This window comes from Bufo bufo, chromosome 6 (genome assembly GCF_905171765.1).
Source record: "Bufo bufo chromosome 6, aBufBuf1.1, whole genome shotgun sequence".
Lineage (NCBI taxonomy): Eukaryota > Metazoa > Chordata > Amphibia > Anura > Bufonidae > Bufo > Bufo bufo.
Window position 1 is genome coordinate 348,478,390 of NC_053394.1, and position 62,749 is coordinate 348,541,138.

General features: G+C 44.4%; 1 protein-coding gene across 2 annotated transcripts; it reads right to left on the reverse strand.

Moving 5' to 3' along the window:
• Positions 1–15,287: 15,287 nt before the first annotated feature.
• TNNC2 (troponin C2, fast skeletal type) lies at positions 15,288–44,192 on the reverse strand. Of its 2 annotated transcripts, none has more exons than XM_040437182.1 (6): positions 44,128–44,192; positions 17,604–17,658; positions 16,489–16,632; positions 16,140–16,254; positions 15,894–16,030; positions 15,288–15,763 (listed from the first exon to the last, which is right to left on the reverse strand). In XM_040437182.1, the coding sequence occupies exons 1-6, from the start codon at positions 44,128–44,130 to the stop codon at positions 15,732–15,734; spliced, it is 486 nt and encodes a 161-aa protein (XP_040293116.1). In that variant the 5' UTR covers positions 44,131–44,192; the 3' UTR covers positions 15,288–15,731. The 2 variants fall into 2 exon arrangements, with proteins under 2 accessions (XP_040293116.1, XP_040293115.1); XM_040437181.1 differs by lacking the exon at positions 44,128–44,192 and adding an exon at positions 18,100–18,205.
• Positions 44,193–62,749: the final 18,557 nt, after the last annotated feature.

The following is a 62,749-nucleotide window of genomic DNA, read 5'->3' on the forward strand; positions in this document are numbered from 1 at the left end:
TACGTAACAGCACTGTGATGGGGCCAGCCCTCCAGTCATCAGAAATCACAGCTCTGTTATTGAGTGCAGATTTTTCCATAACATTTTAGAGGTAAGATGTCAAGGTTACTTGATATCCTCTGATAAAACATCGCTGAGATCCTTCCAGGTAGCTGACTGGCCTCATTTCCTGGAGGCTGAAGGCACATCAGTTTGATGGTTATCTCGTGAAACATTCAGTGTGTGTTTAGGAAATGGAACTATTCTACAGGAAGAAAATGCATCCGGGAGGAATGCCGACACATTATATTGTGATTTTAGACCACTTGCAGAACACTAGAAGAAGATGGAGGGAGTGTATTATTTATATGCGGGTAATCTAAGACTGACTTTAGTACTAGGAATTAGGGATGAGCAAATTGATTCTAACGAATTGATTCGCCTCATTAGCAAGAGTTCTTCGCCTGTAAAGAGCTGTCCCCGCAGGTAAGGAAGAGACCAGGTGCCTGTTGATTGACAGGGCAGTACATCTCGCCTTGCCCTTACAATATAGGTCCTGCAACACTGCCCTGAATAGTGATGCGAGCACCGAAGCTCAGGTTCAGCTTCTGGAGCAGCGACTTTGGGGCAAGATGTCCAGCCCTGTCGATCAACAGGCAGGTGGTCGCTTCTTCACCTGCGAGGACAGCCCCTCACAGGCGAAGAACTCCATCTAATGAGATTAATTGATCCATTAGAATCGATTTGCCCATCCCTACTAGACAGTGGTGTACATATAGAAGTAAGGGCCCAATAGCAAGGATCAAACCAGGCCTCCCACACAGGACAGAAGGATTTCTGCCTAAACTCCTTTCAATGACCCTTGGGACATTTTTTTCCAATGACTCATTTGCCTTAAAGTTGTTCCTTTAGAGCAGGGGTGTACAACCTTTTTTGGTCTCGGGGCCGCATTGTCACATTGCTCTATTTCAAGGGGCCGCAAAAAAAAAAAGTTAATCAGCACTTGTTTGCATCAGCCTATTACACAGGCTGATGCAAAGTAAATGGGGAGGAATAATCACTACCACAGTCACTGCTCCCTCATTCAGTTCTGTTGATTATTGGCAGCAAATTCCTGATTACACGGTGAGATATGCTGACAATAATTGTACGTCTTTCATCCTGATAAAACATGCAAATCAGCCGACAAACGAGCTGATCAGCGGCAGTGGCGTGCCTAGGCTGTTTGGCACCCGGGGCGGGTCCTTTCTCTGGCACTCCCCCCCCCAATACTTTAAGAAAATCCTAACCCCTCACAGTAGTATTGCCCTCATTGTTTTGTACAGATGTTATGCCAACATTGTGCCCCCTTCATAGTAGTTATGCCCTCATTGTGCCCCTCTCACAGTAGTTATGCCCTCTCTGTGCCCCTTTCACAGTAGTAATAACCTATCTGTGCCCCTTCACAGTAGTAATACCCTATCTGTGCCTCCTTCACAGTAATAATGCCCCTTAATAGTAGTAATGCCCATTGTCCCCTTTCACATTAATAATGCCCAATGTGCCCCCTTCACGGTAATAATGCCCTATGTGTCCCCTCCATAGTAGAAATCCCCATTGTGCCCCCTTAATAGTAGTAATGCCCTCTGTGTTAGTAATGCCCATTGTGCCCCCTTCACAGTAATAATGCCCTCTGTGCCCCCTTCATAGTAGTAATGCCCTCTGTGCACTGTGCCCCCTCCATAGTAGAAATGCCCATTGTGCCCCCTTCACATTAGCAATGCCCATTGTGCCCCCTCCAGAGTAGAAATGCCCATTGTGCCCCCTCCAGAGTAGAAATGCTCATTGGGCCCCCTTCACATTAGCAAAGCCCATTGTGCCCCCTCCATACAATAAATGCCCACTGTGCCCCCTCCAGAGTGGAAATGCCCATTGTGCCCCCTCCAGAGTAGAAATGCCCATTGTGCCCCCTTCACATTAGCAATGCCCATTGTCCACCCACCAGAGTAGAAATGCCCATTGTGCCGCCTTCACATTAGCAATGACCATTGTGCCCCCTTCACATTAGCAATAACCATTGTGCCCCCTTCACATTAGCAATGACCATTGTGCCCCCTATACAAAAAAAGAACAAAAACAAAAACACAGTACCTACTCACCTTGTCCCGTTCCGGAAGCTCACATACCTCTCTACTCTGCCGGCACAGATCGCCCTGCAGCACTGTGTGGGCGGAGCTTATGCAGATTCCCGGGCTGCATGCTCCGCCCACACATGCTGGCAGCGCGATCCGTGTCTGCAGGCTGAATGGTGGAGCGGGGAGAAGTCTTCCTACTTTACCATTCAGAGCGCCGCTGGCCTGAAGGAGGGGAGGAGCGCGGGGAGCTGAGTGACATAACAGCAGCTCCCTGTGCTCCAACAATGAGCGCTTCCATCTGTATTGATGGAAGCGCTCATTGCTTCTGGCACCCACCTGAGAGCGGCACCCGAGGTGGACTGCCCTCTCCCTTAGTACACCACTGCTGCAGAGCGCTCCTTGAGAAGAAGGCAGGAGCACTGATAAACTGCCTTCGCCTCGGCTCCCCCACTCTCACCAATAGCCAGGGACCCGTCCTGCTCCAGACTCCTGCTATAGTACAGGGGCAGGAGCTGTCATCCTTCCCTGTGTGGTGCTCCAGGAAGAAACACAGCTGATCGCAGGATCAGCTGTGTTTCTGTCCAGCAGGACGGGGGCCGCAAACCTTGGCTCCGGGGGCCGCATGCGGCCCGCGGGCCGCAGGTTGTGCACCCCTGCTTTAGAGGGTAGAGTCCTGACCAAGTTTTCACCCCCAGTAGAAGAGGGGATGATCCCAACTGGGCCCCATAGCAGTCGCACGGTCTGCCGCTATGGTAGTTACTCCGCTACTAGGAATATTACCTTACATTAGTGCTGTCTACTGTCTTGTGCTGGTGACCATTCATCTACAATCAAATCTGATTTCTATTGATTTCTGGCCACTACAGAAAGAATAGAGCTGAATGAAACCACTTCTACTTTTAGGCCACCTGCACACGTTGCGGAATATGTGCGGTTTTTCCGCGTGGATTCCCTTGCAGAAAAACCGAAGCGTATTACAGTACCAGCAAAGTGTATGAAATTACTCAAATATCATGTACACTATGAAGATTTTTTTTCAGAGCGAAAATTGCCCTGTTGTTCAGTTTTTAAATTTAATTATGCTTGCGGTTGTAGTTAAGGATTTTACCCTTTTTAATTGAAAAAAAAAAAACGCACTTAAAAACACAATGCAGATTTTGGTGTGAATATACTGCAGAAACGCACCTAAATCTTATGTGCGTTCGCCCGCACCCGTGTGCAGGTAGCCTTAGAGTACTGCTACAGTAGTGTAAATGTTGCAGATTTTCTGCAGTGGAATTGCATGCACAAAATCCACAGAGTTCACAGTAGCAGGACAAATCTCATGCATGCGCTGCGGAGAGTGTCCGAAAAGGAATCTACACATAACTTGACATTCGGTGTGGATTTAAAATACGCATAATTTTAAATTTCTTTTGCAAATTTCTGTCATGGATTTACCCCTTGTAGATCAGGGGGTGAATTTCTCTGGCATTTACATAACATATCCTCAGCATAAGGGCTCTTTCACACTTGCGTTGTTCTGTTCCGGCATAGAGTTCCGTCGTCGGGGCTCTATGCCGGAAGAATCCTGATCAGGATTATCCCCATGCATTCTGAATGGAGAGAAATCCGTTCAGGATGCATCAGGATGTCTTCAGTTCCGGAACGGAACGTTTTTTGGCCGGAGAAAATACTGCAGCATGCTGCGCTTTTTGCTCCGGTCAAAAATCCTGAACACTTGCCGCAAGGCCGGATCCGGAATTAATGCCCATTGAAAGGCATTAATCCGGATCCGGCCTTAAGCTAAACGTCGTTTCAGCGCATTACCGGATCCGACGTTTAGCTTTTTCTGAATGGTTACCATGGCTGCCAGGACGCTAAAGTCCTGGTTGCCATGGTAAAGTGTAGTGGGGAGCAGTATACTTACCGTCTGTGCGGCTCCCGGGCGCTTCAGAGTGACGTCAGGGCGCCCCACGCGCATGGATCACGTCATCCATGTGCATGGGGCGCTCTGACGTCATTCTGGAGCGCCCCGGGAGCCGCATGGACGGTAAGTATACTGCTCCCCCGCTCCCCACTACTACTATGGCAACCAGGACTTTAATAGCGTCCTGGGTGCCATAGTAACACTGAACGCATTTTGAAGACGGATCCGTCTTCAAATGCTTTCAGTTCACTTGCGGTGTTACGGATCCGGCGGGCACCTCCGGCAAATGGAGTGCACGACGGATCCGGACAACGCAAGTGTGAAAGAGGCCTTAGTCATCAATATGAGAAGATCAGCAGGGGTCCTCGAAGCTTACTAAGCACAGCGCCATACATAGTATAGTTGCTGTGCTTGGTATCACTTGACTGGGACTAAGTTGCGCCCAGGCCATGTGACCGATGAACGTGACATCACATCTCCTAGGAAGATTCCTAAGCGATCATGGAGCGCTTACAGCTGATCGGCGGGGATGTCAAAACTCCACCGATCTGATATTGTCACCGCCACTTCTGTGTGAAGGTCTGGCAGACGTTCTTCTCTACCTCTTGTATGATGTTCTTTGTTTTGGTTTCACTTTCTCATCTCCTTTCCTTCTGCCAGGTGTCACTTATTTAGACATAATCGTCTTCCTTTATATTCCCTCCCATACTGCCTCACTTTGCGGTTTATACTACTTCCTGGATGAAGTGTTCACTGCTGGAGGCTGCGTCTGCTGTTTGCTCAGATAAGTCCTTTATTGTGTTTGCTTGCTGGCTTGATTCTAGGTGACCCTGACTCCCTCCGTATTAAGTGCAGGGAGCCGGTGGTCGGGTCCCCTCACTATTATAGGGTTTTCAGGTGTCACACAGGCTTAGGTACGTGGGCATGCAATCGTCTACCATCGAGACCCTTGTATGTGCATAGCAGTCAGGGAGAGCTCTTAGGGTTTTATAGGGCTCACCTAATAGCTCCTTAGTTTGGGATCAAGCCAGTCGCTCGTTTATTTATAAGTTCCAGCTATCTGCAAATCTCATCCATGACAGATATTGATGACCTATCCTGAGGATAGGCCATCGATATGCAAATCCTGGAAAACCCCTTTAAAAGTCCATTTAGCTCAGCGGCTAGAATTTAATATGGATTGAGGCTGTCGTTTATAATTTCTCTATATTGCAGTTTATTTCTACAAGCTATAAGTGCAGGATTCTATCTCAAGGGAGTTTTAAGGCAAGATTAGCATTCACTTCAAAGGAGTTTCTTCTTCCTTCAGGATCAGCAGAAGAGGGGATATAACCAAAGTGGAAGCTCATCATGGATTTTTTTTTAACATACATTACTATATTAATAGTGTAAAGGAATATAACTGTGACTCTCTTGGGGTCTTAATGAGGAGGACACCTGTCTCACCCTTCATATGCCACCAACTCTAAGCATGAGCTGTATTTAGAGATGATGAGGACGGACGGTCATTCACAGGCACAAGAATGTTAATCACAATGACATCTGCCATGCTGATCATATGGGAATACACATTGTGACCCCTTGTGTGGGCCATTAAGCACATATGATACATGTTTATTTGTTCTTCAGCTGCAATTAGAAGTCACTATTTCAATTAGCTCTACTAGGCTGGAGATAGCAAGCACTGAAATGTGATCCTTGGCATTTTGTAATGTAACCAGTCTTCTTATACACCTATCGGTCTTAACTTCAATATTGTGATGGATCACCTTGTGTTGGCAAAACATCTCTGACCCGTTGAGGTATAGTTCCACAAGACCCCTTAAGGTATCCTGTGGTACCTGGCACCAAAATGTTAGCAGCAGATGCTTCAAGTCATGAGGACTTTTTTTCCATTAGATCCCACAGATCTCTGGTAATCTAAAAGCCAAGTCAATACCTTGAGCTCTTTGTCACGTTCCAGCTGTTTGAACAGGCCGCAGCATAGGGTTGAGAGCTGTGGCCTCCTCACACCATACCAAACACAGAGCAGTACATTGTTTAGTGGCTGTGCTTAGTATTGCAGCCCAGGCTGATTCACTTGAATAGGACCGAGCTGCTCCTATGTCCTATGCCATGGAACTGGCCTAGGAAGATGCTACAGCACAACTTAAAACAGCAGATCGGCAGGGTGGCCAGGAGTTGAACCCCCACCAATCAGATATTGATTTATCCTGAAGACAGGCCATCGGTATCGAACTTCTGGAAAACTACTACTACTATAATATTACTATAATAATAAATTGTGTCATATCATGCTTGTTCAATTATTTCCAGATCCTTGGTGTAGCTAGGAGTCAATAGACAGCACAAAAATGCATGAAATGTATATAACATTTTTGAAGGGAGAGCAATGGTAGAGCAAGAATTGCTTTTGGTAGAGGAAAGAAGATTTGTAAATCAAAATGTTCTTACCTTTTACATTGATGGTCATTTGACATTCCTCCACTGTTTACCCATGCTATAATGTCAGTGGAGAGAAATGGGGTCTGCACAACTTCACAGGAGGGAGCTGAGCCATGTAGATTACCGTCTATATTATGTATGCCCCAAACACTCCCAAAATTTCTAAAAATTTGCTTCACGATGGCTGAGATGCTTCTGCAACCCACATTACTCCAGCGGATTAAACTGCTGTTCTTATAAATACAGAATATCTTTCTTCAGAATCTCTAAAATTATCTGCCTCTCAAATGCAATTATGTCTGGCTTCTCAAGATGTCTGAAGGTGTGGACTATTTTGCATAAAGTGCCTATATGACGAGCAGCTGCTCTCAGAAGACATCTTGCATTTTAGGATTAGTGGGCCTTTAAGGCCTCTTGCCGTTTACGTTAAGTTTTTTGCATTCCGTTTACGGACCGTATACGGAACCATTTATTTCAATGGATCCGCAAAGAAACAAAAGGTACTCCGTATGCCTTCCGTTTCCGTATTTCTGTTTCGTTCAAAGATAGAACATGTCCTAATATTACATAATGTAATTATGTTTGCTTCATGGATATGCACCTGTGATTCTGAAGGTTCTAGTCTAAATTTTCTTGCAATGTCCTATTATTGTCCGCATAACGGACAAGGATAGTACTGTTCTATCAGGAGCCAGCTGTTCTGTTCCGCAAAAAACGGAATGCACACGGACGTCATCCGTATTTTTTGCAGATCCATTTTTTGCGGACCACAAAATACTAAAAAAAAAGCCATACGAACGTGTGCAAGAGGCCTAAGAGTGAACTTTACAGAAATGTATTCCTTGACAAGAGGCTGATTGAATTTATATTTTTGCACGTATGAATCATCCATCATCGCACACGATACTGCAGTTTTTTTTAGTTTTTTTGACACATGACGATTTTATAGACTCTCAGAAAGTTCACCTTAGCTGCCTCGACTCTCATTTTACACTACATAGTGGTTGTGAAGCTGTTTGGTTTCAGTTACATGGCCTGGTCTCCTGATGCAGCTTTGGAAGCTAAAATCAGGAGTGGGTCATGAAAGGAGAGAACATATTTCTTCTCTTTTTTTTTTTATTCACTCCTTGTTTTGGCTTCCAAAACTGCATCAGGAAACCTCACCTTGTAACTATGTGTTTAAGGGATCCTCATCACAAAAAAATCTGTAATGAGCGACTCATGTGGAGATAGCAATGGCATAAATGAGTGTTCGCTGCGGACGTGCATGCAAAACGAAGTCAATTCCAAGCAGCTCAAGGTCTGCACTAAATATGTTCTATAGTAGTGTTTAAAAAATACCAGTCCGACATCATTAAACTGATAAATCACTGTTTTTGGTAAACATGATATTTCTATATAGCAAATAATTTGCTTGTAAGTGTAGTAGAGTAATAGAAAAACAACAACCCAACAATTAGGACCTGCATGCCGCTCATTCTGAGTAACTGAATCATTAAATAAAAGGAGCACGCTCAAAATAATAGCAGGAAGAGTTAAATTGGCGAAATCATTCATTCTGTGGAATTGCAGGTGTCAATTTTGGTGTGTGGCAAATGTTGCACATGTTGGTTATAGTGTATTTCCTTCTGAAATACTGGGGGAAAAGGGTTGTTCCAGACATTGTTCTGAAGAAGAACATACTTTAATTAAAAAGTTGATTGGAGAGGGAAAACATATAGAGAAGTGCAGCACATTATAGGCTGCTCAGCTAAAATGATCTCAAATGCCTTGAAGTGGCAACCAAAATCTGAAAGATGCGTAAGGAAGCTATCACGACCGGCGTGCCGATCACATACGTGACGAAAAGGGAGGCCCTGTCCAAGAGAGAGGGAAAGATGGTGACCCCTAACTCACCTAGAGGCTGGCACCTGACTGCCCTGACGTCCGTAGACGGGTTTCTCACCCGTACGCCGATCACGTGCCTAAATCCTGGCTTTCCTTTAGATGAGCCCTAAGTGGTGAATAGGGCGGTGGGAAAACTAGTCCGCACCACTAACACTAAAGGGAAACACCAGGGAGAGGACAGACAATACTGACAAAACATATAATCCCAGGTGGGCGACAACAGCGGACAACAAAAAACCAACAGGGATCCGGAGGGTAATGCTCTGGTACGACAACCAGGAATAACAACGACACAGCTCCAGTGGGTCAGTATAGAAGTCCAGGCAGGAAGCTCTATATCTGGCAACCAGAGAAGTGGGAGAGGGGAATATAAGGAGGTTGGGAGTGCCGGACAAGAAACAGCTGAGGAGAAGAAGCTACGGATCCCTGAGTAAGACAAAAAGGATTGCAAGGCAAACACAGAAAGCTACCATTGAGTAACGGCGCGATCTTTAGACATAGAGCCTGTAGCCACCCGCTGCGACTTCCTGACCCCGGGTATAACGGAGTCAGACGTGGCTCTTGACACCCTTGTGACAGAAGCAAGGAAATACTGTTTGAATGGATGGAGGAATAGCCAGAATGGCAAAGGTTCTGCAAAAGATCTGAAGTTACCATTTAGTACTGCTACAATCAGAAGAACTCCTTGCAATGTCCCATCGTTGAAAAAATATATATTCACAATAGGTTAAACTTTGCCAAGGAACATATTAACTGGGCCAAAAGAGAAATGGTGCAACATTTTGTGGGCTGATGGAAGCAAAATTGTTCTTTCTGGGTCTAGTGGCCTCAGACAGTATCCCAGACGACCCCCACGCACTGAATTCAAGCCACAGTACACTGTGAAGACAGTAAAGCGTGGTGGTGCAAAAATCATGATATGGGGATGTTTCTCCTACCATGGTGTTGGGCCTATTTATCGCATATGAGGGATCATGGATCAGTTTGAATATATCAAAATACTTGAGGAGATCATGTTGCCCTATACCAAAGAAAAAATGCCCTTCAGATGAGTGTTTCAAGACGACAATGACCCAAAACACACCAGTAAACGAAGAATCTCCAGCCCAATCTGCTGACCTCAATCCCATAGAGAACATGTGAGGTGACATAAAAAATGTGGTTTATGAGGTAAGACCCAAAAATGCTGAAGAACTGTGGAAGTTGTCGAATTGTCCGGGACTGGAATACCTGTCAAGAGGTGCCAGACGTTGGTTGACTCCATGCAACACAGATTTCAAGCAGCTCTCAGAAACAATGGTTATGCCACTAAATATGAGTCCAGTAATTCAAAGTACAGTGAAATAAAAAATTCTTTTTATACTGAGTTTTTATGGAAAAATGCTGGCAATGCTATATTTTGAACAGCTAATATTCCTTTTACATGACTTTCTGTAAAGGATTAACACAAACTGGAGAAAGTTGTTATTGGTTTGATTTGGAATTGAATGTGTTGTATTCCTAGTGCATTTTTTTGGAAATATAAGTTATGATGATAATTTAGCGATTTATTTGCTTTTTTCAAAACTCACTGCTAATTTTTTAACACTACTGTAAATGAGCGCAAAGGAAAAACAAGGATGAATTCACATGCAGCAGATTTGTTGCAGGAATCTAAGGGACTGTTCTGTTCATCTGCAAATATCCAATGTGCTTGGCCCCAAAACAACGTACCCAGATGTATGAAAATGACTCTCGGTGGCAGAAATCTCTGCAACAAATCTCCCATGTGTCAATAACTCTTTACTGGCAGTTTCACGTGTAGTGTTTTGGGGGGATAAAATGCAATGTTTTATTTCCGGTATTTTTTCAGTTTTTTCAAACATTTTTTATTCTGCAGCCAGCTTCATAGGGTTCAGTCAGTGTTTTCTATCAGTTATTGTGAGCCAAAACCAGGTGGGGCTCTAAACACAGAAAAGGTGCAGATCTTTCCCTTATACCTTATCTCTGTGGAGACTCCAATCCTGGTTTTGGCTAAAAATTACTGATGGAGATCCCTGACCAAATCACTGACGTGTGAATGAGGTCTAAGTATGGTGTTTTTTTCCATAAGTTTCTTTAAAGAAAAAAAGTACCTCAAAACATGCATGTCTAAAATAAAAGTATTTGCTTAGTTTCTAAAACAGTGCCACATTTGTCCATAGACTGTGTCTGGTATAGCAAGTCAGACCAGTTTTGTGGACACAACATGACTTACCATAATTGTACGGTTCTGCATTTATGCTCTGCAATGCAGGAACTTTATATGTTACATAGTTAATACGGTTGAAAAGACATACGTCCATTAAGTTCAACCAAGGGATAGGTGGGGATGCGAATCCCAAAAGGAAATGAGACTCAGATTTCTACACGTTTTCATAACCATTAATGTTTTAAGAATTCGTCTTAACCCTTTTTGAAACTGTCCACTGTTCCTGCTGTGACCACATCCTGAGGACGTCTATTCCACAGCTTCCCAGTTCTTACAGTAAAGAAGCTTTGACGCTTCTGGAGACTAAACTTTCCCTTCTCCAGTTGGAGGCAGTGCCCACTTGTCTTTTGAGCGCATTTTACATGAACCAGCTTTCCACCTTATTTTTTGTATGGCCCATTTATACATTTGTATAGGTTAACCATGTCCCCCCTTAGACGTCTCTTCTCAAGACTAAATAAATTCAATTCTTTTAATCTTTCTACATAACTAAGAACCTCCGTTCCCCTTATCAGTTTAGTCGCTCTCCTCTGTACTTTTTCCAGCTGCAGAGCGTCCTTTCTATGGACTGAACTGCATATTCTAGATGAGGCCGCACCAACGCTTTGTAAAGAGGTAATATTACATCCCTGCCCCGCGAGTCCATGCCTCGTATAATGCATGACAATATCCTAGTGGCCTTAGAAGCAGCTGATTGACATTGTATTCTGTAATTTAATCTACCATCCTCAAGGACACCCAAATCCTTTTCTATAAGTGAGTCTCCCAGTGTTACATCACCTAGGACATATGAAACACAGAGATTATTACTACCAAGATGCATAACTTTCCATTTGTCCACATTGTTAACATTAATGCCCAATCACTCAGAGTGTTCAAGTCAGCTTGTAGTTTATGGACATCTTCCATAGACTGTACAGTTCTACACAGCTTAGTGTCATCTGCAAAAATAGATATGGTGCTATTAATCCCGTCCTCAATATCATTAATAAATAAATTAAATAATAAAGGGGCCAGCACTGAACCTTGGGGTACACAACTTATAACCTGGGACCATTCTGAATAGGAATCATTGACCACAACCCTCGGGACACGGTCCTTCAGCCAGTTTTCAAACCAATTACAAACTATACTTTCCAAGCCTATAGGTCTATAATTACCTGTGAAGGACCTTGATCCTTTTTTGAATATGGGCACCACGTTTGCCTTGCGCCAATCACTTGGCACTGTACCAGTACGTAGAGAATCTTTAAAAATTATAAACAGGGGCACAGTAATGACTGAACTGAGCTCTTTAAGTACTCTTTGGTGTAATCCATCTGGACCCGGAGCCTTGTTTACATTTACCCTATTTAACTTCTCTTGGACCATATCTACAGTTAGCCAATTGAGTATATTACTGGATGTACTAACAGCCCCAGCACCACATATATCAGCTCCTTTCTCTTCTTTTGTATATACAGAGCTAAAAAACCTAGTTAGTAACTCTGCCTTTTCCTTATCTTCAGTGACTACCCCCCCCCCCCTTCCCCACCTTTATCATTATTTAGTGGACCTATCTGCTCAGACCTAGGTTTTTTTAGCATTTATATATTTAAATAATTTTTGGGGATTTGTTTTGCTCTCTTTTGCAACCTGCTGTTCGTTTTGTATTTTTGCTAATTTTATCTCCTTTTTACAGATTTTATTAAGCCCTTTGTAATCTTCAAATGCTCCAGCTGACCCCTCAGATTTGTATTTTTTAAATGCTCTCTTTTTGTCTTTTATTGCCCTTTTTACAGTAGCTGTAAGCCATGGGGGGGTTTAATTTTAGCTGTTTATACAATTTTTTGTGCAATTACTCAATGTGGATTTGAAGCTCTCCCATTTATTATATACCAGTCAGAATATGTTATATATCATATACAGTGTGATATACCCCCAAAGGGTAGAAAATGAAGTTTTTGCCTGTGAGGTGATGGACCAGGTAGAGGTTTGTACTGGAATCCAGGAACTTGAAGGTATACTTTTGCTATATGTGAGAGATTGACCCCTTCCACATGGGACAAGGCTGCCCAGGGTTTCCACCCTGTACAAAGAGTGTACTGACCCCAAACAAGGGGAAAATGGATTAGCCCAAGGGTCATACCGTTTCTCATCTGCTGGTTCATTGGAAGGGAAGGGTTAATGTAAACCTGCAAAAGAAAGAGTTGTTCCTTTCTCATTTTGCTATGCCCCCTTTCTGTCTGTGTGCTATATACAGTAGACATGTTAGATATTGTCAGTGGTTTTCTGGAAATTTTGCAGAAAATAGGACAAATTATTAAATGATTATTATTGTCTAAAAAGACCTTGAGATACAATAGAAGTGGTTTAGATATCAATATATGTCTCAGACCAGAAACTATTACATACATGGTCAGGATCTACCTAAAGCAGATGTTATCACAGTTCCTCAAGCTTCTAATGTTAATTTACATTTTCCATTAGTTTCTCCCGCTGTAACCTTAACTGATTGATGTGACGCTATAATTCTGTATTTGTTCTGGAAAATATAGTTATTCAGAAGCCAGAAAACCTACTTTCCATATCGGGAGACACTTGGGCCTCTTTCACACGAGCGTGACGGATTGGCTCCAGATGCGTTCAGGATACGTTCAGTGAAACTCGCACCATTTTGCAAGCAAGTTCAGTCAGTTTTGTCTGCGATTGCGTTCAGTTTTTTCCGCGCGGGTGCAATGCGTTTTCATGCGTTTTTCATGCGCGTGATAAAAAACTGAAGGTTTACAAACAGCATCTAGCAACCATCAGTAAAAAACGCATCGCATCCACACTTGCTTGCGGATGCAATGCGTTTTTCAGTGAAGCCCCATTCACTTCTATGGGGCCAGGGCTGCGTGAAAAACACAGAATATAGAACATGCTGCGATTTTCACGCAATGCAGACCCATTTAGGCCCCTTTCACACGAGCGTGACGGATTAGGTCCGGATGCGTTCAGGGTGCATTCAGTGAAACTCGCACTATTTTGCAAGCAAGTTCAGTCAGTTTTATCTGCGATTGCGTTCAGTTGTTCAGTTTTTTTCCGCGCGGGTGCAATGCGTTTTGATGCGTTTTTCACGCGCGTGATAAAAAACGGAAGGTTTACAAACAACATCTCTTAGCAACCATCAGTGAAAAACGCATTGCACCCGCACTTGCTTCCGGATGCAATGCGTTTTTCACGCAGCCCCATTCACTTCTATGGGGCATGGGCTGCGTGAAAAACGCAGAATATAGAACATGCTGCGATTTTCACGCAACGCAGAACTGATACGTGAAAAACAATGCTCATGTACACAGACCCATTGAAATGAATGGGTTAGGATTCAGTGCGGGTGCTATGCGTTCACGTCACGCATTGCACCCGCGCGGAAAACTCGCTCGTGTGAAAGGGGCCTTAAATGAATGGGTCAGGATTCAGTGCGGGTGCTATGCGTTCATGTCACGCATTGCACCCAGCGGGAATACTCGCTCGTGTGAAAGAGGCCTTAAAAGATTTCATGTGGTCAACCGGGCCATCTGTGCTCTTCTTAAGTCTGGTTATGGCAGATAATGGACTTATGCTAAAGTATGATTAAAGATTTTTATAAAATCTTTTTTTTCTTTTTCTGAAAGATGAAAAAGACTAAGCTCCTTTTTTTTTAAAAAAAACTGGAGTATATTTGAAAGCTGGCAATCAGATGATAATTAAGATGGATTGAATGTATATGTAGGCAACTAAGTCTATTTGGCTTGGCCAGGATTCGAGAAGGATTCACTCCCATTCTTGTCCATAGGCTGTGTCTGGTATTGCACCTCCTCCCTGTTTATTAGAGTAGGGGCGAAGTCCAATACCAGCCACAGCCCATGGTCACATCCCATGGTCAAACCTTTACTCTAATCCCAAAAGTCAAGATAGGTTGAAAGGTGTTTTGATGCAGGCCTCGTGCATAGACCGACAATAGCTGTCAGCCTAGAGCTTGTTAAAGGGAACATGTCACCATGAAAATGCAGTGCAGTCTGCGGGCAGCATGTTATAGAGCAGGGGGATCTGAGCAAATTGATGTATAGTTTTATGAAAAAAGATTCTGCAAAACTTGTATTTAATTGATTTAAATTCCTGCTCATTCTGGGCTTTGAAGTCCAGGAGGTGGTCCTATCAGTGATTGACAGCATTCCCTCTAAGACTGTCTATACACAGATAGCTGTCAATCACTGATAGAACCGTCTCCTTAACTTTAAAGCCCAAAATGAGCAGGAAATTAAATCAATGAAATACAAGTTTTTCTGGATATTTACCCATAAAAGGATATATCAATCTGCTCAGCTCCTGCCGCTATATAACATGAGATATTCGGTTTACACATCATGTTCAATGTGAAAGTTTCCCTTTCAGTTTATAGCTATTCCTCCCGACTCCTCCATATATACACTCTCGCTAAACACGCATTTGTTCCCAGTAGGCAGAGGGAGGTAAGCTGCTGACAGACACCTCTGATGCTGGCTCTCCCCTGAGAACAAAGGATTGAGCATGTTGAAAGTCAACATGCCCGATCCTTCTTTCCCCTTATATCATCTGTCAAGAACAGCAGAGAGGCATCATCTGTCGAAATAGGGTTTGGCCAACATCCAATGTGTACGGCCCGGTATCAACGACTCTTACGAGTAACACACCAATAATGGACCTTAACGTTTCAAGACAATAACATGCAAAAATCATTTGAGTCTTTTAGAAATAATTCGTCATTTTATCAGTTGTAATGCATTTGTGAAGAAAAAAAAATTTGATTGAAAACAAATGATGACATTAGCCTGTTGTCTACTGCGCCCAAAGAAGCTCTCCTCCACTATGTACTTAGCATATGCAGCCCAGAGCTTTGAAAGGTTCACTAAGACTTTTAATGGTGGTTTTCGGTTTCATAAATAACATCTGAAAGTTGAAGAAATTAAGAGTGATGTAGAAAGCGGAAGATCTGGTTGAGAAAAACAGAAAATATTCTCCGCAGGCTGATGGTTGTAGATGGTGTTCATTGAACAAAGCCGAGACATGGAGGATTCTGGGAGATGCAAGATAGAGCAGGGGGAAATTACTCCATCCAGCAGAAAAAAGTAAGACAAGTATAATGTACAAGCTAGCGTCATAACGCTCCAGAGGAATGTCCAACAGCTTATTGTACACCTTCCATCATCTTGAGGAACTCTGCAAAGAAAAAAAGACAAGTGTCCATATGGTGACATGCATGGAATGTTCAATGTTTCAAGGTATGGCATGACTGTAGAGAGATGCCGATGGCTTTTGCCTAACATAGAGGGGAGTTCACTAAACTTACCATCAAAGTCAATCTTGCCATCATTGTTTTTGTCTCCATCCTTCATCAGCTCATCAATTTCCTCATCTGTGATACTCTCACCAGAGGAACGGAGGATCTCTGCCAGCTCATCACTATCGATGTACCCATCAGCATTCCTGAGAGGAAACATGAGAAACCATCAGCAAAGAGGCAGGGAGACATGGAGAAGGTTCCCCACATACGGGTCTATTTATATACTATTGGGTAATGAAAGGAGATACTCACTTGTCAAAGATGCGGAAGCATTCAGCCAACTCCTCTTCACTTTTTCCTTGCGCATCCTCTTTCATCTGGCGCACCATCATGACCAAGAACTCTTCAAAGTCGATGGTACCGCTGCCTGTAAGACACCATTATTAATTTATTAATTCTTCAGCTATTTACACAACAGTCACATCTTAACGATCAATAACCAGAGTATCACTCTCATAAATGATCATGAACTATCATAAAGAGTGTACACACCATAATGTATGGACTATAAGGTTAATGGCTTCTACAAAAATAAATGGGTCCAATAGTAATATACATTTGCTAGCATCTTCATAATTCTCTCATTTCTGCCTAAACTCACCATCTTCATCTACTTCCTCAATGATGGCATCCAGCTCTTCTTTGGTTGGGGTCTGTCCAAGCATGCGCATAACAGTACCCAACTCCTTGGTGCTGATGTCTCCACCGCCATCTGTGTCAAACATGTCAAAGGCGGCCTTGAACTCTGTTGCAAGAAGAAATACAACATTACCATCTCTGTCTCCTGGCAGGGCCACGACATGTACAACATATCTTCTCCAACTTGCACTTGCCCATGTCTTCAGCTTGGTGGTCTTTCTCTCAACCTTTGGACTACATTTCACTTATGAGATAATCAAATTTTTAGTATACATTTTTTCTGCCCTGATTATGCTATTATCTATTAACCTGCAGTTCTGATTTCGTAACAATGAAAAGTAAAGTCTCTTTCTTTGACAGCCACACGTCCTTTACTGCTCCTCAACCTTGTCACGTTGATGAAGTTTGTACCTATTCTATGACTAATTTTCATATTTCGAGTTCGACCTGATATTCTTTAGAAATAATAATACATCTTTGGCCATTCTGTCTCTTCTTCAAATTAATTTTGAGAATTATTCCAATATGATTCATTTTTTTATATTCTTGACACTTTTATTATTCCCTTTTGGCTATTTTATACAATTTTATGCCATTTTTTATGCAGTTGTAAAGGCAAACATAGGAGTGGATGTAAAAGGAAAAGTTATACTTCTCCTTTCTTTTGTATCTATTCCAAAAAGTGCACCTAATACTGCATCAAAAACTGTATGGATGAACTCAGCCTAATGCATCAGGGTTTCCACCTTGTATATTAAGTCCTTGTAACCGATTCCCTGTATTTTTCATAAGTTACAGTGGCTTCTCATGTGCACTAGATAACAGGCCTAAGAAAAATATTCCATCAAAGCCTCTATACCTTGGCTCTCCTTAATTTCTATAGCCGCCATTTTGAACCTTTATAAAATATGGCATCTGGGCAGTTTTTCTCTAATGCCTACAAGTTGATTGTCCTCACCAGTTTACGGATATTACAGAATTACACACCTATACTCATATACAACTGAGCATACTTTTGGTATAACCACATGAGAACATATGCAAACACAAGGGAAAAAAGCAAAGAGAAATTCTTACCAGCGATCATTTCCTCGCTGAGGAAGGACCTCGCATCTTGCTGCTGGTCTGTAGGCTGCAAACCAAACAAATGCATAATATGAGTGCTGGTGACCACTGATGGGGTTCCCCAACCATTATTAATCCATCCATTAACTGGGTGAGAAGAATAGGCTACAGGAGAAGGAGCTACAACTCTACTCGGCTCCTTCTAGGTAAGACACAGAGTGATGGAGTAGGGCCTAATGGTGCAGGTATTTTTCAAATTCCTTAAACCAATCCAAATTTTAAAAAGCAATCCAGGTATTTTGCGTATCCGTAGGTATTGGCTATTTCCACTGCCAGATCTGACGTAAAAAGTAGAAGAATCCCACCCATTCCCAAAAAAACCAAGACAGCAAAAAGTAAAGAATCAAAAGAATAAAAGTAAAAAAAATAAAAATTAAGACACAGTTGGGTAACCCATAAGCAAAGGTTCTTGAGCAAGGCTGGTGACACCCGAAGAATGCAGACTGACCTGCGGCATGGTGGCTAAGGACACAGGGCTTCGTCACAGCACTATGTCCACAGATGACTGAACCCCAAGAGGTTGCTGCTGGTGCCCAGAAGATAAGAGCTGGTATAATTAGCAGACTCTTCAAGGCTCCTTATAGGGAGAGGAGCTCAGAGGAGGATAGTATTACCTTCTCACATATGAACCCCCTAAGACTGGCAGAGAAGGAGATGGTTGAAGCTGCCAAACTACTAAATATACACTCTGCAGACAGGGCAGGTTTCTCTAAAAAAACACATTTAGAATTCTGTACAGACAGATCACTTCAGGCCCAGAATGCTTTGTTTTCTCCATAAGCTGTATGTCTACCTTACTTTCTATGATGATTGGTGTAGAAAAGTCAATCTATGGTCTCTGGCAGTAACTCACCTCGACAGAAACTAATATACCGAACGTGCAAGGGGAACCAGTGGTGGTAATTGTCGGCTGAAGATCCATTAGTGGATGTCTGTGGCAAGCTTATTTTGGCAAGTTTAGATTCTTAAGAACACTTAAAGGGGCTGTCTCACTTCAGTAAGTGGCATTTATTATGTAGAGAAAGTTAATACAAGGCACTTACTAATGTAATGTTATTGTCCATATTGCTTCCTTTGCTGGCTGGATTTATTTTTCTATCACATTATACGCTGCTCGTTTCCATGGTTACAGACGACCCTCAAATCCATCAGTGGTGGTCGTGCTTGCACAATATAGGAAAAAGCACTAGCCTATGTGCGCACCTACGGTCCCGGCCACTAGAGAGGCTGATGCTTTTTCCTATAGTGTGCAAGCACGACCACCGCTGATGGATTGCAGGGTGGTCTGTAACCATGGAAACAAGCAGTGTATAATGTGAACGAAAAATAAATCCATCCGGCAAAGGAAGCAATATGGATAATAACAATACATTAGTAAGTGCCTTGTATTATCTTTCTCTACATGATGAATGCAACTTACTGAGGTGAGACAACCCCTTTAAATGGTCAATAGACTGCTGAAAGATTAATTTAATTAAGACGGACAATTCCATCAGTTGATTTTAGGGGGACTGAGGTGGAGGAAGGTGGGCTTCTGCCAGACACTTCAGCCGACACCACTTCAGCCGACACCTGTCTCAATGGAGGCAACTGAACTTGTCCAACAGTGTGGCAGATCATCAGCAGAACCTTACAAAAATGGGCAAAAATTGTATACTTTTACCACTTTAGCTTAAGCTGGCCATTAATGTTGGGTGAAGTCGCCAATTTTGAGGCAGAGAACAATTAGGCTGTTGTAAATTAACATGATTGACATGATTGATCATTTTGTTCTCAGGGGAAATCCTTTTTTTTTTCAAAAGCCTGTGATCCTGACTTTCTTCACCCAAGTGATATTTCAAAGTGCACAAGTGTGTGGTCTTGCGCAGGCCCTTTTCAAAGGAACAAGACCCTCTACAAATCTCCCCCAACCCTTACAACATGAAGGCCCTGCAAGGGTCAGATAGATGGCCTCCATTTGCCCAAGTTTGGGAAGAACCCACCTTGCTCCTGGCTGCAGCCTAAATCACTGCCAGAGGTGTCTGGCAGCAGCTTACTCCCCTCTCCACATTCAGATCACATACACTCTCGGCCAAGCCCAGTGTGCAGCAGGTGTATGGGGGATAGCTGTTGACCAAACAAGTGTTTGGCTGACAGCTATCTAATGTGTATGGTCGACCTTAAGCTGGATTTACATGGACCGATTGTCGGGAACAAATGTTCCTATGAATTCTCTTTCTCAATAATCTGCCCGTCTAAAGGTGCCGCAGATCACTTGGTAAGTGAGCGAAACGCTCATTCATGGTGTGAACACCTCAATCATTGTTCCCGCCAGCAGATCGCAAGGTCTAAACAGCACTATGCTGCCCAGGAGCAAAGATTTTGTGTGGGGACAAGCTTTAGCGATCACTCCTCCCCATACTGTGGAGAAGATCAATGCATGTAAATACAGCCCTTCACCTCCACTTAACAAGCAGCCTATTGTCGAGAAGGAACTCTTCCTCCAATTGGCTGCTCATTGCAGCATCTAAATGCGCCTTTACACTGTATCCCATGGTCATTTGCAGGTGCACAGTGTAGTTGGATATGGTGGGAGTTGTATTTCAGGAATTGTATTAATAGAAAGTAGTTTAAATAGCACAGGTGGGAGCGTTTAATGATTTAAAAATGCACAAGGATTGTGATTACAAAAAAATGTGAAAGAAAAGTAATTAGCCAGATGTATAATTAACTGGTGATTTAGGCATCCAGTTAACTTTAATGTAATTTCTACACAAGCAATCAGAGGAAGAAATGCATAAGCTTCAAAGAACAGATGATGTGCATATATTTATCTAGACGCTCCATGTCATCTCATGCAGAGCTTGAGTGATAAGAGGAGGGAATTTCCACAGAATATCAGCTTTTTCAGTCAGGAGAATAGATAGATAGATAGATAGATAGATAGATAGATAGATAGATAGATAGATAGATAGGAGAGAGATAGAGAGATAGAGAGAGAGATAGATAGATAGATAGATAGATAGATAGATAGTAGAGAATAGATAGTAGAGAATAGATAGATAGATAGATAGATAGATAGGAGAGAGAGAGAGTGATAGATAGATAGATAGATAGATAGATAGATAGATAGATAGATAGATAGATAGATAGTGACACTGTTGATGAGAGAACTGAAACGTCACTTTCTGGTGAATAAACACACGTTTTGCTTTGGATGTGCCGTGGAGATTTTTATTTTTTATCTATCCTATCTATCTATCTATCTATCTATCTATCTATCTAAACAAACCAAGAAAAATATTATTAGCAGTACTCCTAAGGTGCCGGGTGCAAGTCCTTGCCAGTTTTTGGACAACAAAAAAACATGAATGTACAAAGGGTAACAAGGCAGCACTCCGGTCTTCAGTGAAACAAAGTGGATCTTTATTACAACCAATGCAACGTCTCAGCTCATCTCAATGGAGCCTTTGTCAAGCAGTCAAAGGCTCCATTGAGATGAGCTGAGACGTTGCATTGGTTGTAATAAAGATCCACTTTGTTTCACTGAAGACCGGAGTGCTGCCTTGTTACCCTTTGTACATTCATGTTTTTTTGTTGTCCAAAAACTGGCAAGGACTTGCACCCGGCACCTTAGGAGTACTGCTAATAATATTTTTCTTGGTTTGTTTAGATAGATAGATAGATAGATAGATAGATAGGATAGATAAAAAATAAAAATCTCCACGGCACATCCAAAGCAAAATGTGTTTATTCACCAGAAAGTGACGTTTCAGTTCTCTCATCAACAGTGTCACTACTTGAGAAAGGTCCCATCGAGAGGACTGAAACGTCGCTTTCTGGTGAATAAACACACGTTTTGCTTTGGATGTACCGTGGAGTTTTTAATTTTTTATTGCGTTTAGTTGGTGGATCGCCTCTTCAGCCTCTGGCACTCCATTTTTACTGAAAATACTGCGGTGCTGCCCACTATTACTTATTTTAGGTAGATAGATAGATATCATTGTCACTAAATATATGGCTGGTGAAGGACTTGTCAGCCTAAAAGGGTTGTATTGGACTAGAACCTATTTTCCCTACAAATAGCGCCACTCCAGAGGCTGGGTCTGGTATTACAGCTCTACACTACTGCATTCTAGAGATTGAGGATAAGACCCAGGTCATGGACAAGACTGGTGCTGTTCCTAGAATTTTTTTTCTCATGTCATACCACCCCTTTAAGAAAAGGACCAGCTATAATCTTCAGACAGACAGACACATTTTGGTTCATTATAGTCATTTTCTACCAAAACATCCAGGTATTGTCGAGTTTTCTGTACATTCAAAATCCAATAGGACTGAGAAAAATGTCACTGTGCACCATAACAAGGTAGGATACGTTCACACTGCGAAAATTACCATGTGTATTCTAAGAGAAATACATCAGATTTTGTACGTGTATTTTGATGTGCTTTTGATGCGTTATTTGACCCGTAGTTTGATGTGTATTGTCCATCTTGGGGTGTATTCCATGGGGAATACACATCAGAAGTCACATGTTAATTCCTATTTTTAACATGATTGTAATAGTAAAATTGCGCTGTATGAATAACGCCACTTTTCCCATTTAAATCAGTGGGACGCTGTTTGTAGGAATTTTACAATTTATTGCGTTATATGCACGTAATAGACGCTGAAATACACGTGAACAAATGCACCCCAAAAAATGTGTGACAACATGTGTGAGGTCATCGTCAGGACATTCGGCCAGTCCACCATACTGTGAGTTAAACTGGTCAATGGGAAGAACAGGCAGTCATCTGTATGGTCATCAGTAGGATCTGAGCATCCAGCATGGTCATGTAGACCATGGACACTCTTTTTGGAATGGGCAATGAGTGGAAAATATAAAACTCTACCATAGTTTCTCGCTTCTCATGACTCCTATTTGTTTCTTGCAGACCTAAATATAGCATCTATGAAGTCATCCACCTATTGTTAGTAACATTGGGTATTGCCATATTCAACCGGCAGAGGTCATCCGAGAGAAGACGTTAATGGGTTTTTATTCTTCTCAGGCTGTCATAAGTGCATGGCGCGAAATAACGAGCACAGATATCATAAGTATCCTGGGTAAACAGATCACGCTGATCTTTAAAGAGGTCATCTAATGAATCTTAAACAGAAAGCAGCTTCTCTTACACCCGGCGACCATCAGTCATCACCTGGGAAGGTGTATCTCATCAGGACAGATCCACCAGAGCAGCTCTCCTTAGGGCTCATGGAGAGAGGTCCAGAGCGGGCACACCCTCTGTAATGTCCTTAGACCTCACTAGAGCATATGGACAATGGTGATCTTTATGAAACAACCCTTTAAGGAGCTCAAAAATTTGCTGTGGGGCCCAGTCATTTCTAGCTATGCCACTGGACCGCACAGATCAGCTGTTTGAGAAGGCACCGGCGCTTGCACTAGCGCTGCAGCGTTATTTCTGCTTACCAAGCACAGCGTCGTCCATTCACTTCATTAGGGCTGAGCTGCGCATAGGCCACGTGACTGATGCCTTCTCAAACAGCTGATCAGCAGGGGTCCCTGGTGTTGGACCCCACCAATCAGATACTGATGACCTATACAGAGGATAGGTCATCAGTAAAAAAAGCTCTAGGAAAACCCCTTTAAGTTCAGTAGGGGAAACTGACAGAATGACCATGTTGCCAATCAAAAAAAAAATCTATGCAAGAACACAAATAATTAGTTGCGATAAATAAAATGTTAGTTGTGATGTTAACTTTCTAAATAAGACGGATACTAAAAAATGAAGTTGCGGTTTGGTGCTCATTGTCCAGACGCACGGTTCACTATCTCAGTACGTTCACCACATCGGCTCACTTTCACTGGGCTTACACCCATCAGACTAGGCAAGGTGCTGAATCTCCTTAAAGGGGTTCACCGGGAATAAATAAAATTAAAATACGTAAATATTACTTTTAGGGATGAGCGAATCGACTTCGGATGAAACATTCGAAGTCGATTCGCATAAAATTTAGTTCTAATACTATACGGAGCAGGAGCTCCGTATAGTATTAGAATGCATTGGCTCAGATTAGCCAAAGTTATTACTTTGCGAAGTTTCGCAAGACTTCGTGTAATAACTTCATAAATCAATTTCAACTGTAAAAAAACATTTCCCGAACTCGGGATCGAACTGAACCCGAGTTCGGGAAATGTTTTTTTACAGTAGAAATTGATTTATGAAGTTATTATGCGAAGTCTCGCGAGACTTCGCGAAGTATTAACTTCGGCTTATCGGAGCCAATACATTTTAATACTGTACGGAGCGCTCGATTCGCTCATCCCTGATTACTTTATTCTAAATATATTCCCAAATACCTTTCATTACTTATAATGGCTCGTTCTGTCTGGGGAGCCTTCATCAGGAGAAATAAAATGGCCGCCGTCCTATTAGTACACACAAAACCTGTCCTAATCACACAGGAGGACAAGTTATATCACAACACTGAGGTAAAGAGCTGCCTTACCCTTACTCCTCTCTGCTTTACTTGTCAGGGATTATGATCCTAAATGCAGTTTAATATGATCTTAAGCTGAATCTCTGTAGGAATGGAGTTCATGAGGAGACATGAAGTACAGAGAGAACGGACAGGACAGGCTGTGGTAATGTGGGGCTGGGGTAATGGAGACTGCATACAAGAGCTGCTGCTCATTAGCCACATCTGCTCATGAACTCCATTCCTACAGAGATTCAGCTGATGATCATATTAAACTATATTCAGGATCATAATCCCTGACAAGCAGAGAGGAGGATGAGGCAGCTCTTTAGCTCAGTGTTGTGAAGTAACTTGTCCTCCTGTGTGATTAGGACAGGTTTTGCGTGCAGTAATAGGACAGCGAGAAAAAAAGACAATGCAACAGCACTCTGCAAACACAAATAAAGTACAGTAATGCCATAATTATAGAAAACATTCTGGTGCTAATGCTATGTTTATTCTGCAAATTTGAGATTCTTGGCAAATACACTTTGTATAAAATTATTTGGGCCCGTCTGCCAAACGTCAAGGCGATCTCTATAAGGCGGGAACCTAACGCTAAATACTAACACAAGTCCAGCTAATTAGCAGATACTAACATATATCTGGGTTAATAATCCAAAACTATGCTCTAGCAAAAAAATAACCCTTAAAACTAGTATTCTTTATTTCAATCACTTTAAAAACTGGGAATTGGGGAGGTGGGAAATCTGTCCCTTTGCTCTCCCTATTCTATTCCTCAGCCCAGGGATGGCCCCTAATGGTGGGGACTCCCTGTCCTCGAACCTGGGCTAGTATTGCCCTCACGAGACCCTGGGGGGATACCCAAAAAAGGATGTGGATAACCACAGTTCCCCAGTCAAGGTTGTTACAAAAAAATGTAAAAGACACCCAACCCTGTTAGAAGGGCCTAAGGGTGGGTCGCATTCACACTCACAGTCACGATATTGTAGGGGACCCAGGAGTGAATGTGTAATTCACCTGTTGATTTAAATAATGCGAACAAACCCCGACGCATTTCCCCCATTCACGGGTTCATCAGGGGGTCAATAGGATTTGGGTGAGGGATGCCAGTATATGGATAATATGGCATCCGCAACTAGAAAAAGATACCAGTAAACATATGATAGGGCACCGATAGCCGATGGCAGGAGGAGCAATCTATTATTTACAGACAAATTGTAGTAATATGACGAAAGCCAGCCCCAGTCAGTAATTGTGCCAGTCACAGGACCTATGCGAAGTCCACCCGCATTCACTCCCGGGTCCCCTACAATAGCGTGACTGTGAGTGTTAATGCGACCCACCCTTAGGCCCTTCTAACAGGGTTGGGTGTCTTTTACATTTTTTTGTAAGCACCTTAACTAGGGAACTGTGGTTATCCACATCCTTTTTTGGTATCCCCCCCAGGGTCTCGTGAGGGCAATACTAGCCCAGGTTCGAGGACAGGGAGTCCCCACCATTAGGGGCCGTCCCTGGGCTGAGGGATAGAATAGGGAGAGCAAAGGGACAGATTTCCCACCTCCCTTTTTCCCTGGGTGCTTATTATTGGTCTATACACTTAAGACCTTCACTTATAACTGTCTGTTTGAATTTGGGATGTCAATTCCCAGTTTTTCAAAGTAACGCTAAATCCTTCCTGTTATGTGCCAAAATGGCCACCATAACATTCAGGGAGTGCAGGTTCCACATGCATGCTGGGTCCACTGCTTTTTACCATTTTTGGTGCCATAATGGCCTCCATTAAATCCAGGTATGCAGGTACCAACATCACTCTATACCTCTCCTGGTGCCAAATGGCTTCCAATAAAAACAAAGAGAGCAGGTTACAGCTTTATTTTGGCATATAGCAGGTAGTATTTAGTGTTAGGTTCCCGTCTTACAGAGATCACCTTGACGTTTGGCAGACGGGCCCAAATAATTTAGCACAAAATGTATTTGCCAAGAATCTAAAATTTGCAAAATAAGCCTAGCATTAGCACCAGAATGTTTTCTCTAATTATGGCATTACTGTACTTTGTGTTTGCAGAGTGCTGCTGCATTGTGTTTTTTTCTAGCCATGGCAGCGTGCACCTTCACATTGGGATGTGCTGACTGACCCCCTTTTTTTGCAGTTGTATTAGGACAGCGCCCATTTTATTTCTCCTAATGATTGCTCCTCAGACAAAACGAGCCATTATAACTAATGCAAGGTATTTGGGAATATATTTATAATTAAGTAATATTTAAGTATTTTAATAATTTTCATAATTCCCAGAGAACCCCTTTAAAGAGACCAGTCCTGTACGGAGATTTACTGGAAGTACTTAATGGTATGGAGACTTATTGGCAATGCTCCATGGGAAATGAATATGCAATGAGATATCTCCCAAGAAAGGGAACCATCTCACCAGCGCCACCTATTGGAAGTGACTCCTATGAGTCAAGATCTGACTTTCTGACTAGTCTTGAGATTTGACCAGGGAATATAGCCGGACCAGATATCTATCTGGTTGCTTAGCCATCATCAGTATGGAGTAGGATTCTTTAAGGAGATTCCGCACCCTACCTAAAGCTACTTTCACATTGCGATCTGGCCACCAGTTCCGGCAGAAAATGCTGGGAAGCGGCCGCACACAACCTGCAGCGCACACTGGTTTCTGTCCGGCCAATTCTCAGCTGGATTGTGGCCGGGTCTCCGCCAGACCGCATTATAGTTAATAGGGCCAGTGGGCATTCCGGTTGTATCCAGCAGTGCCAGATCCGGAGAATTCTGGCAGGCTATTCTATGCTGGACCAGCCTGCAGGAATTGATGTCTCAAGTGTGAAACTGGCCTAAGCTGGGTGAGGCACTTCCAATAGGTGCCGCTGGCGAGATGTTTTGATGGTTCTCTGTCTTGGGAGATGCTGATCAGACTGTACAGTACATGTCAGAAAGCTAGGCTATACACTGCAGTACCTAGCTACCAACACTAGATGGCGCTATATGACATACCAAGTGCCAGCTATAGACCCTTTTATATCCTGTGGTGTAAAGTGTTACAATATAATTACATTTTCATATCTAATTAGATCCTAAAATGTCACCCTATAAAAGTCCACCCCAAAAAGATCACAGATTTAGAAAGTTACATATGACACCACTTTAAATCTATCTAAAGAGAAAACTACTAAAGATATGCAGTTATTACATTATGAGTATATTGGACTATATTTATTATACAAGTCATGTATCCCCTGATCCTGTCTGTAGAACCTCACGTGTGGACTTATAACGCCATGCATAGCGGTGAGTGTGAGCCCTATATTATATCACATAGTACATGAAAGGGTGACCATACACAGTGTACATGGCTGTGCTGCCCCCTAGTGGATCACAGGGGTTCAGTCACCACTAAGTCTACTTTCACATTGGCGTTTTGGCTTTCCGTTTGTGAGATCCGTTTAGGGCTCTTACAAGCGGTCCAAAACTGATCAGTTTTGCGCTAATGCATTCTGAATGGAAAAGGATGCACTCAGAATGCATCAGTTTGGGTCCGTTCAGTCTCCATTCTGCTTTGGAGGCCGACACCAAAACGCTGCTTGCAGCATTTTGGTGTCCGTCTGATGAAACTGAGCCAAACGGATCCGTCCTGACACACAATGTAAGTCAATGGGGACGGATCCGTTTTCACTGACACAATCTGGCACAATAGAGACTGATTCGTCCTCCATTGACTTTCAATGACATTCAAGACGGATCCGTCTTGGCTATGTTAAAGATAATACAAACTGATCCGTTTTAAACGGATGCAGACGGCGGTATTATCTGAACGGATTCGTCTATGACGGATCCGCACAAAACACGAGTGTGAAAGTAGCCAACTGAACCAATATGATCCACTAGGGGGCAGCACAGTCATGTACACTGTGTATGGTCACCCCTTCATGTACTATCCTCAAGATTTTACGGTGTGATATAATATAGGGCTCACACTCACCGCTATGCATGGCGTTATAACTAGGGCTACTTTCACACTTGCGACAGAGTGATCCGGCAAAACGTATGGCAACTGATTGCATTTTAAGACTGATCAGGATCCTGGTCCGTTTGACAAATGCACTGCAAGAACGGATCCGTTTAGATTTTTTTTTCACATTTTTACTGGTCTGCGCATGCAGGTATTTTGAATGCCGGATCCGGCATTCCGGCAAGTCTTCAGTTTTTTTGGCCGGAGATAATACTGTAGCATGCTGCAGTTTTATCTTTTGCCTGATCAGTCAAAAATACTGAACTGAAGACATCCTGATGCATCCTGAACGGTTTACTCTCCATTCAGAATGCATGGGGATATGCCTGATCAGTTCTTTTCCGGTATAGAGCCCCTGTGACGGAACTCTATGCCGGAAAAGAAAAACGCTAATGTGAAAGTACCCTAAGGCTACTTTCACACTAGTGGCAAGACGGAATCCGACAGGCTGTTCACCCTGTGGGATCCGTCCTGCGGCTATTTTGCCCTGCCGCCGGACCGCCACTCCGTCCCCATTGACTATAATGGGGACGGGGGCGGAGCTCCGGCGCAGCACGGCGAAAGGCCGCCGGACTAAAACTACGACATGTTCGACTTTTTAGTCCGGTGTCCTCTCACTGCGCACTGCCGTGCTGCGCCGCCGCTCCACCCCGTTCCGCCCCGTTCCCATTATAGTCAATGGGGATGGAGCGGCGGTCCGGCGAAATAGCGGCAGGACGGGTCCGACAGGGTGAACAGCCTATCGGATCCGTCCTGCCGCTAGTGTGAAAGTACCCTAAGGCTACTTTCACACTCGTGTTTTGGCTTTCTGTTTGTGAGATCCGTTCAGGGCTCTCAAGCGGTCCAAAACGGATTAGTTTGCATTCTAATGCATTCTGAATGGCAAAGGATCCGCTCAGAATGCATCAGTTCAGTCTCCATTCCGCTCTGGAGGTGGACACCAAAACGCTACCTGCAGCGTTTTACTGTCCGCTTGACGAAACTGAGCCAAATGGATCCGTCCTGGCACACAATGTAAGTCAATGGGGACGGATCCGTTTTCTCTGACACAATCTGGCACAATAGAAAACGGATCCGTCCCATATTGACTTTCAATGATGTTCATGACGGATCCGTCTTGGCTATGTTACAGATAATACAAACGGATCCGTTCATGACGGATGCATGCGGTTGTATTATTGTAACGGATCCGTTTTTGCAGATTCATGACGGATCCGCCGAAAATTGCGTGTGTGAAACTAGCCTAAGGGCTCTTTCACACTTGCGTTCTTGTCTTCCGGCATAGAGTTCCGTCGTCGGGGCTCTATGCCGGAAGAATCCTGATCAGGATTATCCTAATGCATTCTGAATGGAGAGAAATCCGTTCAGGATGCATCAGGATGTCTTCAGTTCCGGAACGGAACGTTTTTTGGCCGGAGAAAATACCGCAGGATGCTGCGCTTTTTGCTCCGGCCAAAAATCCGGAACACTTGCCGCAAGGCCGGATCCGGAATTAATGCCCATTGAAAGGCATTGATCCGGATCCGGCCTTAAGCTAAACGTCGTTTCGGCGCATTGCCGGAGCCGACATTTAGCTTTTTCAGAGTGGTTACCATGGCTGCCGGGACGCTAAAGTCCTGGCAGCCATGGTAAAGTGTAGTGGGGAGCAGGGGAGCAGTATACTTACCGTCCGTGCGGCTCCCGGGGCGCTCCAGAGTGACGTCAGGGCGCCCCAAGCGCATGGATCATGTGATCGCATGGATCACGTCATCCATGCGCATGGGGCGCTCTGACGTCATTCTGGAGCGCCCGGGGAGCCGCACGGACTGTAAGTATACCGCTCCCCCGCTCCTACTATGGCAACCAGGACTTTAATAGCGTCCTGGGTGCCATAGTAACACTGAACGCATTTGGAAGACGGTTCCGTCTTCAAATGCTTTCAGTACACTTGCGTTTTTCCGGATCCGGCGTGTAATTCCGGCAAGTGGAGTACACGCCGGATCCGGACAACGCAAGTGTGAAAGAGGCCTAAGTCCACACGTGAGGTTCTACAGACAGAATCAGGGATACATGACTTGTATGTATTAAAGGCGTTGTGCAGGCGGTATATACTGATGACCTATCCTGAGGATACCCTTTAATGTGGTAAACCAATGGCGGTTTTTATTGAGACATCACATGGCCCATTACCGCTATATCGTAGTATACTCCAGTGTGACTTCTTCTTGTCCGGTCCGTAAAAAAATAGAACATGTCCTATTCTTGTCCGTTTGGGGACAAGGACAGGCATTGTTACAATGGATCCACAAAAAAAAAAAACGGATGCAATACGGATGTCACACCGATGACCGTGAAATACATACGTTCATGTGCATGAGCCCTACGGGTCTTTTCACACGCAGCTGATTTTGTGGCAGAAAATTCCACGACTGAAAATCTGTTCCGTTCACCATGTGCTTGCTGCCCCATTCCAATGAATGGAACTGATTTTCAGTCGCGGAATTTCCTGCCACAAAATCTGCCGTGCGTGAAGGTGCCCTAGTAGGGTCCTGGAATTATTGTCTCTAACTGATGGAAATGAGTCCCATCGGTTGGAACAATTATACGACTTGGAAATGTTCCTGATTAATGGGATAATACCATTTTACACATTTATAGCATATCCACGGAATAGAATATGCCAAAAATGCCACATGGGTGAAGCAAGTCCCACTTTAGTAGAACGGGGACCTATGACACCTGTTTGCTGATCCATAGACTCCTCAGTATACTCTCTATAGAAATTGATGTGCATGTGATGTGTGAGGCTTTTTCTTTAGCAGATGTTTCATCGGAATTTGTATGGTCATCAAGAAACATTGCAGTTACAGCAGGATCCAGCAGAGGGAGCATTTGTACAGTAAGAGAAGGGAGCGGCTCATGAGACTACTCCATGCAGGTCATGATCTGAAGTAAGCAGGTAATGAGAACCCTAAGGCTGAGTTCACACGGGCGAGTATTCCACGCGGGTGCGATGCGGGAGGTAAACGCATTGCACCTGCACTGAATCCCGACCCATTCATTTCTATGGGGCTGTGCACACGAGCGGTGATTTTCACGCATCACTTGTGCTTTGCGTGAAAATCGCAGCATGCTCTATTTTGTGCGTTTTTCACGTAACGCAGGCCCCATAGAAGTGAATGGGGCTGCGTGAAAATCGCAAGCATCCGCAAGCAAGTGCGGATGCGGTGCGATTTTCACGCACGGTTGCTAGGAGACGATCGGGACCCGATCATTATTATTTTCCCTTATAACATGGTTATAAGGGAAAATAATAGCATTCTGAATACAGAATGCATAGTAAAATAGCACTGGAGGGGTTAAAAAAATAAATAAATAATTTAACTCACCTTAATCCACTTGATTGCGCAGCCCGGCATCCCTTCTGTCTTGATCTTAGCTGTGTGCAGGAAAAGGACCTGTGGTGACGTCACTCCGGTCATCACATGATCTTTTACCATGGTGATGGATCATGTGATGGACCATGTGATGACCGGAGTGACGTCACCACAGGTCCTTTTCCTGCAATCAGCAAAGATGAAGACAGAAGAGATGCCGGGCTGCGCGAGCAAGTGGATTAAGGTGAGTTTAATTTATTTTATTTTTTTTAACCCCTCCAGCGCTATTTTACTATGCATTCTGTATTCAGAATGCTATTATTTTCCCTTATAACCATGTTATAAGGGAAAATAATACAATCTACAGAACACCGATCCCAAGCCCGAACTTCTGTGAAGAAGTTCGGGTTTGGGTACCAAACATGCCGATTTTTCTCACGCGAGTGCAAAACGCATTACAATGTTTTGCGCTCGCGCGGAAAAATCACGCATGTTCCCGCAACGCACCCGCACATTTTCCCGCAACGCCCGTGTGAAAGAGGCCTAAGACCCTGCAGCTGGTAGATCTGCAAGTAACGCCTCATTAATATGAACGTTTGTGCCCCGTGCCCGTATAGTGGGTCACAAACAGCCATGGCTCCGCAATTCCCAAGACACCAAGCGGAGGCATGGATCGAATGCCCACGGAAGCACTACGAAGCGCTTCTGTGGGATTTTGGTCCGTGCCTCTGCACCGCAAAAAAATTGTTGTCCTAGAACACGTTTGTGTTGTCCCGTGCCCGTGCTGTGGACTGTAGATTGCGGTCCACAATGCACAGGCACCATCTGCGTGCATGCCGTTTGCGGATGCGGACCCATTCAAGTGATATGCAAGAAACGGTCCACACCGCAAAAAAATAGGACATGTTCTATTGTTTTTACAGTGCGGAGGCACGGACCGAAATCCCACAAAAGCACAACTCCGTATCTTGCAGATTGGGGGCGCCTTCAAGTCAATGGCTGTTTGTGGGCTGCAATACAGGCATGGGGCACACATGTGTATGAGCCCGAAGGCCTTGTCCACATTTCCGTGTCATTTTCAAGTCTTGTTTCACTCGTGAAGATGTCCATGAAGGATCCGTGTTTGGTCCGCGTGTCCGTTTTCCACGGCCATTGCTCAGCTGAACATTAATTTCCAGAACATCTCCTATCAGTCTTCCATGAAAAATGGATGCAGCACAGATGCCATCTGTGTTGTGTGTGCGATTCTCAAGGACCCATAGACTTCTGTGGGCGTGCTTGGTCTGCATCACGGACCAAAGTAGTACATGTCTCTGTGATTTTTTTACTGACCCACAGTCAGTAAAAAATACTGATGTGTGAACAGGCACATTCAAAGCAATAGGTACATGTGCTGTCTGCAGAAAATGCATACAGCACTCGTCAGTGAAAAACGGAAATGTGGACGAGGCCTAAAGGGCGGATCCGCAAAACACAGATGACGCCCGTGTGCCTTCCGCAATTTGCGGAACAGAACAGGAGGCCCATTATAGAGATGCCTATTCTTGTCCGCAAAACGGACAATAATTTTTGCGGGGTCACGGAACGGAGCAACGGATGCGGACAGCACATGGAGTGCTGTCTGCATCTTTTGCGGACCCATTGAAATGAATGGTTCCGTATATATGGACTGTATACGGAATGCAAAATACGGCCTGTATGCGGAACGCAAAACACGTTCGTGTGAACGAGCCCTAATACAAGTAAATAACCTTGAAGGCCATAGCCTCTTACACAATAATTTTTTTAATTGCTTCAGTGAAAATGAAGCAACTTAGCAAATGGTCTTTACTAAAAATCTACTGTTTTGTGCCTGCAGCTCCTATGCAGACCTACATGTTTCTATGGTAATAGCATACTTAGCACATTTAAAAATCCCAAATTGAGACATTTAAAGGGGTTTTCCAAATTTAGGAAAATAGAGAAAGGCACGAGAGGTGTTAAAACAATTAAATAAGTTATATGTACGGGTTCAAAGCCCCACGCCGCTGCTCAAACTCTCCCCACCACTGCAGCCATGACATCATGTTCTTGCCTGCAGTGTGACAACCCATACACGCATGTGATTACTGCAGCCAGTCACCGGTGTACGCTATGAGACCGCTGAGACCAGTGAATGGCTGCTGCAGTCACATGTGGTCACGTCACCACAGCGTCATGTAAACAGGGTCCGACCAAAATGGGCGGAAGCACTGGAGTGGAGGAGGTTCGAACCAGTGAATATAACTTTAACCTACCTCTTACCATTGTTTTAAAATTGGACAACCTTTTTAAGCCTCAGCCTGGGAATACCTCCAAACCAACCAAGAATTCCCAGTTTTCAAGATTTTCCTGGAAAACTTTGGACCTTTAGCAAGTATGTAACAGGCAACAAACAAACCCTTTGTATTCTTATTCTGCAGTCACGCTCCCTTCCATCCGAGCAGTCTCAGACTGGGGTTCCTTGGGCCCACCAGAGGAAATAATTCTCGGGGCCCAACCCCTATATCATGAATAAAGTCTATCAGGTTTGGTTTAGAATCAAAGGAATAGACCCTATGGCAAGTGAATTGCTCCAAGGCAGCTCCAAATGGGATTTTTCTCATGGACTTTTGGGGCCCACTATGGCTTCAAAGACTGGTCCTACCGGAGGATCCTCTGGTACTCTAGTGGCCCAATCTGACCCCTTAAAATGCTTTCATCCGGTCAGTAAAATTAAAATGGTAACTCTTTAACAGTACTATAAGGTTTAAAGGGGTTCTCCGGGAATTATGAAAATACTTAAATATTACTTTATTATAAATATATTCCCAAATACCTGTCATTAGTTATAATGGCTTGTTTTGTCTGGGGAGCAATCATCAGGGAAAATAAAATGGCCACCGTCCTATTAGTGCACACAAAATCTGTCCTAATCATACAGAAGGACAAGTCACTTCACAACACTGAACTAAAAAGCTGCCTTATCCTCCTCTGCTCTTCTTGTCAGGGATTATGATCCTGAATACAATTTAATATGATCTTCAGCTGAATCTCTGTAGAAATGGAGTTCATGAGGAGACATGAAGTACAGAGAAGCTGGACAGGACAGACTGTGGTAATGTGGAGCTGTGGTGATGGAGACTGCATACAAGTGCTGCTGCTCATTACCCCCACCTCCTCCCTGTACTTCATGTCTCCTCATGAACTCCATTCCTACAGAGATTCAGCTGAAGATCATATTAAACTGTATTCGGGATCATAATCCCTGACAAGAAGAGCAGAGGAGGACGAGGCAGCTTTTTAGTTCAGTGTTGTGAAGTGACTTGTCCTCCTGTGTGATTAGGACAGATTTTGTGTGTACTAATAGGACGGCGGCCATTTTATTTCCCCTTATTGCTCTCTAGACAAAACAAGCCACTATAATTAATGAAATGTATATAGAGAAGTTGGACAGGACTGTGGTAATGTGGAGCTGTGGTGATGGAGACTGCATACAAATGCTGCTGCTCATTACCCCCACCTCCTACCTGTACTTCATGTCTCCTCATGAACTCCATTCCTACAGAGATTCAGCTGAAGATCATATTAATCTGTATTCAAGATCATAATCCCTGACAAGTAGAAGAGGAGGATGAGGCAGCTCTTTAGCTCAGTGTTGTGAAGTAACTTGTCCTGCTGTGTGATTAGGACAGGTTCTGTGTGTACTAATAGGACAGGGGCCATTTTATTTCCCTTGATGATTGCTCCCTAGACAAAACAAGCCAGTATAACTAATGAAATGTATTTGGGAATATACTTATAATAAAATAATATTTAAGTATTGTCATTTTCTTAATTCCCAGAAAACCCCTTTAAGAAGTGCTGCTAGTCCCAAAAGAGAGGCCCAGTCTGCGGATTGCAGAGCACACATGGCCGGTGCCCATATATCATGGACCCGATGTTTGCGGCCTGCAATATGGGCATGGGCCACACACGTTCATGTGAATGACATTTTTTTAAACTATTTTTGTTGTTGTTGAGGATTTCAGTGCATTTCGACAACATAACTGTTGCATTGGTTGAAATAGGAATCCACGTCGTTATTCATGCAGCACAGATTTATCCACCTGCAGATTTGAAATAGAGATATAATTATGTCAATTCTTGGTGTGGTTGGTGGCACATGCAAAATGGGCATTTCAATTCTTGCAGCGATTTTCATGCGGAAATTGCGGTGGGTAGCCCGCAACGATTTAGCCCTATCTGTTGGTGGGTCTGAGACAGCGCAGGACTGCAGACGAAATCTGAAAGTCAGCTTCTGACTGATTCCATTGCGAATACATGGCACATTTTTCCGGTGGGTATTTCAGCCACATAAACCTTGTATGGGTGAATTAAATTTATATGTCCAGGCAAAGGGTGAGGTATGAAACCCTGTAATGTTAGGCCTTGTTCACATCTCCGTCAAGCACATCTGGCAGCTGTCTGTTGACCGGACAAAAAAGCGTTGCATGCAATGGTTTTTGTTTGCAATGGTTATACCAGAAAGTGTCCGGATCACTGACGGACCTCAGTACAGTCAATGGAGATCCAGCGGTGAACTAGAGAATCCGGCAATTCCAGATCCGGCGAAATCCAGCAGGCTGTTCTCTGCCAGATCTGCTTGACGAAGATGTGACGAGACCTTAATTTTCAGATGACCTTCATACTTAGCCTAAAACATGCTAGATATTCGACAGAATAGCTGCATTTCATACTTTGCCTGTTACCCATGATGCAGACATGGCACTGCAGCTGACACCTATTACTCTGCATGTGACTCATATAATGTAAATTGTCAGCTGCCGTCCCGATATATCTTCCCGTCATATAACACTTAGGCTTTGAATGATTTGGATATCGTCTTGTGTCGTCCGCAGTCGTTATAGACACTTTAGGAGCGTCTCCATTTACCCAACCTGCTCAGTTACTGCCCGGCCAATAACTTATATTATATACTATTTTGAGTGCGTGTAACATACTTCGCTGGTCAGTCCATAGGTTTATAATATAAGAGACTTAAGAAGATCCCTAGTCTTCTTATTCCGACCTATAAATGGGAGAAGGAGCAGACACCTGTTCCCCCTTCACCAGCTGTCCTTCACTAGGAATAGAAGTGACAGACATAAGAAGCATGCCCCCCATCACCCCTAATCCGTGCTACAACATCAAAGCACTAAGCAGATGGCACTATTTCATTGCAAGGCTATCAGGTTGCTTTCACAATCTACATGGAGATAGAAGAAGATTTATTGTTGGAGCCCAAGTTGTCAATGTGATGGTTTACTCCATGTATCCCAACCGTAGGTTCTTCAGAAATCTAAAGAGTCTCTTGATATGCTTCACTGAAAGAGTTAAAGGTGCGCTCGAAGAGAGAGTGATATAATTATAGGGCATCTTTAGGGGGTTTCATGCATTTCCTTCATGTGGTCCGTACCGCTCCCTGCTCCTGTAATTTTCCATCCGCAGTGGTTTCTCTATGTGTGGTCCTACGTTTAGGTGCATGTAAATAGTCACTTGTCAAGGGCTCAGTCTTTGGAAAATGGGAAAATCTCCATTTCTGTCCTAAGGCTGGGTGTGCCCATGGGACAGTGTGTCCTACTATGTGACCAAAAATGAAGAGTGGTGACTACAGTGTGAAGTTGATGTGGTTAATGTCCTTACAGTGGGAAGAATATGTTCTGTTCCCATCCAAGGAAAATATGTGTCAATGGCCGACATGCTGGTATTACTTGGTAGGACATGCTTTTGGCTGGCGCTAAAATCTAAATGTGCATACCAAACTTTAAGCTGGTCATACATATTATATAAATGTAGTAATTATGAATATGTAATGTGGATGAGGTCTTCTGCTGTCCCCAAAAATCTGCCTTCAGGGGGGAGTCAGGAGGTCCCAATACACATTACATATTTAGTGCCTACTCGTGGCATAGACATAGCTGTGGTTCATCGGATTCAAATGCTGTTTTTCTTATTGATCCAAGACTCTAGTTCAGAGTTTTGATACTTTTATGCAAATTAGGCATTTGGTGCAACGAGGGCATCGCCATTGCTCTTTTGCACCCAAGTACTGCTCCTTTCTGTGCCCAGACCCTCCCTGGCTGCTTTTTTCCACTGCCTGGCCCTGTCAATCAAAGCAACGAGGGAGAGGCTGGCCACAAAAAAGGAGCGGAGCTTAGGTGCAACAAGAGCAATGGTAATGCCCTTATTGCACCAAAGGCCTAATTTGCATATAAAGGAAAAGTATCATAACTCGGGAATGGGGTCTCGGATTAACATTAGAAAAACAGTGTTTTAATCTGGTGAACCACAGCTATATGTCTATGCAAACAATTATCCCCTTTATAATAGGTGCCAATCTGTTCTCCAACAAGAAGGGGAATGTCCTTCCTGACGCCAAAGAGGCAATCAGACTAAATTCCTGGATCTACCGCCCACATTAGGGTAGATTCACACAAGGCAGATTTATTGCAAAATTTCTGCTACTGAAAATCATTTCCATTCATCTGATTGGGGTTGTTTTGGCAGCAAGCGCGTGGGTTCCAACTTTCTGCAGACCACGTTCAGATCAACGGGACAGGCACAGACATTTCTGCCACAAATCTGCCGAGTGTGAATTCACCCTCCAAGTCGTACAGAGCCATAATGCACTAGGGGGTTTTACTGTTCCTCTGTATGCCTCCAATTCCATATGGAGTCTGAAAAAAAGTAAAATTATGCAACGCTCCATCATACTTCATACTACTCAGATACTCTTCCCTAGAAACATCACTACGAGGAAAGAACATCTGTGTAATATGGCACCATACGGACACGGAGACACAGTACAGAGCTGCAGGGACCACCTTAGAGGATCTTAAAACGTGTGGGGTATTAGCATGCAAGCTGTGATAAGGGCTGATGCGGATGACTGTGATTCTGCACTGATTGTAATAATGGTACTGAATCTGTAAAAGTAGAATAAATACATTCCAATCTCAAATAATAAAAAATATTTAAAATTAAATAAAATAATAATGATTATCATTATTCTTAGGTTCTTTTCAGGTCTTCATTAGGAGAATGTTCTGACAAGATCCTCCAGCACACGCCACTCAATGGCCTCCATCACCCATAGGCACCCCTGATAAAACATTTATGGCACGGTATACAGTTTTTTACTGGATGCCTCCATGTGGAATAGAGCAGTCTGCTGTACTGTTCCATGCAGTAAAAAAAACTGAACTTCTTTTGGCCTCCGTTGGTACGATTTGGGCCTATGGGTTGCCTATGTGCCAGGAGATTTTCCAGGGCATACAGTTAACTTACACTGCAGGCACAGTGTGAAAAGACCCTTATTGTTAGAGCTACTATTGCAGCATTGATGCACAAAGCTCCCACACACATACTAGGTCATTGTGTCCACTAGCTTCCAAAAAATTGGTCCCAGTCTGTGCATGAGATAAGTATATTTTTCAACATGTAGTAGTGGTATGACGCAGTAGTCAGTGACAGTAAATGATTTCGAACATTGATGGGATAGTCCTAATTCCATTCTTTAAGAAAGAAGAGCATTCAGAACATATAACCTGAGACAAAAAAAAAAGCATAAAAGAAAAAGCAAACAATAAAACTATAGAACATCTCTATAGTAAGGATGGGTTTTTTGCCTCTCCTATCCTCCTATTCTTGGATCATTTTTGGTTTTGTTAAAAGCCATGCTGAAGATGTATCTCCTAGAGGTGACTCCTCACTTTTTAAAAGTGTATTTGTCTTAGTACTGGAAGTAATGTGTCACTGCGGTGGACGAGGTCCAGGAGAAGGTGGTGAGGCCAGGAGGGGCTGTAAAATGCAGCTGTGCTTCTTGGAAAGGGTGCAAATGTCTGAGTGGTAAACGATCCCTCCTAGAACCTTCACACGGAACCATCAGCTTCTCACAGCACGTTCACATGTATCTCTCTTACCATCTGATTGAACCTTCACCCATACACCCACTCACCGTTAATCCCACCTATGAATGATAGATACCAACCTCATCGACAGTGACCCATCAAGCAGGTCACAACGTCAGCCTCCTTTCTGCCTGGTTCAGTCATACACGTTTGTCGTGGGGGTTTTTCCTACAAGAATAGACAGTAAGGTTCCCAGAGATGGAAGAACGATAAAGCTTCCCAAAGGATAACCTTCTCCCCTCCCTGGGATACTTTACTGTTCTTCCTACAAATGAAAAGACCCTGTTTGAACCAGGCCTTAAAGGGCATGATGCCTGTGCACCATGTTATGGGTGATGCTGGAGACTCATACTTTATCCAAATTTCATAAGTGAACATAATAGAAGTGAATGGACACCTCTCCATACACTGTAGCTGGCAAATGCAGCTTTGTTCTCGAGATAGACGATTGTCCCAGAGGTGGGACCTGCATCTATAGCACATTTATAGCATATCCTGTGGATATTCGTAGATTGAAGTGAGAATGGGACCCTTTTTTCTGCGCTGATGCAGATGGACTCGGAACCAGATTCGTATAGGTAGAAGAAATCTTTATTCTAAGTCAACGCATTTCAGGGGCGAACAGCCCCCTTCATCAGGACTTTAAAACATAAATACATAGAATATATGCCATAACAGTCCAAGATGGGAATACCCCACAGCTGTATTGTTGGCCTATGTTACATCTGTACATTTTTTGACAATGGTGCATTGATGAAATGTAGAGCCTTGTGAATATGCCGAGTTCACACATGGTGGATGTGGACCTGGAAGACCTAGTTAGTACACAGATTTATCAAGTCCAACCTCTTATCCTACTGTGCTGATCTAGACCAGTGATGGCTAACCTCCAGCACTCCAGCTGTGGTAAAACTATGACTCCCAGCATGCTCCATTCATTTCTATGAAGTTCTGAGACCAGACAAGTAAGAGTTGTAGTTTTACCACAGCTGAAGTGCTGGAGGTTAGCCATCACAGATTTAGACAAAGCCTCTATGAGGTAGAAGCCAATTGTCCTATATTACAGGAAAAAATTCCTTCCCGAATAAATCTCTCATCGTCGCCTCATCTCCAGAAATAACCATAACTTGTCTATTTTTAAGGCCCTTCTTCAGCTTGATTATTGAATCAACCATCAAAACTTCCTCTGGCAGAGATCTCCATAGTCTTACTGCTCTTACAGTAAAGAATCCTGTCTATGATCACACAGCCTGACTGGATTATCCTGGTAATTGTAGTTCGACACACAGCCCCGTACACATTAGTGTATTGTCATCCAAACTCGCCATTTTCAGCAGGACTGGACGACAGTCTGACTTATATGGGGAGCTCCTGACTCTTTACTGACAGATGTTGTCGGGAGAGAGAAGTATTGGGTGAAATTAATTTCTTCATCCAATCCTTTTGTTCTCCTGGGAGATCAACTGCCGTCAGTAGGGTCTGGCAACAGCTTTCTCCTCTCCCTTATTGACGGCACACTCAGCCAAAGTGAACGTGTCTGTGTATAGGGAATCGGGAGATATCGGTGTCAGCCAACAGCTACTGAAGGTGTGTGGGCACCTCAAGTCCCACAGTATGGCACTGTATGATGAAGATGTTCTTCTACAGAAGCAAAGCTTTTATACAGGGATCTACGACTCCCAGAATGCACACTTATCTAGCTGTTTTCAGAACTCTCATAGAAGTGAATGGAGCATGCTGGGAGTTGTAGTTTCACCACATCTGGAGTGCTGAAGGTTGCTGACCCCTGATCTAGGGGATGGTTACTTAATTCCACGGACAGAATCTTTTTTATGTCTTCGGATACATTAGAGGCCCCATAGACCTCTATAGGTGCCATGTTACTGCTCTGTGCAAAGCCGCACATCCATGTGCATGAGCCCTTACTAAGGGCTCACGCACATGAAAATATTTTTTGTCCGTGTCCGTATGCGGAACCATTCATTTCAATGGGGCAGCAAAAAAAATTAAAATGACTCTGTGTGCATTCCGTTTCCGTCCATTCCGCACGAAAATAGAACATGTCCTGTTGTTGTCTGTTTTGCAGACAAGGACAGGCATTGTTACAATGGATCTGCAAAAAAAAACGGATGTAAGACGGAAATCACACAGATGTCATCGGTTTTTATTGTGGATCTGTGTTTTGTGGCTCTCAAAATACATACGGTCGAATGCACGAGCCCTAATAGAAACAACCTATGTAAATCCTCCTAGACCCAAATTCTGTAGTGCTAGATAAAAAATGGCTTTATCACCCCCCCTCCATCAGTGATGACCACAATGATATCCCCCATATCCTGCCACAAGCTGAACGTGTCTACCACATACTTTTCACCTCATATCAGACAACCTTTCGCTCCCCAGTCCTGATCTCTGCTCATTAAGGCCTCTTTCACACAGGCGTGTGCGCCCCGTGGTCGTGCTGTGGCCTGCAAAATGCGGGCCGCAATGCACGACCACAGTCCGTGGGGCAGCCGCAGCGGATCGCGGACCCATTCACTTGAATGGGTCCGCGATCCGGCCTTTCCGCAAAAAGATAGGACAGAACGGCGTCCGTGTATTACGGATCCGTAAAAGCGGTCTGCAATACGGCAACGGGGCGCACACGCCAGTGTGAAAGAGTCCTAACACGGCTTTCTAATCACTGGTCAACCCTAACTGACCACCTCTGACCCCAATGCCTCCGCCTTCACCCACTATATCTATAAGGACAGTTGGCTAGCTAGCAGTATATATAGAATATTTGTGCAGTGCTATATCCATATGCAGCAGCTGATCCCCCGCCACGCCTATCTTTTCTACATGCACCATGGGAGAGATTTATCAAACTGGTGTAAAGTAAAACTGGCTCTGTTGCCCATAGCAACCAATCAGATTCCACCTTTCATTTTCCAAGAGAACTGTGAAAAATGAAAGGTGAAATCTGATTGGTTGCTATGGGCAACAGAGCCAGTTCTACTTTACACCAGTTTTGGTAAATCTCCCCCTTTGTATGTAATGCAGCCTCAGCACCACACCTTCCGCAAAAATCCACTGTTCACCCCTATACACACACTGAACATTACCACAGCCCCTCTATTACTCCTCTCTACCTATACATGTGGTCCACACAGGCTGAACCATCCATAATCAGTACGTCTCATGTTACTCTCAGCTCCAGGTGCGGCAAGGATAAACTGATATGTAGCAGAGCTGAGTTTGTCATTTGGCCCAATGTGTGTTATCTACTGTTTTCCATAGGACCCCGGGCAAACCCCCGTTAAGCTTCCTTCACACATACGGTAAATTTGGTTTGATGTTTTTTTTCATGTTATATGCATTTTTATGGGTATGGTATTTTGTGGTTTTGTGGCATTTTTTTAGTACATGCATTTTTGTGCCACGTCTCTTTAAAATAGAAAGTATGTGCCCCCCCCCCCCCATCCTGGTCTGGTGTCACTTCCTCTGTTGATTTCTATAAAAAGATACTGTAAAAACACCATAAAAAATACAGCATACATTGACACATTTTTCAAGCAGGGGCAGAAAATTAACATCACAAAAATACTAGAAAATAAGCATAATCAGACCCCAAAAAATGCCCTCAAGTGAAGAAAAACATCACTACAAAAAGCATGTTCGTCCTGTATTTCACAATTCCTTTAGGCTACATGTACACGACCGTATGTGTTTTGCAGTCTGCAAATTGCGGATCCGCCCCATAAAAATGGAGGACATCCGTATGCCGTCCATTTTTTTTTCCGGATCCAATGCCTAAAACGGACAAGAATAGGACATGTTCTTTTTTTTTTTTTTTGCGGGGCTACGGAACGGACATACTGATGCGGACAGCAGCATTTTCTGCGGACCCATTGAAATGAATGGGTCTGCATCCTATATGCAAAAAAAAAAACGGAACAGACACGGAAACAAACAACGGTCGTGTGCATGTAGCTTTAGACTTACAGCTAACATCTAGAGGTGGTGGTTTTTTTTGCATAAAAAAAGGCTGCAAAAATTCACAAAAACACCAAAAACTGTGAGAAAACAGCCCAAGCACTAGAGAGTTAAAGGGCAAACTCAGCTTTTCTACATCTCCACTTTCAAAAAGCGGAACTGACTGAATACAGGCTCCTTTTGGAGTGTGCAACGGAGTATCGGAATGAAATATTTTGGGATATTTTTTTTCCAGAGACATCCTGACACCGAATCCTTCTAACAATCAATATCCACGGCGGCATTAGTCAGAAAATAATTTCCATCTGAGACACACTTGCTCTTCTTTGAAAGGTCAGCTGGATGGAAAATCACCAGTGAACACGTTTCCCCGTAGGAATGTCCGTAACGTGGGAGAACAGTCTACGGTACTCCATATTATGGGATATATATATTGTATATGTGTATGTATTGAAGATACAGTAGGGGCGTGACGCGTGACCCTGCATACTGGCTGGCACTTGTTTTCCATCTTTCACGCTCAGGGACAGCGCAAACTTTCTTGATGACGAGAGTTATTTCGGCGATGACTAATGACTGAGCCCATGTGCCCCATACATTACTGTGGACACCGCGACACTTCCGTCAATCCCCCCCCCCCCCCCCCCACCTCTCCAGTATTCATTTCACACAGGTATAATCCAAATGGTCTCAGCTGACTTACCATCTTGGTGGGTGACCCCAATGCCTGCGGGGAGAAGGGACAGGTTGGAGGAGGTGTCTGCTAGCTCCTCAGGACAGGACACCCAAAAGCTTCTTCTTTAAAGACTTGCCTGTAATTTGTACTGTGCCTATTTACACACCTGCTCCCACTTCGCCCCTGATTGGACGCCGCTAACAACGACAGCCCCCCACTTCCAATCCTATGCCAGCTGATTGGAGGGACGGGCATTTGACCAAATTTAGCCTGGGTTCTAAGGAGGGGGGCCAACACACAAAAATAAAGGACCAGGTAAGGAGGGAGGGGTCAGTGACAAATATGAACACATGGCACTGGAAATAGTTAAAGGGAATTTCCAGTACTTGCTATCCCCCCCCCTTCCCCTTCTCTCTGAAAGCAAGACCTCCCCCCTCCCTGACAGAACTGGAGCCCCTGGATTTATGACAAGGGATAGAGGGCCAGAGAAGAATAAGTATCGGATGACCCCCCAGCCCCTTCCACCAGGCAACAGATTAGAAATACAGAAGCAGCTGCAAACGTGACCAAGCAATGGTACAATCTAGAGAGTTGTAGGCATTACTGGCAGCTCCCACCAGGACAGGACCAAGAGAAGAAGGAGAAGAGCTAACGTCAGGCCAAATATGAGGCATCTCGAAACGCTGACGTCTTGTCTACATATATTCACTGCTTCATCATTTGGGCACAAGGGGTTGCACATAATGCCTAAAAGGTTACCTAAACTTCCTTTGAAACATTCTGCTCAATGCCAGTCAGCCGGCAGAAAGGTCAAGACCTGTTTCATAGGACTAGTAGTCATAGAGTAGCGTAATATGCACGCAATGACTACTTCTAGTGCTGTAGATGGTGCCAAAGACGGCAAGAGTGGTGGTCTCTCTGTACGGCTGGGATTAACTACGTGTTTGCTGGAGGCTTTTCAGTTTAGAATGTTTACTATCTGGCGACTAGTAGATCTTGCATCTAAGATGATAAAACGTCCTTGCTGAGCTCTTCCCTTTTAAATACGTTTTCTAGGTTTTCGATATCGATGGCCTATCCTCAGGTCATCGATATCTGAGTGGTTGGCCTCCGTCGGCCACATGCCGATCAGCCGGTGAGTTCTGGGGCCTCCTCGCAGCTTACCAATCACAGCGGCCATGCTTGATATTACAACTCAGGCCCATTCACTTGAATGGGACTGAGCTCTGTCTAGGCCAGGTGACTGATGAGGACGCAGCGCTTACCAGAGCGCTGCAGCCTCTTCGAACAGCTAATCGGCAGCGGTGCCGGGTGTCGGACCTTCCCTGAACAGATAGTGATAACTAGAGGTGGGACGAATCCAATTTTTTTCGAATCCGAATCCGAAAAGGTTCTCGAATATATCGAATCTTTCGAATCTCGAATCCTATGAATCCTATGAATCCTGTACATAATTGTGTGAACGCACGGTGTAAGAAACAACGTCAGACCGCGTCAGTTTGTCTGAACCTCCACCTCCCAGTCACGGTCGCACCCTATATGACAGCGATGACCCCTGCTATGACCCCTGCTCCTATCACTACAGAACATACAGGGTAATACAGCCCCATACCTCTTACATCCAGTGACGTCTCCTTTGATGTAGATGTTCTCTTTCCTCATCTTCTCCTTTCAGACCTTCAGACCAGACCACCATTTTTCAGCCATTTTCCGTCTCTGCAGCTTGACAAAAAAAAATCTTAGTTTACTACTTTTCCATCATCCTCCCATCTTCTGGACAAATCATCCTAACACCCCCAATACTGTTCCGCTGTGCTCCCCAATACTATACTGCAGAAACACATAATACCCCTGATCATACTAGTACCACACAGAGCCCCCCATATAAAATACCTCTTCTTTGTGGCCTCAGTAGATGCCCCCATAGTGCCCCCCAGTAATGTGCCAATAAGAAGTGGCCCCACAGTGCCACCCAATAATGTGCCAGTAAGTGTCCCCATAGATGCCCCCCTAATCATGTGCCAGTATCAAGTGCGGAGTGCCTCTCTCCTCCCCCCCATGTGCCGGTATCATAGTGCCATCTCCCCCCCAATGTGCCCGTATCATAGTGTCATCTCCCCCCATAATGTGCCCGTATCATAGTGCCTCCCCCCAATGTGCCAGTAGTATCATAGTGCCTCTCACCTCTCCCCCTGCCATTCACAGATCCCCCCATCCTATAACAGTGCCATCCACAGACCCCCCCCCCCCCACCCTATAACAGTGCCATCCACAGACCCCCCCACCCTATAACAGTGCCATCCACAGACCCCCCCCACCCCATAACAGTGCCATCCACAGACCCAGCCCACCCTATAACAGTGCCATCCACAGACCCCCCCCCACCCCATAACAGTGCAATCCACAGACCCCCCCACCCCATAACAGTGCCATCCACAGACCGCCCCACCCCATAACAGTGCCATCCACAGACCCAGCCCACCCCATAACAGTGCCATCCACAGACCCAGCCCACCCCATAACAGTGCCATCCACAGACCCCCCCACCCCATAACAGTGCCATCCACAGACCCCCCCCCCCCACCCTATAACAGTGCCATCCACAGACCCCCCCACCCTATAACAGTGCCATCCACAGACCCCCCACCCCATAACAGTGCCATCCACAGACCCACCCCCCACCCCTTAACAGTGTCATCCACAGACCCCCCCCCATTGCCACTCCAGTAGTTATAAAATGTGTAATTCTGATTAATAATCATGCTGCCCCTTCTGTCTGTAGTATAACATTCAATGAATCTTACTTACAGGGCTACTGCTATCGTAATGCAGGCCGGCCGGGCAGACGAGCGGCAGCGTCACTGACTGACGTCACCTGCCTGCGTCGCCTGCTTTATGAATGAAGCAGGCAGCGCAGGCAGGTGACGTCAGTCAGTGACGCTGCCGCTCGTCTGCCCGGCCGGCCTGCATTACGATAGCAGTAGCCCTGTAAGTAAGATTCATTAAATGTTATACTACAGACAGAAGGGGCAGCATGATTATTAATCAGAATTACACATTTTATAACTACTGGAGCGGAGGAGCCGGAGCACAGTGAATGCACCGGCCCCCAGCTCCGCCTCCCAATCCCTCCCACCGGATTCGTCGGATTCGTTTCAGGCAAATTACGTCGGGATTCGAGTCCACGAATCCCACGAATCCAGCAAGATTCGAGGGATTCGTGGATTCGACGAATCCCCCGTCCCATCTCTAGTGATAACCTATCCTGAGGATAGGCCATCAATATCCAAATCTCCAAGATAAAAATATGACATAATGCTGTCAAGGCATGTTGGGAGTTGTAGTTTTACAGTGGCCGGTGAGCTGCAGGTTAGAGACTAATACTGCTCAGGGATAATATACAAAAGATTTCAGCACAAGGCAAGTTTTAAATATATTTAAAACCTGCGTGAGGGTGTTATGGGTCGGCGAGAAAGTTAGATAGTTGTGGCTAGCTACGTACCCATCTAGTATTACAAGAGTAAGGTCCCCTTTCACACGAGCGAGTATTCCGCACGGGTGCAATGCGTCATGCGGAATCCGGACCCATTCATTTTGATGGGTCTGTGTACATGAGCATTGGTTTTCGCGCATCATTTGTGCGTTGCGTGAAAATCGCAGCATGTTCAATATTCAGCGTTTTTTTTTTAACGCAACGCTGGCCCCATAGAAGTGAATGGGGCTGCGTGAAAAATGCATCGCATCCGCAAGCAAGTGCGTATGCAATGCGTTTTTACTGATGGTTGCTAAGAGATGGTGTTTTTAAACATTCAGTTTTTTATCACGCATGTGAAAAACACATCAATGTGCATTTCACCCGCGCAATAAAAACTGAACAACTGAACGCGATCGCAAACAAAACTGAATGAACTTGCTTGCGAAATCGCGCAGTTTTCACTGAACGCATCCGGACCTAATCCGGACACGCTCGTCTGCAAGGGGCCTAAGGGTACTCTCGCACTTGCGTTGTTGGATTCCAGCAGGCAGTTCCGTCGCCGAAAATGCCTGCCTGTTCCAGCAACCTGTATGCAAACGGATACCATTTGTAGACAGATGCGGATCCGTCTCACAAAATTTGCATTGCAATACCGGATCCGTCTCTCCGGTTGTCATCCGGAAAAACAGATCCGGTATTTATTTTTTTCACATTTTTAAAGGTCTGCGCATGCTCGGATCACAAAACCAGATCCGTTTTGCCGGAACACTTGGGGCCGTATGCGGCATGAATGCATTTCAATGGAAAATGGCAAGTGTTCCGGAATTTTGGACGGAGAAAATACTGCAGCATGCTGCTGTATTTTCTCAGTCCAAAAACCGTACAGTGACTGAACTGAAGACATCCTGATGCATCCTGAACGGATTTCTCTCCATTCAGAATGCATTAGGTTAAAACTGATCATTTTTTTCCGTTATTGAGCCCCTAGGATGGAACTTAATACCGGAAAAGTTTAACGCAAGTGTGAAAGTACCCTAATACTGCAGAAAGGTCCTTATATTTGTCCACTGCAGGGACAATTCACAGTTCCCCACCAGCATGCCACATGTGCAGGGCATGGTGGTGTCACGCTGTTCTGCACTTAGTTTGCCTGGGCGAACGGAGTGACACAGGGGAGGAACTGCTCAGCGTCCTTCATCAAGAAATCGAATCTTGGCTTTCTCCAAAAGATGCTGGTAAATCTGGCGGGTCAGGGGACTGGAGACGTGGCGCCTACATCTCACGGCCACATGAGCCCTGTGGGGGCTGAACTGCAGGAGGAGGAGGACATTGGAGCACAAGCAATGTGTAGCGAAATGGGTGGTTTTTCAACACAGGTGACAGGAGAGGAGGAGCAGGAGCAGCCGGAGAAGCAAGAGGAAGATGAGGAAGACGAGGCACATGACCCAGACACACCGTGGCAGTATGCAGTGGAGATGGAGGCAGGGAGTCCCTCTGAGTCATTTGCGCAAATGGCCCGTGCTCACTTGCTTGCGTAGTGACAGCCGAATTGTCACTATTCTGCAGAGGGATGACTGCTGGCTCTCCACCATGTTAGACCCTCGCTACGGTCCAAAATGGAGGCTTTTTTTTACACCCGCTGAGAGGGAGGACAAACTGAATTACTATAGAGATATCCTATGTAGTCAGTTGGCCGCTGCCTATCTGCGCCATCGTCCATTCTCTTGCAGGTCTGACCAGGGGGGCCCTCTGCGCTCACGTTCCACTGCCATGGCTGCTAGGGGGGTGGGGTGGCAGGAGCAGTACCAGCTCCATCAGCAGCAACCTGAGTCTAGAGTCGCTGATGAGCAGCTTTCTTCACCTGCATAGTGAATAAACTACTCACCAGCATCTAGACATAGAGCAGAACCTGAACTAGCAGGCAGTGGCATACTTGGAGTGTACCCTGCCAGCCGTCATTGAAGATCCGTTGGACTACTGGGCAGCCAAACTGGATTTGTGGCCGCAACTGGCCGAGTTTGCCCTGCCCCGCCAGTAGTGTGGCATCAGAGTGGGTGTTTAGTGCGGCGGGGGCAATAGGTACCCCAAGGAGAACTCTCCTGTCCACTCAAAATGACCTTTGTCAAGATGAATCAGGCGTGGATCAGCCAGTATTTCCACCCACCAATGCCTGATGCATCAGATTAGATCATCCATGCTGCCTCACCCAAACCTTGACAAAAGAGACCGGTTTCTTCTGGCTACCTACCTCAGCTACTATTCTGATGCTGCCACCCGCCTGATGCCACACATCTAATGCCAAGTGTTCCTTCTTACACTTACCATCGTCAGCGGGTACTGTTAGTGCCACCCACCTCCCCACTCTGTCACCCGGTTACTCTGTGGTCTCCTGATGCTGCTGCCACCTCCACACTATGTCACCTTGCCACTCTGTGGTCTCCTGATGCTGCTGCCACCTCCACAATATGTCACTTTGCCACTCTGTGGTCTTCTGTTGCTGCTGCTAACTCAACACTATGTCACCTTGCCACTCTGTGGCCTGCTCATGCTGCTGCTGCCACCTTCACACTCTGTTATTGTGCCACTCTGTGGTCTCCAGATGCTTCTGCTACCTACACACTATGTCACCTTGCCACTCTGTGGTCTCCTGATGCTGCTGCCACCTCCACACCATGACACCTTGCCACTCTGTCGTCTCCTGATGCTGCTGCTACCCCAACATTATGTCACTTTGCCACTCTGTGGCCTCCTCATGCTGCTGCTGACATCTCCACACTATGTCACCTTGCCACTCTGTGGTCTCATGATGCTGCTGCCACCTCCACACTATGTCACCATCCCACTCTGTGGTCTTCTGATGCTGCTGCCACCTCCACTCTATGTCACCTTGCCACTCTGTGGTCTCCTGATGCTGCTGCCACCTCCACACTACCTCCACCTCTACACTATGTCATTGAGCCACTCTGTGGACTTCTCATGCTGTTCCCACCCTCCACACTTCATGACTGGGCCACTATTTTGCCTTTTTGACCTGGTTGACATTTATTTGACCCTTCTTCTGATCTGTCAGAAGGAATGAAAAATGAGACACACAACGAATCCTGTCTGTGTAGCAACTGTAAGGCCTCTATGGTCCCATCAGAATTGGCTTATGATTTGGTAGCCAAAAGTAGGCGTGGGTACAAAACAAAGAAGACATGCAAATATTCCATTCACGTGTCATCTCTGTATTGGATCCACTCCTGTTTTTTTTTTTGGGCATTAGCAATACTGATGGATTACTGACCAAATGCTGACTGAGTGAAGGCGGATGCTCAACAGACAGGATCCGTTTTTGGAGGGTTATTGTTCTGACGGATCAGAGGAAGGGCAAAATAATCAGTGACATCAACACAAACTTACTGCTGTCATCCTCTCCACTCTGTCAGGGGGGGCTCTACTTGTATAAGCGTTTAATAGAACAGGTTCTGTAGACATCTATGTGGAATCAGCTGACGACGGTGTAAAAGAAGTGTGCGCTTTCACGCTAAAGTAGGATCTTGGGCCTTTGCACGTTTTTTTACACTAACATCGACCTGTAAGGCTGAGTTCACACTTGAATTATTTGGTCAGTTTTGGCCCCGTAACTGCCTGCGACACCTGTCATCTGCATGTCATACTGACTCACAGTATTATTTCACTACCACAGCAGACTCAGTATGCGTGTTACTGCAAGGCACAGTGTTCTACACCACTATACAGGCTCTCTACAGCCAGGAAATAGAAGTTTTTTTGTTTGTTAAACTATATCAGGTTAAATCGATTCGCTAACATGAAGCACGAGGAAATTCGGCTTCGAGGCGAATCAAATTTATCCTTAAATTCGGAACGAATTCCACTTTGTGGGATTAGATTCGCTCATCTCTTTTTATAATCTATTTTACTGTATCCCTCTCTGTATAAGGGCTCATTCACACGGATGTAAGGGCTCTATGCCTGTATTGCATGAGCATCGGCTGTGCGAATCCCATATTGTGGTGCAGACCCATTGACTTGAATGGGTCCACAATCTACAAAATATGACAAAATATTGGACATGTCCTATCTTTTGCTGTGCGAAAGCACAGACCCGAAAGGCCACAGGAGCGCTTCCGAGTGTTTCTGTGGGCTTCCGATCTGTGCCTCTGCTCCACAAAAGATAGGACATGTCCTATCTTTTGCCATATCTTGCGGATCGCAGACCTATTCAAGTTACCCGCCGTTTGTGGTCCGCAATACAGGCAAGGAGCTCTTATGGTTATCTGAATGAGCCCTAAGAAAGAGCAGCAGACTACGCATTCCTGTACAGTAAAAAGTTATACAGATGTATATCAGCCCGGCGTATTACAAAAGGACACTGTTTTGGCATATGTTGGGCACATGGGGGTCATTCTTCAGTGCATATGATGAATGCCTTCACTAAACAAGATGTAAACTGAGGTCAGTTTTTTTTTTTTTTTGGCCGATTGTCTTAGGTAGGAGTTAATTTTTTGTGGGATGAGAGGACGGTTTTATTGGCACTATTTTAGGGTGCATATGACTTTTTGTGATGTAAGGTGACAAAAAAATTGCTTTTTTTACACAGTTTTTATTTTATTTTTTTGACTGTGTTCATCTGAGGGGTTAGGTCATGGGGTATTTTTATAGAGCAGATTCTTATGGACGCAGCAATACCTAATATGTCTACTTTTTCTAAATTTATTTAGGTTTTACACTATAATATGCTTTTTTAAACAAAAATAAAACATTTTAGTATCTCCATAGTGTGAGAGTCAGTTTTTTTAAAAGTTTTTAGCCGATGGTCTTAGGTAGGGGCTAATTTTTTCACGGGATGAGAGGATGGTTTTATTGGCACTATTATTTTTGACTATGTCCGTCTGAGGGGTTAAGTCATGGGGTATTTTTATAGTTCAGATTCTTACAGACGCGGCGATACCTAATATGTCTACTTTTTTATTTTATTTTAGTTTTACAAAATAATATAATTTTTGAAAAATAAATTTTTTTGTTTTAGTGTCTCCAAAGTCGGAGATTTTTTATTTTATTTTCTGGGCGATTGTCTGTGGCTAAATAGAATTAAAATTGGGGAAGGGGATTATAAATTTAGAACTCCATGGAAGTGTGGTACTCCCTGAAGCAACCGTCAATGCAGAGGCCCGGATGATCGTCCTTCCATATCCCCCCCCTGTGACACACTCTGCACTTTTTTTGGGACCGTCCCTTCTTTCCAGTATGGGGGACGATCCGGGGCGCCCCCAGTTTCGGAGGTACTCCGGCCTGCTCTTTCCCGGTCAGAAAAGATCAGGTCCTTGAGGACTGTCTCATAGAACTGCAGAAATCTCCCTGTGTTGCCAGCGCTCTGGGACAGCACAAAACAGTTGTACAAGGCAACCTGTACCAAGTAAACCGCAACTTTTTTGTATCATGTCCGGGTTTTGCGCATGGCGTTATATGGCTTGAGGACTTGATCAGAGAGATCAACTCCTCCCATATACTGATTGTAGTCGACGATACAATCGGGCTTGAGGACCGTTGCCGTGGTACCTCGCACAGGGACAGGGGTGATGCCTTTACCGTGAATTGTGGACAGTAAAAGGACTTCCCTCTTGTCCTTATATCTGACAAGCAACAGGTTTCCAATGGTAAGGGCACGGGTCTCACCCCTGGGGATAGGTACCTGGAGGGGGTAGGTAGAGAGGCCACATTGATTTTTCCGCTGTGGATCTGGCGTGGAGGGACTGGAACAAGGGGATACTAGTATAAATGTTATCCACGTACAGGTGGTAACCCTTATCTAGCAGTGGGTACATAAGGTCCCATACAAGTTTTCCGCTAACACCCAGAGTGGGGGGACATTCTGGGGGTTCAATACGGGAATCTCGCCCCTCGTACACACGAAACTTGTAAGTGTACCCTGAGGTACTCTCACAAAGTTTGTACAGCCATACCTCGCCCACTTAGAGGGAACATACTGGCGGTAAATGAGTCTCCCCTTGAAAGCAATGAGAGACTCATCAACAGCAACCTCCCTTCTAGGTACATAGGCCTCCAAATATTTGGCCCCGAAGTGATCGCTGACTGGCCTGATTTTGTACAGGCGGTCACAGGCAGGATCACCTCAGGGGGGGGGGGACATGCTGCATTATATGATTACCATCCTATTCTGGGTTATCGGGTCACCGGAGACCCGAATAACCCGGAAACGCAGCAAACCACAGGTCTGAATTGACCTGTACGCCCTATGTCCCCAAGAGGTTAATAAATAAAAATCAGAAAAGTGTGGTGTGCATTTGTATTCTGCCCCCCCCCCCCCGTACTCTGATACCCCTAAATAAAATCTTCATAAGTTACCTAATTGGTAAATAGAGTCCACCTGTGTGTAATTTATTCTCTGTATAACCACAGCTGTTCTGTGAAAACCTCAGAGGTTTGTTAGAGAACATTAGTGATCAAACAGCATCATGAAAACCAAGGAACACACTAGACAGGTGAGGGAGAAAGTGTAAAGCAGGGTTGGGTTATAAAACAATATCCCAAGCCGTGAACGTCTCATGGAGCACTGTTCAATCCATCATTCGAACTGCAAACTTACCAAGACATGGCCGTCACCTAAACTGACAGCCCAGGCAAGGAGAGCACTAATTATATAAGCAGCCAAGAGGCCCATGGTCACCCTGGAGGAGCAGAAATCCACAGCTCAGGTGCGAGAATCTGTCTACAAGACAACTATTAGTCATGTATTCCACAAATGTGACCTTTACGAAGAGTAGCAAGAAGAAAACAATTTTTGAAAGCAAGCCATAAGAAGACCCGTTTGCAGTTTGCCACAAGCTATGTAGAGGACACAGGAAACATGTGGAAGAAGGTGCTCTGGTCACATGAGACCAAAGCAAAACTTTTTGGCCTATATGCAAAATGCTATATGTGGCAGAAAATTAACACTGCACATCAATCTGTACACAACATCCCCACAGTGAAACATGGTGGTGGTGGCATCATGCTGTGGGGATGCTTTTCTTCAGCAGGGACAGGGAAGCTGGTCAGAGCTGATGGGAAGATGGAGGGAGCTAAATACAGGGCAATCCTGGAGGAAAACCTGGTAGAGGCTGCAAAAGACTTGAGCCTGGGGCGGAGGTTCACCTTGTAGCAGGGCAACACCCTAAACATCCAGCCAGACCTATAATGGAATGGTTTAGAATTAGATCAAAGCATATTCATGTTTTAGAATGGTCCAGTCAAAGTCCAGACCTAAATCCCATTGAGAAAGTTTGGAAAGACTTGATAATTGCTATTCACAGATGCTCTCCATCCAATTTGAGCTTGAGCTAATTTGCAAAGAATGGGAAAACATTTCAGCCTCTAGATGTGCAAAGCTGGTAGAGACATACCCCAAAAGACTTGCAGCTGTAATTTCAGTGAAAGGTGGTCCTAATCTTTGAAAACCATGCCTGTCACATAAAATCTCAATAAAATGCATTTAAGTTTGTGGGTGAAGTGTATAGAAAGGTTCGAGAGGAATTAATGCTTTTTCAGGACACTGTATATTATATGCTCCAAATCTGAGAAACTCATTAAGTCTACTTTCACACTGGCGTTTTAGCTTTCCGTTTGTGAGATACGTTCAGGGCTCTCACAAGCGGTCCAAAACAGATCAGTTTTGCTCTAATGCATTCTGAATGGAAAAGGATCGGCTCAGAATGCATCAGTTTGCCTCCAATCAGTCTCCATTCCGCTTTGGAAGCGGACAGTTTTGGTATCCAACTGACGAAATTGAGCCAAACGGATCCGTTCTGACACACAATGAATGTCAATGAGGACGGATCCGTTTTCTATGATACAATCTGGCACAATAGAAAACGGATCTGTCCTCTTGACTTTCAATAGTGTTCAAGTCGGATCCGTCTTGGTTATGTTAAAGGTGTTCTGCAGTTTGTTTAAACTGATGATCTATCCTCTGGATAGATCATCAGCATCTGATCGGTGGGGGTCCGACACCCGGGACCCCCGCCGATCAGCTGTTTGAGAAGGCAGCGGCGCTCCAGGAGCCTTCTCTAACAGTAGATTTCCATGCCTTCTGTATTGATGGAGAACGGGTCTTGATGCACAAGGTATTTTATTATTTTGGGGTTGTGCTACGAGTAAATGTTATTTTAATATAATTCAGCATGTAAAACTAGTTACCGTACTTTTGTCATTTGTACTTTATGTTACGAAAAATACTCCAGTTGTGAAATATTCTCTTTACTTCATTATAATGGTGCCCCCTGGTGTTTTATCTCTATAGTAATGTGCTGCTGAGGTGGTCGCACACTCTCAGTTCCATCCTTCCACTGCCACCAGCCCTATCTAGCTGTGACTCTTACAGGGAGAGAGCTGCAACAGAAAGGACACGATCCCTGAGAAAGAACATACCCTTCAGAAAGGACACTCTCCTTGAGCTGACAGCTTGAAATAAATCTAGTAGAGCAATTGGAGCAATAAATGGGGAGATCTCTGGATCCATGGGAGGTACAGGGCTGGTTCTAGGTTTGTTAAAAAGAGGTTGTCATGTACTATATGATGTAATTTTTACATTAATTATGGTTTAAGGGCTCATGCACACAAATGTATTTTATTTCCGTGTCCGTTCCGTTTTTTTTGTGGACCCTATTCGGAACCATTCACTTCAATGGGTCCGCAAAAAAAAACGGCAGTTACTCCGTGTGCATTCCGTTCCCGTATGTCCGTTCCGCAAAAAAATTAGAACATGTCCTATTATTGTCTGCATAACGAACAAGGATAGTACTGTTCTATTAGGGGCCAGCTGTTCCGTTCTGCAAAATACGGAATGCACACGGATGTCATCCGTATTTTTGGCGGATCCGTTTTTTGCGCACCGCAAAATACATACGGTCGTGAGCATGAGCCCTAAGTCTTATAAAGAGACCCTCCAATCTCCCAGTGCTAAGGTTCAGTACATGCGTGCCAATTACCTAATAATCATCTCTTACTCACTTTCAGTTTAGCGTTCTTTATACTCATTCTCTCCTTGCTGTAACTGAATCCGTTTTTCATGCACTGGCTTCCTGGTGAACCTGCGCTGGGCTTGTGTTTATACACAGCAGCCAATCTGAGGAGGCAGAACTACAGGGGGAGTGAGCAGCCTGAACCAATGATGAGACAGGAGGCACGTTTCAGACTACCTCAGACTCCCTGTAGGCACTGTAGCTAAGCTGCAGTCACAGATCACAGCTCTGCCTTAAAAGAGTTTTCAAAGACTTTTATGCTGATGACTAGAGATGAGCGAAGTTTTGAAAAATTTGATTCGGCAACTTTGCCGAAGTTAGCCAAGAAATTAGATTTGTGCATGGGAGACCTCTCGACTGGCCTCAAGGAAAGTTATAAAAGAATATGAAAGTTATAAAAGAAAATGATATTCTGGATTGCAGTACATAATCCATTATGAGAAGCCTAAACTGTTGGAAACAAAAGGAGGTGAAAAGGTTTGTTTAGGATCCCCATGGTTTTCATCTAGCCACCTGATACAAAAATCATACTCACCTAGCCTCCACCGCTCCAGTCCTGCACCCTGGCTGTGTTAGGTGATCTTCTGGTCCTATGCTTGTTTACTTCCGGCCGAGCTGCGGAGAGGGCCATCTGCTCCGCTACAGTCAAAGACTGACCTTAGCGGTGACGTGTCCCCAAGCATCACCTCACTCCTGGGCCTTGTCCCATCTGGGGACACGTTTCTGCTGAGGTCATTGGCTGCAGCTGTGCACATTGTCCTGTTTGCAGACGGGCTGTACTACTTTACACTGTTGGTTTGGTCCAACAAAGTAAATAAGAACCCTCTAGTGAGTCCAGATCTTGGCACAAAAATGGGGCCTAGAACAGAGAAACCTTGGAACCGATCTTTTTCCACTATGGTTTTAAATAAAAATACATTTTATTGAGATTTTCAAAGATTTATAACACATCATACAAAAAGACACAATCCCCCACCCACCCAAACATCTATCCCCATGGTAAAGAGTGTCCACATCCACATATCAGTAGTTGCTCCTGAGACAAAAGAAAGCATACCTTTATCTGGCTGAATAAGTGCAATAGTTCACAGTGAATCACAACACACTCAATGTTTAACCCAGGATATAAGTACAGTTCTCAAAAATGCTATAGGTGGCAGAGACCTCTGTCCCTCAAATTTCTTAGAGACCCCCTCCTCAATAGACATCTCTTTAATTAAGGTGATTAATCAATTCCATATACCTCGGCTGATTAGGATCCAGCCATACAGTTTACATGCCTGATAAAGTATTTCTTGTACCGCCAACTTATGGAAAGCAGCCAAACGGCAGTTCTCTACATATCCAAGAATACCCATTAGTGGGTTACAGGGCTGGATATACAGGGCTGGTTTTAAACAAAATGTGGCCCTGGGCAAAATCAAAAGTGGGGTCCCAAATCTTATAATAATGTGCTAAAAACACAGTCCGACCCCTGGCACCAACACTGATCAGCTGTTTGAGGAGACGGCACGTGCTGTTCACTGTTGCTGTCCCTTAGACATACAGCAACAGAGCAGGAAGGGAGACGGCACGCGCGCACATCGAACACTGTCTCCACAAACAACTGATCGTCAGGGGTGCCGGGTGTCGGACCCCCGCCAATCTAATATTGATGACCTATCCTCAGGATATGTCATCAATATGAAAAAACCTGGAGAACCTCTTGAAGCTACTACTAATACTGTGTCTGCTGTGCTCTCCCCCATGTCCACAAACACTATACTGCCCTCCAAGACTGCCCTCATTAGTAATAGTGCCCCCAATAGTGATAATACTCCCCAAGATAGCCCCCATTAGTAGCAATGCCCTCCATATTGCGTCAAATAATAATAATGCCCCTACAGTACTCTAGTAGTAATAATATAACCATAATGCTCCCAGTGGCTCTAATGTCCCCCTGTAGTGCCCCCCACTAGTCCCAATATATAATGCTCCTTCATAGTGCCCGTATATATATAATGCCCCCCCCCATAGTGCCAGTATATATATAATGTTCCCGCGTAGTGCCAGTGTATATAATGATCTCCTTCCCCCTTCCCTGGTGCCCCCAGCAGTGCAGACATTTATTGTAAAAAAAAATAACACCTCCCTCCCGTCCCCCTTCCCTGGTGCCCCCAGCAGACCACAGTATTATCTGTTGCTTGTGTTGCTGCGTCCTGATGCATGCCGTCCCAATAACATCACCACTCCTGCTCCAGGTCTCACGCGATCACGTCATCATGTAAGACCCAGCGCAGGAGGTTGCGTTGATGTCATTGTGGCTTCTTGCACTGTTCTAATGCCTCACAGGTTTGAGGCCTAGCAGCCTGAGGCTTGTGAAGTTGGACGGCCATGAGTGCGCCCCCCTTCATGGGTAGTGAAGTAGTGCCCTAGGTGGATGACTACTCTCCCCTATCCATCGTCCTGGCCCTAATTCAGAGCACATTACCGCAGGAGGTATAACAGGAGAGGACTATAACTCCCAGCATGTCTAAGCCATTTTAATATCAGCGCACATTACAGGGGGACGTATAAGAGGATGGGACAACAACTCGCAGCATGGCCAAACCGTTATTATGTAATATCAGAGTACATTACAAGAGGAGGTATAAGAGAAGACTACAACGCCCAGGATGTCCAAGCAGTTATTATGTAATATCAGAGTACATTATAAGAGGAGAGGACTACAACTCCCAGCATACCCAGGGTGTTGTAATGTACCCTATCACATAATAATAGCCTGGACATGCTGAGAGTTGTAGTCCTCTTCTCTTATACCTCCTCTTGTAATGTGTTCTGATAGTAAATAACAGTAGGTATAAGAGGAGAGGACTACAACCCCCAGCATTTCCCTGGCTCTTACATTGAATCCATCCTTCACTTCTTCCAATGCATGGATGGTCTTCTTCTTCATTGCTTTACCGCACTGCTGAGCTCAGCCTCCTGTTCTGGTCACATGATGGTGAGGTCATCGCAGGTCCTTTATCCCCCTCTTCTCTGCTGAGCTCCACCTCCTGCACGTGACATCATGGCACGTCCTACAGCTCCAATAGAAGGCGCTGTTGGTGTCCGGAGCTGTCAGCACTAGGGTAATGATTTCTCTTATATGTGAGGGAGGGGACCTTACCCTGCATTGTAAAAAGCAGCTCTTAAACTGTTCACCCGCTCGCTTCCCCGGACGCTCAGCTGAACATCAGCACTGAAGCAGGGGGCCCCTTAGACGATGGGGGCCCTGGGCAATTGCCCAGTTTGCCCACCCATAACGCCGGCCCTGCTGATATACCAAGGAGATTATATAAAAAGACCCCCCTAAAACCTTTCCGGACACGTCCACAGCAGAAGGTCCACACAAGCAATTCTGGAGGCAGATTAAAGATGGAATACAGTACACACTGTGGAGTAAAAATAGCTGAGACCTAAAAGAGCACGAACTTCCATTTTTTGTGTAATGTAAGTGAATATGTATATATTCTGTATTGCTGTAGGATGAGGGCCCTAACATTTTCTCTGATGAGCCCAAGTTGCCCCGTTCGGACCTATGCCATATTTAGTATAGTCTGAGAACTGCATGACACTTGCGGTTTGGTATTTAGTGTAAGATAGATTCCTTCTATACTGAGTTTGTTAACACGGTACACAGATGCATACCTCCTAACGTTTAAAAGTCCCAAGGAGTGACAAAATCAGCGGAGTGTGTAATTTTGTTTACACCATGTCACGCCTCTTACTCCACCCAACGTCTGGCTATACACTTCCAGTTCCCTTTGTGTCCCCTTACAGTATTTATGTCCCCTTAGTTCCCCCTTACAATAGTGTTGCTTCCTTACAATAGTGAAGCCCCTGTAGTTTTCTTAAAAAATATAAAAAGTAATACTCACCTAGCCCTGTTCCCCTGATGAACACTGTACAGTTGAATGCAATGGTGAAGCAGGGAGCCGTCAGCTCCCTGCTACATTATTCCCCGGCTTGTGCACAGCTGAGCAGGCGTGATGACATCACTGCATCGTGCCTGACTGCAGGGGAGCGCACAGACTGGGGAATGATGGAGCACGGGGCTGGCGATAATTTTTTATTTATTTATATTATTTCCCTTTGCAGGGAATAATAATATTATTATTATATTATTTCTAATTGCAGGGAACGTATCAAGATGGCCTCCAGTAACATGTCCTAGAATGTGGTTAGGATGGTTGCCTTCATTTCTATAGCTGCTTAGGGGCAGGGGGGCTAGTACCTCTTTACACTGTGTTCTGGTGCTGAATTCACTTCAAACTGCTGAGATATGCTGTCATGTATAATTGCTCCATTATTACCTATTGTAGTACAATGTGGTACAATATATGGTGTTAATGTGATCCTCTGTCATGCTTGGCAGCACATGTCGGCAGTATAAAGTGAATGCAGTGCCAGTGTGCAGTGTAGCAAGGCCGCATCCCTCTCATCTTCCCTAAGCAGGCAACCCATCCAAGTCACTTTCTAGGGTGGGTTTCTGAAGGACCTTACTATGCCATTCCCAGAGGAACCACTTTAAGGGGAGGTCACCTCACATCTAGTCATTTCAAAATAATGGAGATGCTGGATCTGGCACATAACTGAATTAAACAGTGACAAACAGACCCCCTTGACTATAATCGGGTCTGTTCAGTTTCCATTCAGGAGTCTGTTCTTTTTTGTCATACAGTATGTTTTTGTCGGAATCTGCGATGGAAGCCCCAAAATGGAGCCTCCAATACAAATGTAAACAAGCCATAACTGAAAAGAAAATACAGATTACAACATATAGTCCTGTAATTCAACCTTAGCTTTCCTGACTCAACTGTATGAAAGTAATTAAAATGGGCATACTGCCCTGTTAGTCAACTTCTTCCAGGCGGTCCCTAGCATCATCCCCAGAGCATCCTTTAAGTCTTTAGGGGCTAATTTGTGTGGGGGACTCTAAGACCACTTCTCAGTCACAAACTCTGACAAGAAATAAGCTTAAGCGTTGAACCAAGCTTCTCTCTCCATCAACATGCTGCTCTTTTGATGAGAATAGTCTACTGGTTCACAATGAAGCTAATATAATGAATGGGTAAGCATCAAAAAAGACATCATCTATTTGTATCTTAGATCTCTTCCTTGGATAATACTGACAGAGCAGCCCTCCCAACTTTTGCATTCCCTACTGAGCATTTCCTAAATTATGGGAAAGGCTACTGATTACAAGAGGTCTTTCTCGCAGATGTGGAATGATGACCCTTCTTTTTGATAGCCTAGCCTTCTCCTGGAGGTCAATAAGGATTTTTATGTTTACATGGTCTTCATTTGAGGACATCAGGCTATTCTATACTCTACAGACTTCTGTTGGACAACTCAGAGGACCAGACTCTTACATACATGAAAGATCTGAAACAGGAGCTAAACCTAACTTTTGACTGCTACATAATCTTTGTCTTAGCTTGCCAAGCCCAAGAAAAGATCTTGAAAATTTTAACCAGATGGTACCAGTGACCTCAGGTACTACATAAATACCTTCCTGGATTATCTGAGCTTTGTTGACATTGTGATGCAGATCTTAAAACAGTGCTCCATATTTGATGGAGCTGCCCTGCTCTACAACTATTTTGGAAGAACATCTTTGATATATATGCCCAAATCATGGGCTCAAGAGTGATGGCCACCCCATGATCATACGCTCACTCTGAAATAAAAGTGTCCTTAGACACTTCATAACAGCTGCTTGAATGGTCATTCCCAGACATTAGAGGTCAACAGACACTTCCTCTGTTAAGGAGTGGGTGTCTGAAATTCATTACATTTACAGAATAAAATCTCTTACAGCAGAGGATCATCATAAATCAGATCAGACCATGGATGCCTTGGACCGTCTTTAAGAGTAGCTTAAGACCCATCTCTTAGTAGGTCAGCCAAATGTGCTAGACCTACCTGCCCCTGAGACTCCTACCACCTCCCCTTTTCACCTATCGCCCTCCACTTTTTTTTTTCTCCTCTCATTCGCCTTTTTTTTTCATCTCAACGCCTTTCACTTTACTCTCATGGTTTATCTTTTTCATCTTTTTACGCCTTGTCTTAGATGGGAGTTGATATACCAAAACTTGGTGAAAAGGCAAACTGGCTTAGCAACCAATCC

Excerpts from the sequence above, each read along its gene's own strand:
- TNNC2 (XM_040437181.1), bottom strand. Across the intron at positions 16,633-17,603 it reads CAGCGAGGAAATGATCGCTG|AGTTCAAGGCCGCCTTTGAC; the intron begins GTAAGAATTTCT and ends TTCTTGCAACAG. Across the intron at positions 16,255-16,488 it reads TGAGGAAGTAGATGAAGATG|GCAGCGGTACCATCGACTTT; the intron begins GTGAGTTTAGGC and ends GGTGTCTTACAG.